Below are 72089 nucleotides of genomic sequence, written 5' to 3'. Positions count from 1 at the left end.
AGGTAGTGGTGGCTATGGACGCCGAGAAGGCCTTTGACCGGGTGGAGTGGGAATATCTATGGGAGGTGCTCGGACGGTTTGGGTTCGGGGAGGGATTGGTGGATTGGATCAAATTATTATATCAGGCCCCGAGGGCCAGCGTCAGGACCAACAGAGAAGTGTCGGAGTACTTTAGGTTGTACCGAGGGACCAGGCAGGGCTGCCCGCTCTCCCCGCTGCTGTTTGCGCTGGCCATAGAGCCGCTGGCGATTGCGCTGAGAGCCGCAGAGGGTTGGAAGGGGATGGTGAGGGGCGGGGTTGAACATAGGGTTTCTCTTTATGCAGACGACCTGCTCCTGTACGTGTCGGACCCAGTGGCCGGGATGGGAACTATACTGGGAATGCTGAGGGAGTTCGGCCAGTTCTCAGGATACAAATTAAATACGGTCAAGAGTGAAATGTTTGTGGTACAGGCAAGGGGCCAGGAGAACAGATTGAGAGGGCTACCGTTTAGGTTAGTGGAGGAAAATTTCCGGTATTTGGGAATCCAGGTGGCACGAGACTGGGGCAGGCTGCATAAGTTAAATTTGGCCAGGGTGGTGGAGCAAATGAAGGGAGAGTTTCGGAGATGGGATGCACTCCCGCTGTCGCTGGCAGGGAGGGTGCAGACTGTAAAGATGACAATCCTCCCTCGATTTTTGTTTATTTTTCAGTGCCTCCCGATCTTTATCCCACAGTCCTTCTTCAAAAGAGTTAACGGGCTGATCATGAGCTTTGTCTGGGCGGGAAAGTCTCCGCGGGTGAAGAAGGCAATGTTGGAGAGGAACCGCAGCGAGGGGGGGCTGGCGTTGCCGAGTCTGGTCAATTATTACTGGGCGGCCAACATCGCTATGATAAGGAAGTGGATGGTGGGTACGGGGTCTATTTGGGAGCGAGTGGAGGCGGCTTCGTGCAGGGGCTCCAGTTTGGAAGCCCAGGTCACGGCTCCTCTACCGCTGCCGCCGGCCAAGTACACCACCAGCCCGGTAGTGGTGGCGACCCTGCGGATATGGGGCCAGTGGAGGAGGCATGTGGGGGAGATGGGGGCGTCTGTCTGGGCGCCAATCTGCGACAACCATCGGTTTGCCCCCGGCAGTATGGATGGGGGGTTCCGAGTATGGCGGCGAGCAGGGGCGGGAAGGGTGGGTGATATGTTCCTGGAAGGGAGCTTCGCGAGTTTGAGGAGCTTGGAGGAGAAATTTGGGTTGGTAGGGGGAAATGATTTTAGATACCTACAGCTGCGGGACTTTGTTCGTAGACAGGTCCCATCTTTCCCGCGCCTCCCGCCAATGGGGATCCTAGACAGAATAGTCTCTGGGAGGGACGAAGGGGAGGGTAGAGTCTTGGGTATTTATAAGGTGCTCATGAGGGAGGAAGGGTCCCAGACAGAGGAACTGAAACTTAAATGGGAGGAGGAGCTAGGCGGGGAAATGGAGGATGGGCTGTGGGCAGAGGCCCTGAGTAGGGTAAACTCGACCGCGACATGTGCAAGGCTCGGGCTGATCCAATTTAAGGTCGTTCACCGGGCCCATATGACGGTGGCTCGGATGAGCAAATTTTTCGGGATAGAGGACAAATGCGCTAGGTGCGCGGGAGGACCAGCAAACCATGTGCACATGTTTTGGGCATGCCCTAAGCTGAGGGGGTACTGGGAGGGATTTGCGGGGGTCATGTCCCAGGTGCTAAAAACAAGGGTGGTGATGAGTCCAGGGGTGGCAATTTTTGGGGTTTCGGAAGACCCGGGCGTCCAGGGGGAGAAAGCGGCCGATGTGCTGGCCTTTGCTTCCCTGATAGCCCGGCGACGAATATTATTGGCGTGGAGGGACTCAAAGCCCCCGAAGACTGAGTGGTGGCTTGCGGACATGTCAAGTTTCCTGGGGATGGAAAAAATTAAGTTCGTCTTGAGGGGATCTGTGCAGGGGTTCACCCGGAGGTGGCAACCATTTATTGACTTCTTTGCGGGAGAGTGAGCGTCAGCAGGGGGGTGGGGGGAGGGGGGGGGGGGGGGTAGAGTAGAGTAGGAGGGAAAATATGGCGGGTAGTACGGGTGGGAGGGGAGCGGGCTTGTGCAATATGTTACGATGGAAGTATTGAAAGTACGTGGATGTTTGCACATTTTTGCCTTTTTTGCTTCCTTTCTGATGATGTCTGTAACTGTTTATAAAGCCAAAAACTACCTCAATAAAATTGTTTATTAAAAAAAAAAAAAAAAGAATTCCCCTATACCAAAAAAGGGTCGATATTCTAAATGGTGAACAGGGATTCTCACTCCCTGACTCCGATGCAGGCTTCGGTGGGTGCTATTCAGGTCAAACTATATTTTCAAGTTATCCCCCGGTATAACCCATACCTTCACCGAAGAATTTTACCTACTTACCCCTTAGTAGCATCGATGTCCATGGTCCTGGTTGTTAAGTAAGTAAAGTAGGCTAATAACCACTGTTTCAGGTTAAAACCTAAAGTTATTTTATTATTATAATTTTTTTTAAAGCTGTAAATACTTTCTTAACAGAAAGGTAAAAAGATCTTGCTTCTGGATCTTTCCTGTTGGTTGAAGGGACCTTCAGGCCCACCTTGACAATCAATCTTCTTTAAAATCATGTCTTCTTGAGATGTATTCGCTGGTGAACTTGGTTGCCGTGTCCTATCCTTCCCATGTACCGAGCTGTGAGAACTGGCTCTGCTGGCTGTCCCCTTTCTTCGGGTTTATATTCTCTTTCGAAGAGTTATTACGTTTTAATGACTTTATTGTAAATGAACTTGTTTCACTTTGATTGTTAAAAAGTATCTTTGATGTAAACATTTTAAGACAACTAATTATTCATTTTAGGCATAACGTCACCTCTCAGGTCTGATTTAAAAATGCTTTGGTTTCAATAGGTGTTACTTTTATTTCTGTGATTTCGAATCGTTTAATTTTCCAATTGTCCCCAGCTCATAACTTTGCCTTTGATTTTGACTTTAAATTATGTTTCTTGTAGACAGGTTGTCTCCAATTTTCTTTTAATTGACTTGATGTTCGTAGAATTTTACACTTAGAATTGACACCAAATTCGACTGAGCATCATCCATCCTTTCCAGCTGTTTACTAAGAGAGTTTATTTCAATTAAGGTGTGAAACTTTGCTTTTAGCTGTATGCTAAAATTTAACTTGGTTACGACTTGAAAGACCTGCCTGTTTTGAACATTCGTCACTTAATTCAATTGAAACTCTCATCCATGCTTTTCCAGATGCTTCCTGAGATAGTTACTTTCAATGAAGGTGTGAGCCATTGTTTTAGCTTACCACAAGGATCCTGAGTGTTTGCTAAGCCTGCTTGTGAGAAAGAATCTGCATTTTAAATCCTGCTCTTTGCAGCTGCTATTAACCTTTTGTGGGATCTTTCCCTGTATCGTCTCAGACCAGATATTGCCAGACTTCCATGTTTCAAATGACACATTTTTCTGTATTTTCAAGAACCGTACCCTTTGGGAGAGGGAAGGCACCTTTTGAAACGGGGATGTATCATTTGGGATTTTTAAACGTTAACATGATTATGCACTCTTTATAGACAAAATCATTGGAATTGTTCAGCTGTCGGAGAATTGGGAAGTAACTATCCAGCTGTCAAAACTGTCAAGGAAATGTCAAACAATACTTGGTGAGTTGGTATGAAAGGGGATAAGGGCAAAAGGTGGGGTGCAATGGTTGGCATCAGATGCCACTAATTTAGTGTATGGTGTACAAGGAACCATGGGGGATGGACATGGGTTGAAATAGATTAACATGGATATGGCATGGGGAATGTGTGAAAGGGTAAGAAGGTGAGGGTGTTCTGAAGGTGCAGCATAGCGAGTGTGTGGGGGGATGGGTTGGCAAGGGTTGATTTTTGCTTTATCCTTTTAAAAACTGTATTTGAACGCAAAGCACAGAGACAAGACTTCAGTCTGACCAGCCACCGCACTGAATCCAGGGTTCATCCACCCCATCTCCTATTCAGGCTGTCTTGCATGACCAAAATCTTCCCTGCAGGCAAACATTTTGAAAGGATGCACCAAGAAGGGAAATCTCTTGACTCTGCGAACCCTGACTCGGGGATGAGAATTTGAGTCTTTGGGTCTCCACTGCCAACGATTCAATCCCAGCAACACTGCCATAGAATTATCAAATCCCTCCAGTGCTGAAGGAAGTCATTTGTCTGCAACGGCCCTCCAAAAGAGCACCCTACCTAGGCCCACGCCCCACCTTATCCCCATAATCCCACCTAACCTTTGGAGGTTAAGGCACAATTTAGGCTGGCCAATCCAAATAACCTGCACATCTTTGGACAGTGGAAGGAAACCCACACAGGCAGGGGGTTAACGTGGAAACACCACACAGACAGTCATCTGAAGTTGGAATCAATCCCGGATCCCTGGTGCAGTGAAGCAGCAGTGCTAACCACTGTGCCACCATGGCACCATCTCTTGTGTTACTCCTGCAGCCAGTGAGGTAGACTAATATCGCTGCAGGTAAAGATCATCCTTCCAACAGCTCAGTAATATCTAACTTAACAAATCTCATAAAATGATCAACACTTCACAGATCCCCAGCAGCTAATAGAAAAAATCCAGAGAATAACCTTAATGGATGTGGGGGATCGCTTTAAATAGCTCTATTTCACTTTGTGAAAGTTCATACACCATGTGTTTTTTTTTCTAGGCACATAAGTCCCATTGCAAGCATAGGGGGGATACTTCAAATCCGCCAGCTGGTGGCCGGTTTCATGATGACCCGTGGAATCGGGTGTTGGACAAAAATAAATGCCACCCCTCTTTCTCCCACCACCAGACCCAGCTGATTGACAGGCCCAGGCAGTTTCAAAGGAAGGTTTCCTGTTGTTTATTTCCATAGCTCTACAGGGGTCTAGAAACTCTGAAGAGCAGCTGCTATTCTCACCACAGCTTTTTCAAAGAGCCTGCCTCTTTGTTCTGAAGAGAGTCCGAGGATGACCAGGACCCCCCTCAGCATGCTGGAGGCAAGTGTAGGGAAGGTACCCACCCCTTTCCCATCCTTTGCAGTGCAAGATTCCAGGTTGGCACTGCTAAGGGGTGGGGCTTTAAGGGGGGGACTGAGGAGGAGGGGCCATTTCAGTGATCGGGGGGAGGAGGGGCTGCTGAAACAGTATTTCGAGATTGAGGCATCCTTTAAAAACGGCGCCCCAATCTCTCAGGGGTGGGACCTGTCAAGAGAGATTAGGAAGAGACCCTTTCAGGTCCAGAAAAAACGCTGGGCTGGATTCTCCCATTCTGGGGCTATGTCCCCATACTAGCATGGGAAAGGTGGTGTTTTATGGTGTTATATGCAGTTTTGCTGTCGTAGAAGTCCACCGATGCAGTCCTGGCATCAACACTTTGTTTGTGAAACGGAGAAATCCGCCCCATATCTGTCAAAGGCATAATCCTTTAATATTGTTGCCAACATAGACCCTTCATAAAATAGCAGTATGTAACTGTCAATGATGTTTATTACCCCGATGAATGTTTCAATATCGAGTGTTACCGTAGTCTTTGCTGAGCTCTTTGGTACTTAAAACTGGCATTTTTATTTCAAATGAGCCTCAGGGCACAGGAGTTATGAAAACTGATAAACCTTAATGCTGTCACTCTAAGTAGTTTTGGAATATAGAAAGTGGTCATTAACTGAACCAGAAAACAGTTTCCAGCAGACTAGTGAATAACTGTTAAAACAGATACTGTCATCACAATTATTATTATATTAATTGTATCATAATTGGGTTTTCAATGAGATTTTGATCCTTAGTGCCAATGTGATGGAGTCAACTTCTGAGCTTCTCTAAATTGAAATCACTATTATATCCATTCTATTTGAAAATTTAAGCCAATCACTATATTGTGAATTTGAATTTAAACTTTTAGCTGTTTTTTGAAAGGATTTCATGCTTATGTGAGGAGTTAAAGCATTACACAAGTTTCTTTTTGTCATGTGTATATTATTGCATAGATTATCTGCCTTGAGGGATATTATTATCCTGTCTGGCTAAAATCAGTGACCAGACAATACATGTCAGGTCTTCGATCAGCAAAGTCATGCTCAATGCTAGAAGTCAGAGAAGTCAGAGGAACATAGGACATTGGTAAAGAGTGGAGTTCAGAGCAACATTGGTTCAATCATGTAATTCACAAGTTCTCACCCCCACAGGGCACCAGATGTCACATCTGTGGAATGGAATTCTGTTCACCTAAATGGATGTGCTAGAGTCCTGGGACAAGGCAGCATGAGGAACAAATCGATCTAATCTTCCAAAGATTCACTGTCCAACATCTCCCATAAGACGCTCATTCACACCTTTCTTTTCAGCACCCTTTATCCAGTCTGAACTTCAATATATCTTTTTAGAGAGAAGGCAAAAGTGATAATACATCCAGTGGTCCGGGGAGTTTTACTCAGAATCCTCATTTGATTCAGGAGGCAAAGGAGAGAAAGTGTAGGAGGCACTGCATGGGGGACATAGCCAAGTGGTGCGTGAGCATCAACAGAAGGCTGAGGAGCCTAGACAGCGGAGATGACTCGCAACACCAAGAGTCTACGATTCTGCTTTCTACATGTAAGTGAGGGCCAGTGCAATTTTCAAATGCAACGCACATTAAATATCACTCGGTTTGTGCTGTAGAGAATGTTATACATCTTAGAGTAATGTGAACAGTTCTGGTTCCTATATTCTAAAAATAGTATAGAGGCACTGGAGGACAATGAAAAAAATCAATCTTTAACATTTAGATATGGCTTTCATTTTATCTTGAACTTAATATGACTTTGCTATCTGGCAAATGTTCATGCAATTATTAGACAGATTCTGAGCTATGGTGTATGTTATTCAGTTGTCTTTATCCATTAAATTATACCCTCTAATGAAGTCTATTTGATGCAACCTCATGATCTGAGGTAAGAATGACAGATATCTCTTAACCAACCATAGCAAGAACTTCGATAACATAAATGATGCAATGAAGTGAGTAATGGGAAATGAAATTAAGATAACTGTTGGGAAGTGAAATTGGGAGGGTTCTGTTGGGAAGTGAAATTGGGATGATTCTGTTCTTCCGATACATGGCCATGGTGATTACAGTGCAAGGTGTGACTTGTTGAAGGACGCAATGTAGGATTGATTAAGTTAACCACTGTCTCTTGTAATTCGGCAAGCTAACCATCAGAGGCAGGGAACAGGGAACATTATTCATCCTGTCAAACATATCATCCAACATGATTAACTATCTAAATATTATTATTCAAATCTTATACAAAGAAAAGGAGGATATACCGACCATATAGGTTTTGAGCTTATTTTAATATGATGTGAAAACCAGTGAACTGTCTATGGCCTTACAATTTGAAAATGGGCTTGTTTCATAGATAAGTAGGGTCTAAGGTCAAAATCTTGTTGGTTCCACTAATCTGCAGGGTTTAGTGATATACTTTGCGCTTCTCCACTTTTCCTGCAAATAAAACATTTTCATGACAGAGAACCAGTATTACTTGAAACAATTGGAATCAGAATGTTTCTAGTTCTGCTCCGTCACCGCAATCTCTTCTTTTTAGGTCGTACTTAATGTCAGTCCGATTTTCAACTTTGGCCCAAAGCATGTGTATGTTTGTTGGTCTATTTACCAGTGTGCTTATGGTGCCGATCTATAGCCACAATCCGAAGACTCAAACCAGTTTCAAGGCCTAATTTCAATTTTACTGGAAAGCTGTCGGAGGTCAGTACATTTCCACAGAGGGTTGGGAAGCAGATAGGTCCTGTTAGCCCCACCCATATTTTCTTCCGAATAAGCTCAATTCCTACGCTGGGTAGTCCCAATGAATGGAGAGCAGAGTGTTATCTCTGAGTTCTGAATTGACATTCAGTTAGATATTGTCTGGGTCAAAGATAGTTATGTTATTGGAAGAGCCTATCAGCAGGCTGCTAAACCATGAACCGGCCTGCCAGTCCTTTTGCTGCTTTATATAATTTTCCAAGCAAAGAGCGTGAAGATTCAAAAACAACAACCAGTGTAAATGGCTACCTGAACAATGAATGAGTTAACAAATGGATGTCGAAGATGTCCAGTAGGTTATCTCAAACAGGCTTCTGGCAATTTTCAATTGTTTAATTGTTTGCTCTTTGATTATGTTTGTCAGTTGACTGTTCACTGTAAATGATTAGTGAAGCCTGGGTGTTGCTACTTAAAGAGGAGGAAGACTGAACCGATGCTAGCTGCTGTCAGCGTGAAAGCGTACATTTTAAAAACATTGTGAATGGAGGTTTTGGAGTATCATCTCCACATATCTCTGGGGCATAAAACACAACACACAGTTGAAACTTCCTTCCCTCCCAACACTCTGATTAAGAAAAGCCTTGACCACAGATGTAGAACACACATATTGTTACAGGACAGTATTATTAACTTGGTAAAAGATCTGTAATACTTGAAATGCATAAATATTTAATACTAATTCATTGACACCGTGACGGTGATTTAGACAGTACACTCTCAAGAGATGTTTGCAAACTAAACAATAACTAAACCCTGGGCGAGTGTGCAGTCAATTCCAGCCCCACAGGCCCTGGAGACCCAACTTAAGTGAATTAACCAATATAGAACATAGAACAGTACAGCACAGAACAGGCCCTTCGGCCCTCGATGTTGTGCCGAGCAATGATCACCCCCTACTCAAGCCTAACGTATCCACCCTATACCAGTAACCCCCCCCCCCCAATTAACCTTACTTTAACACTAAAGGCAATTTAGCATGGCCAATCCACCTAACCCGCACATCTTTGGACTGTGGGAGGAAACCGGAGCACCCGGAGGAAACCCACGCACACACGGGGAGGACGTGCAGACTCCGCACAGACAGTGACCCAGCCGGGAAATGAACCTGGTACCCTGGAGCTGTGAAGCATTTATGCTAACCACCATGCTGACGTGCTGCCCTAAATAGATGTGTACATTTTCCTGAGACCTTTGACTATGGGTGGCACGGTAGCATCGTGGTTAGCACTGTTGCTTCACAGCGCCAGGGTTCCAGGTTCGATTCCCGGCTTGGGTCACTGTCTGTGTGGAGTCTGTGCATTCTCCCCGTGTCTATGTGGGTTTCCTCCGGGTGCTCTGGTTTTCTTCCATGAGTCCCGAAAGACGTGCAGGTTAGGTAATTTGGATATTCTGAATTCTACCTCGGTGTACCCAAATAGGCGCCGGAATGTGGCGAGTAGGAAGTGACTTCATTGAAGTGTTAATGTCAGGCTACTTGTGACAATAAAGATTATCATTATCATTATCTGCTGCTCAAATGACTTACAGGCACAAGATTTGTAAGTAAAACTTGAAACAAAACTTTATTTATATTGAGAGAAGAGATAAACATATAATGCAAATAATAGAACAATTGACTACTAATCTAACAATCCTCAATCCCCGCCCCACCCTCCACCCAGACACACACCAGATACAAGGTGGGCGGGAAAGAAAGATTCAAAACTAACAGGGATTAAAAAGGCTAAAATGTATCTTTGCTGCTGGGATAGTCTTTGTAGTCGTTAATCTTGAAATCATTTGTTAGTTTGGATCTTTTAGATTATGCCACCAATTAGACCTCGCGGGCTCCAGGAATTCCTCCGGAGAGTCACCTTTACTTATACAGGCCTCGAGCAGCTTCCTCTCAGTCGCACTGAGATAGTATTGGAATTCTCCACCTGAGCGTTTGCAGCAGGTTCACCGTCCACTCTGTCTCTGGAACACTTGTCTGCTTTTTCTCCGGGCAGGGTTCTGGCTGTGGTTTGGAGAGAGTAAAAAGGGCCTTGAGTTCAGGACCCTTTTTGGATTCTCAGGAGAAATATCAGCTTGGGATTTTCCAGCCTCTCTCACAGAGGTTAAAATTTGTACAGGCCTGGCTCGATATTAAATGTTTGCAGCATTTAAATCGGGAGTCAAACCTTCACAGGACTGATAGAGTGTCCAGGGGGGTGGGGGGGGGGGAGTTTTCAGTTCAAAACCAAAAGTCTGCAGTTTGAAAGGCGGCCAGCAGGGCAGGCATTATAAGGAAACCAGATTGAGACAAGGATTTACAATTAACAAAGTAAATGATCTATGGAACTTCACAAAGAAACATTGTGATACATAATCTGAGCCTACATAATCTGACCCTAATTAAACTAGAATGATACACACTATATTGAAGAAAATGCATCATTGATTTATCAGTAGAAAAAAATCTATTTTAACTGATTGCAAGAAAATTTAATATTTCTATCTTGCTAAACTGATATTTATCATACAAATATACTACTGCTTCACTGAGGAGTGAAGGTGGATTGAGATAAAATTCGCCACTGGGAATTACCATTTCATTTCACAGTTTCCAGATGGGGTGAGTACAGGTTAATGTGAAGCATGGGGACCTCACAGGTGATGGGCTCAGGCAGGGATTGTGTCAATGTACATGACCACAACAACAGGATCCAGTATTAGTGAAGAGGCTGGAGAATACCAGATGGAACTTTGACCTGCACATTATGAGGCTACAGATAAACCGCAGGCATGTGGACAGTGAGCGAGGGAGAGTTGAACTCTGTCCTGCAATAAAGGTGTAACACCACCATCTTGACACACAGGTAAAATGGCATCTTCTAAAATAGAAAGTAAAATTGGTTCTGTCTGGGAGGGGTATGCTGAAATATGGGAGGACTACTGAGCTGGCCTCTGGAGCTTCTTCTTGGAACACATATCCAATTGTTGGTGCCTCACTGGGTTCAGATCAAGTCCACAGGACTCAGAGTCCATTCCCCAGAAAGCAAGAACAAGCTAGATTTCAAATTTTGTGTTTTGAAAGGGAAAGGCATAACTTAATAATGTCACGTCAAATTTTGAAAAGCTACATAGTGGAAGACAGGGACGCAGCCTTGGAGAATGAAGGCTGTAATGAAGGGGGAACATCAATTCTGCCACCCCAACAGTGAAGGGGAGTCATGGGTTAACAATTAAGGCAATTCATCAAATGGATTCCGTTCATTCATCATAAGCAATTGAAAGCTCATAGGTAGGCCAAGGCAAAGAGTGGAGTTCAGAGCCACATTGGTTCAATTATGTAATTGACAAATTCTCACCCCCCAGGGGGCACCAGATGTCACATCTGTGGAATGGAATTCTGTTCACCTTAATGTATGTGCTGGAGTCCCCAAGACAAGGTAGCATGAGGGACAATGTAATCTGAGCTGCCAAAGCTTCGGGGTCTAATTTCTCCCAAAAGTAGCTCATTCACACCTTTCTTTTCAGCACCCTTTAGCAATCTGATCTCCAATATATCATTTTAGAGAGAAGGCAAAAGTGATAATACATCCAGTGGTCCAGGGAGCTTTTTTCAATGTGAGGTGAAGGAGAAAAAGGCATTAGCATGTGCAGCTCCAGCAGGAGGCACTGCATAGGGGACATGGCCAAGGGGATCATGAGCATCAATAGGGGGCTGAGGAGCAGAGACCCAGACAGCGGAGATGACTCGCAACAGGTCTACGATTCTCCTTTCTACGTATGAGTGAGAGACAGTGCAGAGCAAGGCTACAATAGTCCAGAGATCTGGTCCACCACAGATGCCATATGATCCGAGAAGACCTGATGCCAAGTTAGTTTGGAGGCTTCCCCAGCCATTGGCCTTGATGGCGATGGCAGCACTCAATCTCTTTCCCTCTGGCCTTTCCAGAGAAAAACTGAGGATCTGTGCGGAATTTCTCACTCGGCAACCCATCCGTGCATTCAACAGGTGACCAATGCCCTTAACAGGAGAGCCCAGCATTATCTACTTTGCTCTGAACGAGGATAGCCAGGGTCAGAAGTTCACGGGCTTTGCAGTTATGACAGGGAGTAATAGGCTGCACCCATTTGGTTATAGAGGCTCCCTGGTAGCAGCCCCTGATGTTCAGACTTCCAGGCTTCCATTCTGTCAACGTGCAGTTGGTATATGAACAGCAAAAATAGATTCTGCACGTTTGTGCATGGTTCCCTGAGAATGGCCATGACTCCTACTTCCTCAGCCTCGCCCAGGTGGTTGAGATCTTTGAGGGGCCAGAAGGTCAGCAGGGATGGATGCACGGGAGTAAGGGCTTCCCATTTAAACACTGACTCATGACTCTGGTTTATCACTCTCAGACTCCAGCCGAGAAAAGGTACAACATAGCTCACGTCACCACACGCCCCCTCAAGGAACAAACCATAGGACTGCTGAAGATATGATTTGGATGCCTGGACCACTCAGCTGGCTCTCTGTGATATACATCGCAGAGTGTTTGCCGCATGATCGCAATATACTGTGCCCTTCACAATGTGCCTATGCCGAGGTGAGGGCCTGCCAGACGATGAACTGGAGGAAGAGGATCCCTCTTCGGAAGATGAAGAAGAGGAGGTGCAGGAAGTTGGGGTGGTGAGCATGCTGATGTCATGTAGGAGCAGAAATGTGGGATTGATACCCTAATAGCTGAAAGGTTCCAAGAGGAATAAAATCTTATCCGATCATCAGGACACATCTCCTCTCGCCCTCTGTTGTGTTATGCTGCTTCGGATAACACAAGCTGCTACTTGATGCAGTCTTAACTAAAGGATGCTCCAGACTCTGAAATGAGTTCAACGTGTTTAGTGAACTATTAACACAGTTCGCAAATGAGTTTGACTCTCTGCTAATCTAACTGTAGTAACTCAATCTAACTACCAGCTTGCTCTAAGCCACATGCTGGGGTGTGATGCTGCTGATCAACCCTGTCTAACTCTCGAGATGTCTGTCTGTGGAAAGAGGCAGGGTGTGAGTGCCTCATCCCTTTTATAGTGTTTATGTCATGCCCCCTTGTGGTGATGCCACCTCTGAGTGTCCTGACTGCCCATTGGTTGTGTCCTATTCTGAGTGTTCATTGGTTTCATGTTTGCATATCATGACACCCTCCAGCCATTCTGTGACTTTTGAGGGAATATCCGAACCATCGCTGAGAGAACGGGTCCTGCATTAACACATAGAACATAGAACAATACAGCGCAGTACAGGCCCTTCGGCCCTCGATGTTGCACCGACATGGAAAAAAAAACTAAAGGCCATCTAACCTACACTATGCCCTTATCATCCATATGCTTATCCAATAAACTTTTAAATGCCCTCAATGTTGGCGAGTTCACTACTGTTGCAGGTAGGGCATTCCACGGCCTCACCACTCTTTGCGTAAAAAACCCACTTCTGACCTCTGTCCTATATCTATTACCCCTCAATTTAAGGCTATGTCCCCTCGTGCTAGCCACCCCCATCCGCGGGAGAAGGCTCTCGCTGTCCACCCTATCTAAACCTCTGATCATTTTGTATGCCTCTATTAAGTCACCTCTTAACCTTCTTCTCTCTAACGAAAACAACCTCAAGTCCATCAGCCTTTCCTCATAAGATTTTCCCTCCATACCAGGCAACATCCTGGTAAATCTCCTCTGCACCCGTTCCAAAGCTTCCACGTCCTTCCTATAATGAGGCAACCAGAACTGTACGCAATACTCCAAATGTGGCCGTACGAGAGTTTTGTACAACTGCAACATGACCTCATGGCTCCGGAACTCAATCCCTCTACCAATAAAGGCCAACACACCACAGGCCTTCTTCACAACCCTATCAACCTGGGTGGCAACTTTCAGGGATCTATGTACATGGACACCGAGATCCCTCTGCTCATCCACACTACCAAGAATTTTACCATTAACCAAATATTCCGCATTCCTGTTATTCTTTCCAAAGTGAATCACCTCACACTTCTCCACATTAAACTCCATTTGCCACCTCTCAGCCCAGCTCTGCAGCTTATCTATGTCCCTCTGTAACCTGCAACATCCTTCCGCACTGTCTACAACTCCACTGACTTTAGTGTCGTCTGCAAATTTACTCACCCATCCTTCTGCGCCCTCCTCTAGGTCATTTATAAAAATGACAAACAGCAACGGCCCCAGAACAGATCCTTGTGGTACGCCACTCGTAACTGAACCCCATTCTGAACATTTCCCATCAGCTACCACTCTCTGTCTTCTTTCAACTAGCCAATTTCTGATCCACATCTCTAAATCACCCTCAATCCCCAGCCTCCGTATTTTCTGCAATAGCCGACCGTGGGGAACCTTATCAAACGCTTTACTGAAATCCATATACACCACATCAACTGCTCTACCCTCGTCTACATGTTCAGTCACCTTCTCAAAGAACTCGATAAGGTTTGTGAGGCATGACCTACCCTTCACAAAACCATGCTGACTATCCCTAATCATATTATTCCTATCTAGATGATTATAAATCGTATCTTTTATAATCCTCTCCAAGACCTTACTCACCACAGACGTTAGGCTCACCGGCCTATAGTTACCAGGGTTATCTCTACTCCCCTTCTTGAACAAAGGGACCACATTTGCTATCCTCCAGTCCTCTGGCACTATTCCTGTAGCCAATGATGACCTAAAAATCAAAGCCAAAGGCTCAGCAATCTCTTCCCTGGCTTCCCAGAGAATCCTAGGATAAATCCCATCCGGCCCCGGGGAATTATCTATTTTCACCTTGTCCAGAATTTCCAACACTTCTTCCCTACGCACCTCAGTGCCATCTATTCTAAGCCTGGGTCTCAGCATTCTCCTCCACAATATTATCTTTTTCTTGAGTGAATACTGACGAAAAGTATTCATTTAGTATCTCGCTTATCTCCTCAGCCTCCACACACAACTTCCCACCACTGTCCTTGACTGGCCCTACTCTTACCCTAGTCATTCTTTTATTCCTGACATACCTATAGAAAGCTTTTGGGTTTTCCTTGATCCTACCTGCCAAAGACTTCTCATGTCCCCTCCTTGCTCGTCTCAGCTCTCTCTTTAGATCCTTCCTCGCTTCCTTGTAACTATCAAGTGCCCCAACTGAAACTTCATGCCCCATCTTCACATAGGCCTCCTTCTTCCTCTTAACAAGAGATTCCACTTCTTTGGTAAACCACGGTTCCCTCGCTCGACCCCTTCCTCCCTGCCTGACTGGTACGTACTTATCAAGAACATGCAATAGCTGTTCCTTGAACAAGCTCCACATATCCAGTGTGCCCAACCCTTGCAGCCTACTTCTCCAACCAACACATCCTAAGTCATGTCTAATGGCATCATAATTGCCCTTCCCCCAGCTATAACTCTTGCCCTGCGGGGTATACTTATCCCTTTCCATCACTAACGTAAAGGTCACCGAATTGTGGTCACTGTTTCCAAAGTGCTCACCTACCTCCAGATCTAACACCTGGCCTGGTTCATTACCCAGAGCCAAATCCAATGTGGCCTCGCCTCTTGTTGGCCTGTCAACATATTGTGTCAGGAAACCCTCCTGCACACATTGTACAAAGAACGACCCATCTAATGTACTCGAACTATATCTTTTCCAGTCAATATTTGGAAAGTTAAAGTCTCCCATAACAACTACCCTGTTACTTTCGCTCTTTTCCAGAATCATCTTCGCCATCCTTTCCTCTACATCCCTAGAACTATTAGGTGGCCTATAGAAAACTCCCAACAGGGTGACCTCTCCTTTCCTGTTTCTAACCTCAGCCCATACTACCTCGGAAGAGTCTCCATCTAGCATCCTTTCCGCCACCGTAATACTGTCCTTGACTAGCAGCGCCACACCTCCCCCTCTTTTGCCCCCTTCTCTGAGCTTACTAAAACACCTAAACCCCGGAACCTGCAACAACCATTCCTGTCCCTGCTCTATCCATGTCTCTGAAATGGCCACAACGTCGAAGTCCCAGGTACCCACCCATGCTGCCAGTTCCCCTACCTTATTTCGTATACTCCTGGCATTGAAGTAGACACACTTCAAACCACCTACCTGAACACTGGCACCCTCCTGCGAAGTCAAATCTGTGCTCCTGACCTCTATACTCTCAATCTCCCGTACCCCAAAACTACAATCCAGGTTCCCATGCCCCTGCTGAATTAGTTTAAACCCCCCCAAAGAGCACTAACAAATCTCCCCCCCCAGGATATTGGTGCCCCTCAGGTTCAGATGTAGACCATCCTGTCTATTGAGGTCCCACCTTCCCCAGAAAGAGCCCCAGTTATCCAGAAATCTGAATCCCTCCCGCCTGCACCATCCCTGTAGCCACGTGTTTAATTGCTCTCTCTCCCTATTCCTCATCTCACTATCACGTGGCACGGGCAACAACCCAGAGATAACAACTCTGTTTGTTCTCGCTCTGAGCTTCCATCCTAGCTCCCTAAAGGCCTGCCTGACATCCTTGTCCCCTTTCCTACCTATGTCGTTAGTGCCAATGTGGACTACGACTTGGGGCTGCTCCCCCTCCCCCTTAAGGACCCGGAAAACACGATCCGAGACATCACTTACCCTTGCACCTGGGAGGCAACATACCAAATGTGAGTCTCTCTCGCTCCCACAAAATCGCCTATCTGTGCCCCTGACTATTGAGTCCCCAATTACTAATGTTCTACTCCTTTGCCCCCTTCCCTTCTGAGCAACAGGGACAGACTCCGTGCCAGAGGCCCGTACCCCATGGCTTACCCCTGGTAAGTCGTCCCCCCCACAAGTATCCAAAACAGTATACTTGTTACTCAGGGGAACGACCGCAGGGGGTCCCTGCACTGACTGCTTCTTCCCAGTCCCTCTTACAGTTACCCATCTATCTCCAGTCTTTGGTGTAACTACTTCCCTGAAGCTCCTATCTATGACCCCCTCTGCCTCCCGAATGATCCGAAGTTCATCCAGCTCAAGCTCCAGGTCCCTAACACGGTTTTTGAGGAGCTGGAGTTGGGTGCACTTCCCACAGATGAAATCAGCAGGGACACTGACGGCGTCCCTCACCTCAAACATTCTGCAGGAGGAGCATTGTACTGCCTTCCCTGACATCACCTCTAGATTTTAAAAAAAAACAAGAAAAAGAAAAAGAAAGGAAGAGCTTACCTGATATTACCTCAAACCCTGCTCCCGCTGAAAGTTAAGCAAATTTAAAGGCACTCACTCACCTTCACGACAGGCCCCTGCTCCCGCTTCCCAACCACCGTGGGGTGGGGGGGTTGGTTATAGGAGGAGGTAGGGTGGGAAACACTCACGAAGTGTTTCGGGTTTAACTGTCACTTGCCAACAGCCCTTCCACAAACCACCTTCAACTTAGGCTGACCGCACTGCACGTATGCAAATTCCCCCAGAACAGCTGATCAGTAGCTTTGCTCTGATGCCCTCTGCTGGATGCTTGCTTTCACTCAAACTCCTTGGGTCTCCTTCGCCGGTTCACCTTCAACTTAGGCTGACCACACTGCACGTATGCAAATTCCCCCAGAACAGCTGATCAGTAGCTTTGCTCTGCTGCCCTCTGCTGGATGCTTGCTTTCACTCAAACTCCTTGGGTCTCCTTCGCCGGTTCACCTTCAACTTAGGCTGACCGCACTGCACGTATGCAAATTCCCCCAGAACAGCTGATCAGTAGCTTTGCTCTGCTGCCCTCTGCTGGATGCTTGCTTTCACTCAAACTCCTTGGGTCTCCTTCCCCGGTTCACCTTCAACTTAGGCTGACCGCACTGCACGTATGCAAATTCCCCCAGAACAGCTGATCAGTAGCTTTGCTCTGCTGCCCTCTGCTGGATCTTGGACCTTACACTTGGACCTTAAGAGCTCATGACCTACTCAGGTCAGGTATAAGCTGTGGTCATCTATGTCCTGCTAATGTATGCACTCTGTTAACTCAAAATCCAGAAAGGAGGAACCGTGATGTGAGTTGAGGCCAGACATGGCCTGTACCACGTTATGATGCAAACACTGCCGCAAGGGAAATGCATCCCAATGTAGAGCCCTCATCCTAAAGTGCAGTCAGGAAACCCAGATGTAGAAAGAGTCACATTGCTAATGAATGCTTCCTAGCCATTGCTATCACTTGAGGACTAACGGTTAAGAACTCACTCATCGTACACTCCGAATAAAAAATTACACACATCTCCCTGACAACGCACACATTGCACTGAGATTGACATCACATGAATGTCAATCTTAAAAGGGGACATTCAGTGTGAGGAAGGCTGAATCACAAGATAAGAGGATTGCAAAGATCCAAAATGCTTTAACCTAACTACTGCTTTCGCGTAGACATGGGATGGTTTACAAAAAGGGCAATTTCTTCACAGTGATAGAGCACCCATAACCCTGAGGTGACTGCTCAACCTTTTAACTTTCCTCACGCTACCATTATAATTTGGTGCAGCCCTGATAACCACAGCAGTGATGGAGACAGCATGCTGTCTGCTACGTCTGATGCCTGTGATGACCTTGGCATATGTCCTCTGGTGGCCCGAGCCCAGGAAGTGCCTGAGCTTATAAGAGTGTCCTGCTCAGGCGCAGAAGCAGCTGCGGCAGTATGTGCTTCCGGAGTTGAGGTGGGCACAAGTAGAGGGGACCGTGATGGACTGCATATACTTAGAGTGTCCTGAGTGGAGGCCCCCAGGGTGGCCGGCTAATGGTCAACCTCTTTGTGGGTGTCAGAGAGCCCTTGTACATGGGGCACCTGGAGGGATGTCAAGGTGCCTCATTCCCATGTGACCTACATCCTGATGGTGCCCACCAGAATGTGGGAGCACATAGTTGAGTGCAAATCCTGCAGGACCTGCAGGACCAAGGTCTCCATGGTGATTGCCAAATTGATCATAGTGACCTCAAGGTGCTCGCATGTCAGCGCCACGACATCAAACAAAACGCGGACAGACTCCTCCATCACATGCTCTCGTTTGCGGAGAGACTCGTGAAGCTCTGCCCAATGTTTTGCCCAAGTGATCGGACAGCGGTTTCTAAAGGCCCAACATCTGACTGGGACTGAGCAAGTGACTAGGAGCCCAGGAGCCCTCCGAGTGCCAGGTATTTGGGCTGTCCTTACCTCCAACTGCTGGAGCTACGTGTCAGTGAGGTTTTCCCCAAAAAGTGGCACCGAGTCTTGCCTTGAATTCTGTCCCACTGAAGTGTGTGTGTCTCTGTGCTGATAGAGGGTGTGGATGAGCGCTGTGATGGTTCTTCCTGAGTCCTTTTGTCCTCGAACATGCTCTCAGGCTCGGAGAAGCCCATTAAGAGGGAGCTGAAAAATACGAAAGGACAGCTTTAGTGGATGAGTTGAAGTTGATTTTGAGTACATGGTGCTCAGTGTCAATCGCAGGTCTCAGTGAAGTGAAAGAGCTGAGAACCGCACTCCATTGCTGCGGGAGACTCTGCGTCAGCGTCATTGTAGGAGCGATCCCTGTCATCACCAGCGGAACTCTAAAGCAGCCACCTCATACTCTCTGAGGACACCTATCCCTGCCGCCTCTCCCCCCCCAGTCTAGGCTCACTCTCAATTTCTGTGCACACGTTTGGCCTGTTCAGAGAAAAAAGTAAGACACGTGATTAGAGGGGATGGAGCAGAGCTTGGGTAAAATGCATGTCCCCTGTGTGTAGAGTGGCCTATCCATCAGGGACAGAGAATGGAATGTAATCTACAAGACAAATGGGATAACGGTGCTGCAAAAGTTTTGTTGTGAGAGTAAGTGTTGATATGTGCTCCCTGCACCTGCATGTTTGGGCAGCAGGGTAGCATGGTGGTTAGCATAAATGCTTCACAGCTCCAGGGTCCCAGGTTCGATTCCCGGCTGGGTCACTGTCTGTGTGGAGTCTGCACGTCCTCCCCCTGTGTGCGTGTGTTTCCTCCGGGTCCTCCGGTTTCCTCCCACAGTCCAAAGATGTGCGGGTTAGGTGGATTGGCCATGCTAAATGGAATTCTCCGCCACCCGGGAATTGGTGGGGGCGGGAATCGCGTCTCGCTGATCGGCGTGCCCCCTGCGCCGATTCTTTGGCCCGCGATGGGCCGAAGTCCCGCCGCTGAGAGGCCAATCCCGCTGACGTGGTTTCAAACACCTCTAGTGGCGGCGGGATTGGTGGCGGGAGCGGGCCCCCGGGGTCCTGGGGCGGGCGCGGGGCGACCGGACCCCGGGGGGTGCCCCCACGGTGGCCTGGTCCGCGATCGGGGCCCACTGATCGGCCGGCGGGCCAATGCCGTGTGGGCACTCTTTTGCTTCCACCGCCGCCACGGCCTCCACCATGGTGGAGGCGGAAGAGAACCCCACTACCGCACATGCGCCGGTGGTGACGTCAGCGGCCGCTGACGTACCGGCGCATGCGCGAACCGGCGAAGGCCTTTCGGCCAGCCCCAACGCCAGGCAGCGGGCATCAAAGGCCATTGGCGCCGGTTTTGGCACCAGTCGGCGTGGCGCCAACCACTCCGGCGCGGGCCTAGCCCCTAAAGGTACGGCGAATTCCGCACCTTTGGGGAGGCCCGACGCCGGAGTGGTTGGCGCCACTCCGCTACACCAGGACCCCCCGCCCTGCCGGGTAGGGGAGAATCCCGGCCATTATTCCCTGTGATACCTTATATGCTAATATTTAAGGTGGAAAAGGTGCATGCAAATACTTATAATTGAAAAATTGTATGAGAAGAATTCATTGGCATTCACAAGCCAATCTTCATTATTATTTTCTTCGGCAATTTGAATTTTTTAATGCAATTTTTTACTTCAAGAGCTCAGCTTATCTCAAAATTGGATGTGTTTAAAATGCAAATTCAGATTCCCCACCATACAACCGGCACATAAACAGGAAGCGATGAGTACACAGACACATCCTGTGAGGATTTGACAATTTCACTGTGTGTCTTTTTTTTAAACTCGAACAGACATTGAAAGCTACTAGATATTAGATTCTCAAAGCGTTTTCTCCAGGCAGTGTATATCATGACCTGTTCAGATAGGTAAAACCAATGATTAGCTGCCTCTGTATGTGATTTTGTTTAATTGATAGATGGTAAAAGAGAACAAAACTCTTTGACTTTATTAATTATAGAATGGATTTATCTTTCATTCACCGATTTATGCTCATTATATATTCAGTTTAAAAAATAAAACACAATTCTTGGAATTTAAACATTTTAAATGGCATATGTGAACTTTAAATCGACAAAATAGTGAACTTGAATATTTTCTGAGGTAATTTATTTGCTTCATTTTTTATTGAAGATTTTAGAAATTGTAAATTTGGGCACGGTTTAACCAGAAGGTTTCTAAGTGTGGTAGTGAGCGGAAACTGCCGCAGGCTACCCTCGCTTGAACCGGCGAAGTCGTCACCATTATAAAGCGTTATTGGCCCGCTTAACAAGGCCCCATAGGCTTCACATTGCAAATGATTGTCCCGCCGGCTGATTCGCCGGGACGTCACTAACAAGGGAGAGCAGCACTTAAAGCGCTCCTGCACAGCCAAGCCCAATCAGATCACAGCCCTGTCACTGAGGAGACCAGCCCTACGATTTGGGGGTGCCGACCTAGGCAGATTGTTGGAGGCAGTAGAGCCAGGCAGGATGCCCTGTTCCCTGGAGGGTTTTGGAGGGTTAGCCACAGGGCAGCCAGTGCCGCCTGGAAGGAAGCGGCAGCGGCCATCAGCTCGGGGAACGTCACTAGGAGAGTTGGCACTCAGTAATAAGATCAATGATCTCCACCAGGCCGCACCGGTGGGTTGGGACCGGACCCTCACCGCCCCCCCCCCCCCCCCCCCCTCCCCCCCCCCCCCCCCCCCCCCCCCCCACCCCCCATCCCGAGATTGTTTCTGGCACCACTTCCGCCCAGCACAGTTCTGTGCTCCGGCCCACCCTTGTCCAACAGTGCTGCCCATGCTACCCCACCCTATACCACCCCCCACCCCCCCCCCACCCACACCACCCCATATTTCGCACCCCCATAATGCTCCCCACCCACTTCTCCCACTCTGGCGTGCTCACTTAACTATGATTGCCAATTCCCAATTAGCAATAGCCTTCAGCCATGTGGCTCTGTAGTCAGTGGTAATTCTGAGTGGTTGGTGGGGCAGGCGGGCAGTGGCTGGGGTTGCCCCAGGAATTGGAACGCATGATCCACGGGGTAGCATGGCAGACCTACGGGCACTGAGATGCCCATATCCCCCCCAGCCATGGGTGACCACCTCCCGACGCTTCGCAACCCCCTTCCCCCCTGGAGGCCCACCCTGACCGAGGCTGGCCCCTCGGGTGCTCCCCATCCGAGCACGGTGCAGAAATCCCAGTGCCGCGGTCTCAATGCCCAGGAGCGAAGGTGGCTACTCACCTCCTCTGGTCCCCACAGCAGCCCTTTCGCCAGCTTCCCATTAAAAAAAATAAGCACTAATTGACGCCCGTGTGACCACTTACTGGGGAGGCTGTTAGATCACAAGAGGCTGTCAGAGAGGGGATCTCTCCCGTTAATTGTATAGAGATTGGGCTTAAGTGGTGATTTTTGGTTTCTCGACACGCTATGGCGGGATCCTGATTTTGCCAACGGGAGTGGGCTGGTTAGACCGCAAACAGAGCGCACCCGGTGTGGTACCCGATTTTGGCCTCTCCCACAATCTAATGGTCCCATTGGTCTTGCTTAACATAGCAATGAGGAGCAGAAGTAGACAATTCAACCCCTTCGCGCCTGCTCCACCATTCAATCAGATCATGGCTGATCTCTTCCTGGTCTCAAGTCCACCTCTCTTAAGCTCAACGTGGCCATTAAATCATGGCCTTCGTTTGTAATGCTTCAGTGCTCATGACATAATAGGTTATTGCTCAACCCAGGCATTGACTCCTAGTCATTAATTGATGCAAAAGATTTACCCTTTAAAATACACAAAGACAAAAGTGGTTGGAAGTGTCGGGAGTTAATATCAAGATCCATGAACTGATCAGAGGAGAAACTGTTGGATAGAAAAAGTTGGAAGATTAATTGACTTAATTAATTAATTAACAATTGCTTATTGTGACAAGTAGACTTCAATGAAGTTACTGTGAAAAGCCCCTAGTCACCACATTCTGGCACCTGTTCGGGCAGGCTGGAATGGGAATTGAACCGCGCTGCTGGTCTTGTTCTGCATTACAAGCCAGCTGTCTTAGCCCACTGTGCTAAACCATCCCCAGATGCTGTTGATGCTCTGAAAGCTGGAATGGGCAATTGGTTCTATTCCTGTTCCTTTGCCCCCATAACATGTTTAGCTCTTTAAAACCACAGCTTCTTAAAATATATAACATTGAAGCCAAAAATTTGTATTTGCGGCAGTTTGTTCTAAATAGCCGCACAGCCCTTTTTAGCTTGTTCCAATTTAAGATCAATGCTCAGTATTCTGTAAAATTCAGAAATATCAGTTCCTTCCGTCAGAGCCTTAGCTATGAAAGATGCCAAATCACTGAGCATCTTTTCTTTCTGTCTTAACAATGCCCATTGGTTCAGTTGCCTTAACAGTCGTTCATAATGCAGAATGATGCTAACAGCAAAGGTTCAGTTCCCCTGCCAGCTGAGGTTATCCACAAAGTCAACCTTGCCCTTAGCCTGAGGAATGATGACCTCAGGTTAAATTACCACCAGTCAGCTCTCTCTCTCAAAAAGGGACAGCAGCCTGTGGCTGTCAGGGGCTGTGGCAACTTTCATTAACAATGTGCAGCCAAGCTGAGCTGCAGAATGTCCAGTCATATAATTGATCGGGTTTGGTCAAATCAGACAAACACTCGTGAGTGGGATAGCATAATTCTGCATCTAATGACTGGTTCTTCTACTTGTTCTTCTGGGAAACCTTGTCAACTTCCATTGTCTGGAGCTAATGCTGTACGCAGTCCTTCATAAACTTCAGGTCTGATTCTGAAACACAAAATCCTGCAATTGAGTTCAGTGAACTTAACTCAAAAGAGCTAAATTGAACTTAATGGCTTCATTTTTAATTAAAGTTTTTCCATGAACTCCTAGCTAAACAGCAATTAATGTTGCTGCACAGTTGTTTGATTCACAGGTTACACTGAAATTGCATAATTAAAGTTGGCACACAGGGTAACAGAAGGATTTTCCCAAAATGAACTTTTATTGAGTTCAAAAGTATGGTATCAAACATTTCTTTGTAAATACTTTGGGAATGGAGTATTGCAGCCACATAACACATGTTATGATCCAGTAGATGGTAATTGATGCATAAACCAAATCCCAAAGGAAAACCTAGCCTACGTATCACAATGAATTTAATTTTGTATTTTGATAATGAGAAGATATCTCTGACTGAATTCAGAAACCACAAATTCGAGAAACACTTTTGGGAATTCAAACACAAAAGTAAAATATCTATTTAAACAAAAGAAAAGAAAACTTAAACACACAAAATTACAATTGCATAGTTAAAATTTGTCTCACACAACATTCCACCACAAAGACCTCTTACTTACTTAGACTCACAAATAAATACACTTCAGGCAAAATTCCTTCTGTTTAACTGTAAAAACCCAGGAAAATGACCACAACGCACACACGCTATTGCAGTAGGAAAGGTATATTATAAGGCTTCTAACTCTCCCACCCTGTTCCAGAAATGCAAGTAATTTCGAAACACTAGATACCTTTTTATAGCCTCACGGCTTTTGTGGCGTAAATGAGTGGCTGGTTTCACTTTGTCTGTTCGCAGCTCTTTTCCCGGACAGAGCAGTACATCAGGAGGTCTCACATGGCAACTCTCAAACACAGTTCCCGACCTCTCCTGAAATGTTTTTACTCTTTCATCTTGATTCTATTGCCTCAGGCCTTCTTTGAAACTTCACTTCCCCAGAATATAAAATCTTTAATCTTTTCCCCATTGCCTTCACTTTTGGCTCAAATAAAAGTTAATCACCTTATTTATTTATGATATTTTCCAAGCTGTAAACCTTTATAACTCCCCTTTGAAATGTAACAGCTAAAAGTCACAATCCTCGCTTATCTCCAAATGTAAATTTCTACCCATGGTGATTTACTTCTAGAAAATGCAACTATCTACCTCATGTCCGTACCTTTCACACCTACATTCCATTTGATGTCCTAAACCTGGCAGCCCAATTGTCTTCAGTGCAATTAAATTGACTTTAGACACACGCACACACACACACACAAACACACACACATGAAAGCCTGCTTCACAGAATAACACAACAGCCCCCCCCCCCCCCCCCCGCCCCCCCCCCCCACCCCCACCCCCAGCTATTAAAAATAATAACAACTTTCTTTGCACATATTATGGCCTGGGAAAGTTATGGGAAGGTGAGACAAATCTCAACCCACAGAGTGGATGACCCAGAGGCGGGTGGGGTTGAGGATTACGGTTCTGCTTGGAATTCTCAATGCTCACTTTGCTGTTCTCTTCTTTTTAGTTTATGGAGAATCATGGAGCCAGTTGAGTTGACTTATCTATTCATCACGATCAGGGAGCAGCACAGACATTGATGTGCCACTGCACATGGTCAGGAGCAGTGACCTGGAGAGGCAGGGGGAGGCCTGGCCCAGGGCTGTTCCATGATATGTTGGAGCCTAGTAGGAGACACTACCAGCAAAGTTAGACATCCTACTGCAGATGTTGGAGCCTAGTAGGAGAAGATGGCATCACTTACGGGGGGCACCTTTTCCTTGAGCTGCAAGAGCTGGAACCACATCTATAAGGACAACGCACACTGCCCGTGGCCTTGAAAGTTACCGCTGCTCGAAACTTTTATGCAGGCAGCTTATTTCAGGCAGCATTAGTGATCAGTGCGGCATTTCCCAGTCAGCTGAACACAAATGTATGAGGGACGTAACAGATGTACTTTATGTCAGGGCCCGCATGTATATATACTTGGAACAGGACCAGACAAGCCTGGATTGCAGACCCATGGACTTTACCTGCTTAGCAGGCATTCCCCAGGAGCAGGATATGATTGACCGCACCATTGTTGCCCTGCTGTCTCCATGGCATCATGTGGTGCCAATCATGAACCACAAAGGATTTTTCTCCATCAATTTCTAACTCATTTGTGACCTCATGATGTGCACAATGCAAGTGTCTGCCCATTAACCATGTAGCATCCATGCAGTGGTTAGCACAGTTGCTTCACAGCTCAAGGCCAGGTTCGATTTCTGGCTTGGGTCACTGTCTGTGCTGAGTCTGCACATTCTCCCCATGTGTGCGTGGATTTCCTCCAGGTATTCCGGTTTCCTCCCACAGTCCAAAGATGTGCAGGTTAGGTGGATTGGCCATGATAAATTGCCCTTAGTGTCCAAAAAGGTTCGGTGGGATTACTGGGTACGAGGATAGGGTGGAGGCATGGGCTTAGGTAGGGTGGTCTTCCCAAGGGCCGGTGCAGACTCAATGGGCTGAATGACCTCCTTCTACACTGTAAATTCTACGATTCTATTACAGTTACATCTTGGGTCTCTCGCAGATTACAGAAATCTTTGAGGGATAGCAGTGGCTGGAGTGGTGGCTCCTTAGGGACCGGGGGTATCCACTCAGAAGGTGGCTGATGATGCTAGTGTGGAGGCCACAAATACCCGCTGATCCTCCAACTTCACTGCCGAACCATGCCGCTGTGACGCCTCCAGTCTATGTCGATGCCGACATGCCCGACGTTGTATCTTCAAATTCAGAAATGGAGATGCAGACGTCTGAAGTTTTGGATGCCAATTCAACAGTTCAGTCGCCTCCTGCTGATCATCCACCATGGCTTTCCTGCCACAGACAATGTTCCCCTGTGAGATGCAAGCTGACTGATCCGATGCATCAGGTACAAGATGATTCACTGGAAATGCAAGTAGTGCCCGTGTATTCCTGTGTAAATGGCATAAGAGCTGCATGTTCTGTTAAAGTGCTATTTAATGCGAACTAGTGTGTTAAGGTTAAGAAACTACGTGTAATATGTTATTGTTAGAGTTGAAGTTTAAAGGTTTAAGTATTGTTTTCTTTCCTTTTGGTTCAATCAAGTTTGTTTCAAAATAACCAAACCCTATTTCTCATATTGTCAGTCCTGGAACAAATTGATCTTTCCACACTTAAAAAAGTTATGAAGTCATAGAGGTTTACAGCATGGAAACAGGCTCCTCGGCCCAACATGAAGCTAGTTCCAATTTCTCGCATTTGGCCCATACTCTATACCTATTTTACCCATGTAACTGTCTGAATGTTTACCCGGTTCTGGTCCAGTCTTTTAGCCACTGTTGAGAGCTGTCCAGGCGCCCATAACACCCCATCTCAGAGTTAAGCTTATCTGTGTCCCTCGTATCCTCTCCGCTGCACCCTCTGCAACTGGCACGCTGGGGTTTGATGGCGACATGAGTGCTCTCCTCCGATATCACCTTCAGAGGAGTGGTCGCAACCTCTCATTTTAATACAACTGTTGTAAATTGCGCCGGCAAATGATGAATATTCAATCAGGTGGGGCTATCCCAGAGTGAGGACTCACTAATGATATTATAATATATTTAAATGAGGTTTCTGGCCTCCCATGGTGTGATTCTCATTACACCATCATTGTGGGGCCTGGGAAATCCTTTTAGCCAGTTAGCATTGATTCCAAGAGCCTGTTTTCTGTGAAACAGCAAAACTGGCCTCTTCATGAGTGCTTCTTACCTTCTGAAAAAATTATTTTTATCCCTCCTATTGTCTCTGTCTATGTTCTCTTTGTGTGTGCATCGGGCCTTTACCCTCCAGATCCTCTTGTTGCTTCCCTTTGTGTCTGCAGATCTCCTTCGTGTCTGCAGGCCACATTGCTTCCTTCTTTACTTCTTTTCAGTTGATACTGTTTACAGGCCGGGTTATTTGAAAAGTTCTCTTAAAATAATAAAGATTCCATAGACCTTTTAATGAAGTTATAAATTTTCCTCACTATACTACTTCTTGGCCAAAGATTGTCAGAATATGTGGGTCAGAACTACCCACCCAGGTTTAAAACAGTTACTGGCTTATTTTGTTCCAGTTCTCCAGATATGAACCTCAATGCTTTTTTTTAACGGCCTTATTAACATGCGTTACTTATTTTAGTGATTTATGTACCCAGGTATCCCTTTGCCAGTGTAGCCACCTAGGTTGGCCACTTCCTCACACAAAATGGAAGAACGCAAAGATTACAGGGTAAAATGGACATTGGCAAAGAAACAAGCAGTTTGCAGAATCCCCTGTATTCTAGCTGCTACAGAAACCAGACAGAATTGTAACTAACGAGCTGCGCATATTAAGTGAGCGATTCACGGTGATTCCCAGGCACAATGGACACAACAGTTAACTGCAATTGAAACATTCTATGGAAGGTCAGACATTCCGGCGCCAGTGGAGTCTAAGACAAAGGACACCAATAAGGTGGAAGGAACCGCCCGGTGATCGAGGAACAGCCCCGTTATTGGGGAAATTCAAATCAATCGATTGGGAAGAGACCCAATCAATTTCAGGTTTAGAGAGGGTCCGCCCAGAAGGACGCGAAGCCCCTGGGACCTATAAAAGTGAGGTCCCAGGACTGATTCGTTCTTTTTTGACCAGCCGGCCCTCCCAGCAGAACACCGTTGCAGCAGAAGAACCTTAAGAAGGAGAGGCCTGGTCAGCAGCCGCCATCAAGTAAGTGTCATACAACGCACGCTACGAGAGTAGACACTCCTGACCCCTTTAGTCCACATCAACTGGAAGCCTGCGGATCCAGGACAAAGCAAGAGGCCATTGTTCCCTGATCCGGCAGTTCCCTTATTCCAGATAAGTATTGGCCTGTTAGTGGTAGGAATAGCCTAGTCTTTTAGTTTTATATGCATAATTAGTAGATAACTGTATTATAATAAACGTGTCTTGTTTGAACTTACTAACTGGTGTATTGAGTTATTGGTCTGAACTAGAACTTGAATCTTGTGGCGGTATCTTAACGATACCTGGCGACTCTAGAGCTAAGAAATAAAACAGCCAAATTGAGTGTAAAACACACTCACCCAGAACGAGCAACACCACTTCACCCCAAATAAACTTATTTTTAAGCAGTATTCGGTCTCTTCAATGATTCTACAAAAATATACAGCCATGCATTTATCTAAATTGGAATTCATTTGCTAATTGCATGCAAGTTTATTCATGTATTCTTGTATTTTATTATTGTCCTTTGCCATTTTAACTACATCGCACATTTGAGTATTGCTGAAAAAAGAGACATGCTGTTGAATCTATTCACCTTGCGCTCATGAAGACAGATGCACCAAATCTCAAAGGGAACAACAGCTTATTTTACAGTGGAGGACGGTACTAGTTGGTTGACATACGGGGTGGAATTTTCCCCAAAATGCACAGAGGTGTTAGCTCAGGCAGGAAAACTGGTGTGAAGCTCACAGTCTTCGCAGCGGGGTTTTCACACCATATTGAACAACACTATGTGCACTTTTAAAGGGGAGGCTAGGTTCGAACCGTCAGCTGGAGGCAGGGGCTCCAAGATGCTGGAACAGCCAGGTATCTCGAGATCTCTGACCTAAATAGAAGGTCCCCCCCCCCAATATGAACATCGCTCCCTCCAAAGCATCTCTACACCACAATGTGAACATCGCCCCCCCACACACCCCTCCCTCCCTGCCTCACATTCATCGGAACTCTCTCCTCCCCCCTCATAGACATCAGGGCTCTCCCGTCTTCCCCCCCCCCACCTCAAAAACATTGGGACTCTCCTCTTTCCAGCCCCTCCTCACAGGCTTCAGAGCTCTCCCCTCTTCCTCCACCCACCACACACAAGGGGGAACTAGCCCCGAATGGAGTACGCCAAAGGGCCCACCTATGGCATTGCCAACCTGGCACTGTGTCCCTGGCACTGTCAGATTGGCTTTGCCAGGTTGGCGCTGCCAGTTTGGCACTGCCAGGGTGGTGGGTCACGTCCCTCTCCACACAGTGGTTATACTTACCTCATCGCCCCCGTCATGGTCATCGTGACCAGTTTTCATTTTTGAAAACCGGTGGTTGGGTTGGCAATAACAGCAGGTCTGGCCCATGGGATGGAGGGTGATGAGTCAGCTCTGGTGCTCCGCCTTGTTCAACAACGTCTGAATCCTGCCCATGGTAGCACTTCCATTGTCCACCTGGGTGATCCCTGCATGTGAGCTGACCATTCCATCACAGTCCCATGGAATTCCTGGGGTGGTACAGGTGGGGACCGTGGTGGGGCGGGTGGGGGGCACAATGGAACTGCGAGCGCTGTATCAACTGCAGTCCCTGAGCCAATCCCCCCCACAATGACCTCCCATCCTACCCCAACTCCGCCCCCTCTGCCCCCTCTGCAGCCAGCCCAGACCGACCCATCCCTCACACCTGTCTGACAGAGCACCGAGGCAGATTGTTGTGTGTACAGATGTTTGTTGTGAACGTATATATGAAGGATTGTGCCCTAGCCTCTATCGCTATCCTACATGCTGCACCCGTGCCATAACTCGTGTCAACATTTCTGGCCTTATGGGCCGAACAGCAATGCCTGGGTGGATCCCCAGAAGTGGAGGTGGCCTGATGTGATTCCCCCCTGGGTAATTTCTGGCAGCCATCTTCTGGTGCAAACTTGGCTAGGGTGGGCCCAGCCACTGCTCCGGTGTCCCACGTGACGTGGTGTTTATCCGTTCTGCGCGCTTGGCAATGCCGCTGACACTCTCAGCCATGGCCCACTGTGACTTGGCCACGCTCAGGAGCACAACTGTCATGTCCAGGTGGCTCTGGTACATGGATGTCTGTGAGAGGGCAGCCACCGCCCACACAGTTTATCCCAGGCCTGGGACACTTTGACCCATGGCCGAAACCTTCACTCCCAATGCCTCCATTGTAGATGCCAACCGTGCACTGTTAGCCTGGGTGGGACGCATGGTCATCACCACTTTCAGCTCCTGCACGCGGTTGAACTACTGCAACTACACCTGCAGGTGCTGCATGCTTGCCGACAACCCCTCATGTAGTCCCTGCCTCTGCGACTGCATCTCGACTATGGATAGGAACTTTCTTCCCAGAAGCTGGGCAGCAGGGTAGCATGGTGGTTAGCATAAATGCTTCACAGCTCCAGGGTCCCAGGTTCGATTCCCGGCTGGGTCACTGTCTGTGCGGAGTCTGCACGTCCTCCCCGTGTGTGCGTGGGTTTCCTCCGGGTGCTCCGGTTTCCTCCCACAGTCCAAAGATGTGCGGGTTAGGTGGATTGGCCATGCTAAATTGCCCGTAGTGTCCTAAAAAGTAAGGTTAAGGGGGGGGGGGGGGGTTGTTGAGTTACGGGTATAGGGTGGATACGTGGGTTTGAGTAGGGTGATCATGGCTCGGCACAACATTGAGGGCCGAAGGGCCTGTTCTGTGCTGTACTGTTCTATGTTCTATGTTCTAAGCCCAAAGCCCGGTCTGGATGGCGGCTAGTGGTTAAACCGTCCGCTTCTTGTGGATTGCTACCTCCACCTGCTGTACCAGGTCAGATGTGTGGTGAGCGCCAGATAGTGCCCCAGGAGCCTCTTCACTAAGGTGCCCAACCGAGGTGAGTGTCCCTTAATGGTGGAGGGTGTTGGAGACAGCTGTGATGGCAGTTCAAAATCTTCCCTGGACTCAAGCTCCGTTGTGTCACGGGATGCGTGTTGAGGGCTCCCGGCCATGTGCATCTCCTCACTTCATCATTGCTGCTCGCCACTTGTGATCCTGGTTGTGGTTGGGGGCCGGGGGTGGGGGAACACCAGAAGGGCCCGCGCTATCACCAGCTCCTATAAGACAAAACGTATGATTGCATCGTGGGCGGTGAGGGGCTTGTGGGGAGAGGGAAGGTGTGTGGTGATGGGGAGGGCTGGTGATGGAGAGGGTATACAGAGGTGATGGTGTGGTGGTGGTGGGGGTGGTGGTGGGGTGGGTCACACACGTGCCATGTGCAGAATATTGACCGACTCCGTTGAGAGAGCATTGATCGACTCCACAGAGAGAACACTGCAAGACTCGACACCGAGAGCGATGAAAGACTCCACAGAGAGAGCTACGCAAGCCTCCCTGGAGAGCTCATTGACAGACTCCAGAATGAAAGCAATTAAAGACTCCAGAGCGCTAACCGTGCATGAAGAGGACCATGAAGGTCCATCCATCTTATTTGGCAAACCAGAAGACTATGAAACTCTACCTAACTCATTTCAACAACAAAAAGAAGACTATGAAAGTCGACCCAGCTCCTTTAATCAACAAGAAGACAATAAATGTCTACCCACTGTATGTGAGAACAGTGACAATGTGATCACAATCCGCATGCACAATGTGCAAGATCACAGCCAGACTGACAGATCTCAGCTCATCTGTATAGAAGCACACAACAACCAAAGTAAAACTACTCTTGAGTCCAGTGAGACCACATCAATTAAAACCTCATCAACTCTTGACAACCCACAAGAACCTGAAATCTTGACGACGTTGACTCCAGAAGAGGAGTACCAAGAGATCAACGAGGAAGCAAATCAAGCAGAAATTACTCCAGAAGAGGAGCACCAAGGAATCAAAGAGGAATCACATCAACCACAAATGACTGATGCCACCAGGATCAATGCAACATCAGATCATTCTCACAATCCTCAAGTCGAAACGCTCAATGAAATATCAGATACCACAAAGGCCACTGATACCAATAACTTTGAGAATGACTCAAATTATCCACACAGAACTGAACAACAACAAAAACTACAAGAACAACAAAAACTACAAGAACAACAACAAAAACAACAACAAGAAGCACAGCAAAGACAAAAACAGAAACAACAAGCATGACAATACCAACAAGAATAACAACAAAGACAACAACAGAAACAACAAGCACAACAAAAACAACAAGAACAACAACAAAAGCAACAAAGACAGAAACAATGAAAACATCAATAATGAAACAACGACCTGTACAACATGGTACAACTCTGCACATGAAGGACAATGCCATAGCACAGACCAAAACAATGGCAAGAGTACAAACATAACATGGCATGATGACAATGAATCTCACAAATTCATATCTGTTCCACAACAAACAAGCAAACCAGTTTTCAAGCAGATGACATGCAGAATCAATACCGCAAGTACAGGAAAAAGTTCAGGTTAGCCAACAAAAATGATTCGACCGTTCGAACACCTCATGATGACTTGTTGGTTACTTAAACACAAGAACACTGATGACGTTCACAAAGAAACTACAATATCAACATCACCACATCAACAACAGAAGATGAAAGAAACTCAACCAAATAAATTTATTAAGTTTGGACTCGTAAATTTTTTATTAAGATTGGATTCATAAATATTAATTGGCTTTGTATAATCATTAATATCATCACAGCTTGTACATATCATCATTTATCTACCTGTTTTATACAATTGTCTTCAACAAAGTACAGAAAATATGTAAAAAGAAAAAGGGGAGATGTAGTGATCTGCATCACTGTATATACACAAGGGGTTAATGTAAATACACTACAACTAAGTAACCACTAGAGGGAGCACTAGAGGTGTATATAATAGACAGACATGAAGTCAGGAGGTCACTCTTCATAGGAATGGAAGCTAGTGAGCAGACCACAGACAGACAGCTCTCATGCAACATCTAGTATAAGCTCCGGAGAGAGAACAAACTTACTCAATAAAGCATTTACCTCAACTGGAACATGACAAGCTTTATTAGGACATAAGAAGTAATATAGACGAGGGACAATTCAGCAGTTCAAAGGGCAGTGAGTCTCACTTTCCTGGTTGGATGAGAACGCCAGGCTGTTATCTCAATTTATACAGGACTCCAAAGTTGGTCTGAGTTACACCATTGAGCTAAGGGGTGAATTGTTCTGTGCTAGGGTGGGTGATGTTCATTTAGCCATTTGCTGTTTGGACAGACTGTTTTTACATGCGGTGACTTAAGTGTTAACTATCAGATTGCAGAATGGCATGATGACACTGCTACCTCACAGGGCCGAGGTCCCAGGTTCGATCCTGCCCCTGGATCACTGTCCATGTGGAGTTTGCACATTCTCTCCGTGTCTACACGGGTTTCACCCCCACAACCCAAAAGATGCGCAGGGTAAGTGGATCGACCATGATAAATTGCTCCTTCATTTTTAAAAAAACTATCAGGTTGCAGACTGCAAACAATTCATTGGGAACTCCCTTGATATCCCATCCTTGAATTTGCTGTTGCCTGCGTCATCAAACACCCATTCATTCTTCCGAATGCCCATTTTAATGTACAATTAACTGACTTATTTTAAATTGATTACCACCTTCTCGAGAATAGTGGAAAGTAAATCGTTTTCAATCTCCTGTGTACATTAATCTACTAATAGCGCCAGCGTTAAATTGGGTTCACAGATTCTGTAGATGTAGAAAAACACTAAGTGATGAAGAATATCTTACAACTGACTTGCCAGAGAAAGCACCTGATCCTAAGGTGAACTTGCCATTACTTTGGTTGAAAGGTGAAAGAACATAGAAGATGGCGTGCTGTATCTGAAACTTAGAATAAGAAGTGGATTGAACGATGCAATTTGCAAACAATCTGTAACTGAGGTTGCTTCTTCTTCTGATTCTAACTATAGCACCACAAAATATATTCCAATAATGACTGTAGATTTTAAGCATTGTTTGGCTTAATTTGGCAAGAATAAATAAAAATGCGGCGTCATACTCAATGCTTCATTTATTCATATTTTATTCATTTTTTTTCACTTTCAATCATGCTTAAAGCTGCTTAGGTCATTATAATCACGGTTGACAATCATGCAAGTTACACAAATATAAAGCAAGGGAATCCTTAACAAAGTTAACGCTTTCACACGATAGGTATCATTGCCTTATGAATATAATGTTAAAACATAACTATTAGCTTCTTCAAAACAGGTATGAAGATGTGCATATGCCCTCCTGGTAAATAATGGCTGGGGTTCTCTTTTCACGCTGGCAGCGCACCCTCGCAAGCGGGCTTTGTGGTGGCATAGGATGGTTCCAATGGATAATCCAATCGACAAGCAGCGGGAGGATAGAATCCCGCCGCTGGCGAACAGCACGCAGCTGAGAAATACGAACCTAGGGGACGGGAGAATCCCACACAAAATGTTGGACTAAGGTTTAGGGGCTGCAGTACCCACAATTTGCACCTTGCATATTTACCCCAGACAGCCACCAATCTAGGACAAATAGTGCTTACAATTTATCACTTCATAACACCTGAAATCTATGCAGTTTTCATTTTTAATCCAGTGAAAAACTGTTATAAATGAAACTGGAGATGTGTAGCCACAGAAAGAAATAGATTGGGGATTAAAATATCTGAATCATGAGGGCATTGTATGTTACAAGAGCTGGATCATGCAAGTAGACAGAATCACAGAAACCCTGCAGTGCAGAAGGAGGTCATTCGGCCCATTGAGTCTGCATCGACCTGCTGAAAGAGCACCACCCTACACAGGCCCAATCCTCAGCCCTATCCCCACAATCCCACCTCGGGGCAATTTAGCATAGCCGATCCACCTAACCTACATATCTTTCCAATGTGGGAGGAAACCGGAGCACTCAGAGGAAACCCACATAAACACGGGAAGAATGTGCAAACGTCACATCCAGCAGATGACGCTAAGATTGCAGGAGTTGCGGATAGTGATGAAGCTTGTCAGAGAATGCAACAGAATAGAGATAGGCTGAAAAATTGGGCAGAGAAATGGCAGATGGATTTTAACCCGGACATGGGCGAGGTGATGCATTTTGGTAGATCCGATTCAGGTGGGAGCTGTAAAATAAATGGCAGAACCATCAGGAGCATAGAGACACAGAGAGATCAGGGTGTGCAGGTCCACAGATCCTTAAAAGTGGCAGCACAGGAGGAAATGGTGGTAAAGAAAGCCTCTGGAATGCTTGCCTTTATAGGACAGGGTATCGAGTATAAAAGCTTGAAAATTATGTTACAATTAATCAGAATGTTGGTTCGGCTACATTTGAAACACTGAGTCCAATTCTGGTCACCGCACTACAAGAAAGACGTGGAGGCTTTGGAGAGAGTACAGAAAAGGTTTGCCAGGATGTTGCCTGGTATGGACGGTATTAGCTATTATTTATTGAATAAACTGCAGTCGTTCTCCCTCGAGAGATGGAGGCTGAGAGGCAACCTGATAGACGTTTATAAAATTATTAGGGCTATAGGTAGGGTGAACAGTTGGAGACTTTTTCCCAGGGCAGAAATGACAATTACACGGGGGCACAAGTTCAAGGTGAGGGGGGAAAGGTTCAGTGGAGATGTGCGGGAAAGGTTTTTACACAGAGGGTTGTGGTGGCCTGGAATGCACTGCCAAGTGAGGTGGTTCAGGCAGAAACATTAGCGACCTTTAAGACTTATCTGGATAGGCACATGAACGGACTGGGTAGAGAAGAATACAGGCGGTTGGTCTAGATAGGACACGTAATCGGTGTAGGCTTAGAGGGCCGAAGGGCCTGTTCCTGTGCTGTATTTTCCACTGTTCTTTGTTGTTAGTCACACTGAGATTGGAATCGAACCTGGGTCTCTGTCGTTATGAGACAGCAGTGCGAACCACTGTGCCCCCGTGCAATCCCAGTCATAAATGAAGATGAGACCGAGTCATAAATGGAGATGAATGCAAAGATGCAAGTGTTTTAAGATTCCTTCGCTTATTCCCTGCATATTCTGTTGTTGGGCTCAAACATAGAATCATAGAATCCCGACAGTGCAGGCGGAGGCCATTCGGCCCATCAAGTCTGCGGCAACCCTCTGAAAGAGTACCTTATCTAGGCCCAATCCCCCGATTTATCCCCGTAATCCTATGGACATTTCTGGGCAATTTGGTGTGACCAATCCACCTAACCGGCACATCTTTGGACTGTGAGGGGAAAACCAGAGCACCCAGAGGAAACTCACGCAGACACAAGGAGAACATGCAAACTCCACACAGACAGTCCCCCAAGGCTGGAATTGAACCCGGGTCCCTGGTGCTGTGAGGCAGCGGTGCTAACCACTGTACCATCCTGCAGTACAAGTGATAATATTTTTACATATTTGGCAATCAGAGGTGAAGCAAGGACACTAGTATGGACTACGATGTGAGCATAGCGATGCAATAATGGCATCAGGCAGTCAGAAAATTACACCAAATAAATGAAAGATTGGGACATATACATGGGGTGAAGGAAAAGCTTAAATTGTCTTCAAAATAATTATTTTGAATTAAGCTATTTTAAAATATTAAGTTAAAACTACTAATTAATCAATTAGCAATACTTACTGATGTTAAATTTGTACTTTCAGGGTCAGTCCTGCTGTTCGTCAAATTTAATTAATCACATTGCCATTGTTACACCTGTTTGAGTAACATGCAGTATTTAAGAGGCTTCAAACAAGCACGTGGTTGCAAGGAAGTTTAAATTCTCACAGAATGCAGAAATTGCTCGCTCTGGGGTGTCTGCAGCAAACCTGTTTTCGAACCCTTGCCAGCTCCTGGCTTTCAGAGCTAATCATCGCACTCCCAAAATTCTGAAGTTGCAGTCAGTTCCAGACACCCTCATCCCCACCCCAAACTCACCCCGGCACAATCCAGCCCCATGAGCCAGAGGTTGATTTTTTCATCCAGTATTTAAAGAGGATGAATCACATTGAGACCAACACACCCATTATCAGTGGTCGGTATATAGTTAACTGGATGTATAAACTTCAACAATATTAGGTTTCAATTATTACATGTTGTAGAAGATTAACATACCCTGTCTCCACCTGAACCAAAAGCACCAATTCTCCAATAATGGGGCTATGTTCCCATACGCACGAGAAAACGGGCGCGAATCATTCCAGACTTTTTTCTAGAAAGTCTGGGGTGATTCTCCATTTTTAAGGGGGCTTGCAGGGCCCTGGAGTGCTCCACACAGCTCCGGCTGCCGATACGGGGCCCTGCAATTCCAGCTGTGGATCCGCGCGACATGGCAGACCTACACAGTGGGCCGGCACCGAAGGAGTAGACCTCCCCCAGATCGCACGCGCCTGCCGATTGGTGGCCCCCGATCGCCGACCGGGCCTTTGTGGAGGCCCCCTGGTGACAGATAACCCCCCCCCCAACCAGGACAGCCACCGCAGCCGCGATTCCAAACTCCCGCCGGGTGGACCCATGTTAGAACCACGTCGGCGGGAACTTGGGCAGTCGTTGCCGCAAAATCACCACGGGCGCCTCGTTCAATGGCCCCCGACCGGCACTGCATCGACCGCTCATGTGCGACTGCCGCCAATTCTTCGGTCACCGGAGAATCACAGGAAGGCGTCGCGGGTCCAACACCCCATTCTCTGCCCACACGCCGGGCACGATTGCGGAGCGGAGGCTCGGAGAATCCCGGCCCACATTTCCAAGGTCATTGAATCCGGAATCTGTTGAATCGTTTGAGAGCTCGGTGGTTTCTCGTTTCAAAGAGAAGGAACAGACAGATTTAGTTCTACTGCTGTCAAGATTCGAAGCCCATAGTGTGGTTTCACACTTAGCATGGGCTAAATGGGCATTGTGAAATCCTCTGACTCCTTGATGCCTTACTTGCTTCTTCAATCAAGATAATTTATCCAAATTAGCCAAACAACAAGAGCTAATATGGATGAGAAAAAGAAGCTCATAACGGCATACAAACATGTTTGAGGTGTTCTAAGTAATCCGAAATCAAGAAATAAAATACGCAGGGCAGCACAGTGGGCTAGACCTGCTGCCTCACGGCGCCGAGGTCCTCGGTTTGTTCCCGGCTCTGAGTCACTGTCCGTGTGGAGTTTGCACATTCTCCCCGTGTTTCACCCCCACGACCCAAAGATGTGCAGGCTAGGTGGATTTGCCACACTAAATTGCCCCTTAATTGGAAAAAATGAATTGGGTACTCTAAATTTAATTTTAAAAAGGAAATAAAATGTAGCAAATATTTGCAGCTGAAGGCAATAATTAATCTTATGAGCTAAACAGAAAAACATGTTTTTATACTCTTAGATATAATTAGGGTAATTTTAGATAAGAGCAGTTTTTCACTTGTGTATTTTAGAATACAGTAGATGGTTTATGAGATAATGAAATGTATTGACACACACACACATATCACTGAACACCATTATCTATTGGTAGCTGATTTGGACTCTGTTACCTGATTATGTCTGTAAGTGGGATAGCAGCAGATGGAAAAACGAGGTGAAAACATCATGGTTAGTGGAATATTCAATGTTCTCATTCTGATTTTTAGGCGATTGTTGGTTTATGCATCCAATACTCCCACCAGAAACATATGAGGCCTATTTAAAATATTTAGATGGCGTCAGCTGATGTTGTCAGGCTCTTCAATGCTATTTTTGTATCACTCAATGGTGCCACTTCCTCAACCCAACCAAAAAAAATATGAGTGGAATTGGTTGTGAAGTGATTGTTCGCATCACTTTTTAAACGAGCCCTTTAGGTGCAACAAGAGAAAGCTGGAAATACAGCAAACACCATTTGTGGCTTCAGTCTCCAGGAATGTTTGAGCTTGAAGAGTTTCCACTCGTTTATCTAATGGGTGCTCTCTGACTTAATAACATTCCCCCATTAATGAAATATGATGGTCCATTTAACCCTGGATACCAGTTCTGTTCTTTTTTACAGGTTAATAATGAGCATCTATCTCCTTGGATCTCCTGCTTTTCCAGAGCCACGCTGCCTGTAAGCAGTATGATTAGCGTCAGTGACTCACTTGATGTGCTTAAATGAAGGTCAGCCAGAAAATTCAAATGACCCTTCTGCCCGTGTAATTGGGTGAACAAAATGAATAGCTCGTGCACTGCCCAACCAATCTGTGCTCCACATGAAAACTGATACTATAACCTGCTTGGAGAAGAAGTCTATAACATGGAAAAAGAAAACACGAGTTAAAGTCACTCAATGATGGTAATATCCAACCAATTTCACCCTAATGTGATAACCACTCACTTTAATAACACAATACGGAGAAGGAAATTAGGAACATCTAATATTGTAACATCGGGGGACCTATTCAGGATGTCTGTGAAGGAAAGATGAGCGAAAGAATACTGTAAGGCTTAAAAACAAATGAATTGATTTTCTAACTGCCAGGTACAGCAGTGTGGTAATTATGCTACTGGACTGATATTCCAGACAACAATTCAAAAAATCTATAAATAGAATAAAAAATCTACTGTAAGTATCAATGACCTTGTTACTGTCAGGTTGTCACGAAAAATAAACAATGTGCTTTAGGGAGGAAAATGTGTTCTGATCAGTCTGGTCTCTATGTGACTCCAGTCCAGTGCTAAAGGAGTTAATGTTCAACTCCATCTAAAGTAGCCCGGCAAGCCATTTAGTTGTACAAAATGTCTACAAGGAATAAAACAAAGTAGAAATTCCTATATAACAGAATTATGGAAGCACTTTCCCCACTTGGACTGCAGGATTCAAAACTAAAGCCCATCTACCTCTCAAGGTGTGAAAGAATCCAGCTATAATAAAGGGTTACGAGATTAAAATGACTGTTTTTTCTACGAAGTAGGGACTGAAAATAAATAAAATCAGAGTTCATCAGCTCGACAATGTTAGAAGTTCATAAACATGCCTGGGCGTACCTGCATGCTGAAATACAACAACATTCAATGCCATAGGATAGTGTATATCCTCAGGTAGTCCCTGAAAAAAAAATATGAACTGACTGCTGAAAATCGTGGTAATATCATCTCAATGAAGCATTGAGAAATTGTAAATAACCATAATCTAACAATGGGTAATCTTAATTTCTAAGGATATCCTTAAATCACTTGCCAACTGAATCCAGGAAACTGAGAGATTAATGTTGTGTCGAGGAAGCTCCAACGTTTGCAGCTCTCGCCATGCTGTTTGCACTGAGGATGTTGTCCAGCAAGTGTGCTCATAGTACTGGATCAGCCTTTTCCTATAAATCAAATAATTTGAAATGCAACCTGAAATTGATGTTTCTACGTGTTTCATTTGGGAAATAAAAGTGGGTGAACTCCCTCTCCTTGTCAAGAAGTAACACCCGGGTTTGTGAAACCAAATAATTAGCTATGCCGTTTAGAAGAGTATCAATATTGGAACCATACTGTGGAATTTTAGATTTGTGAAATGAAATGAAAAATGCTTATTGTGACAAGTAGGCTTCAAATGAAGTTACTGTGAAAAGCCCCCAGTCGCCACATTCCGGCACCTGGTACGGGAACTGAACCGTGCTGCTGGCCTGCCTTGGTCTGCTTTCAAAACCAGCGATTTAGCCCTGTGCTAAACTCATTCCAGAATCTCGCATGGCAAATGTACAACTATTGTAGTTCAGTGGCAATTCTCTCTTTAATTGGAATAGAGGTGTTTCACTAAACTCTAGCTTTCTACCTGAGGGTTTAAGATGTTGAATGTTACTTTAAATGTTGATGGATATCGTAAATGTCTTTCTGTAACATTATTAAGACATAAAACCTGAATTATCTATTAGAAACAAAATAATGCATTTTTTCCCTAGACCTATTAATGTTACGATTGACTTTCCATCAAATGTGAATTGCATATTTGGTTCTGTAATCATTTTTCATATCAATTAGAAAATATATTATTTCAGATAGTTTATCATATCCAAATCTGAAAACGCATCTTTGCACACACTTCAGGGGAGTGGTACATTATTGAGGAGAGATACCTGGATCCTCATAAAATCTGGGATGTTATAATCCAGCTAAAACTTGTTAAAAAGACTAATTGGTGGGGCAGCACGGTGGCACAGTGGTTATCATTGCTGCCTATGGCGCTGAGGACCCGGGTTCGAATCCCGGCCCTGGGTCACTGTCTGTGTGGAGTTTGCACGTTCTCCCCATGTTTGCGTGGGTTTCACCCCCACAACCCAAAGATGTGCAGGGTAGGTGGATTGGCCACACTAAATTGCCCCTTAATTGGAAAAAATAATTGGGCACTCTAGATTTATATTAAAAAAAAGACTAATTGGTGAACAGTAATATTTTCTTCTGATCCCTTTCCTGCAACGTAGAGTAAGGTCAGTTTTTCAAACCCATTCAAGTGTCTGTCAGGTCTGTCTTTCTCAACCTTAAGTGAAAGTGAGCATTTGAGCAGTAGGTCAGGTCTGGATGGTCCCAAAAAGCGTCCTGGATTATAATCCACTTCAAGGGCAACAAGGCTTGCCCAATAAATGCCAGCCTTGCCAGCATCTCAAGAATGCATGAAATGAAATGCACCCACAGTGATTTAAAACACTAACATAATTTCTCACTACTGCAGAATTTATAATCTAACAGCACTAGATTTTAGATATCGTTGATTAGATTTTTAACCGATATTTTATTTCCAAATTGAAATATACTCCAAGGAACTACAATTCAGAAACTGTTACTTGCTGACCTAGATGATCAAAACATAAGATCTAATTGACTGAAGTATGTTTCTAAGAAGCGAAACAAGGTTACAATTTACCAGTAGCACAATAATAATTACCTCAACAGCTGTAGCAACATCCCGGAACATATATTGGGGCCTTATCCTGGATAAAATAAGGTATAGTCACTGGATGAGCCACATACAAATTGCAATGTTATTTTCCAGTTATTATAGAACCATTTTTCATGTACAAAAGCTAACTCATGAGAAACAAAAGCAAATTGGCATAGATATATTCAGAAATGGTGACTGACTGTCTGGAAATACTTGATGTAGATTAAATATTCTTGGCATGACTGCATTAGATGCAATTCTTCAAATTGCTTCAGAGCAAAGTGAGTCATTTTGCAATAAAGTACCACACCAGACCAATAATATCTGGAGGGGATCATCAGGAGAAAGTTAAAAACAAGGATGCATTCCAATAGAAGCAACTATGTAGAGTACTTAAATATTTTTTTTCAAAAGCAGTTCAGACCAAGGGAAGGTGTATTATGTTTCTTAGTGTCCTCTGAAAAAGTTTATACAAAAATATGTGTTAATAGAGTTCAGGGCATGATTCTGTCAAACTGATATCTAACTGTCTTTAATTTGTCTAATCAAATCTCTCATTGTTTTAATTGTGTTCGGCAGTTCCTTTATGCTAATTTTGAACTGTAAAACAAAAGTACTTTATCTCTAAAAAATTGGAACAAATAAGGTTAAAAGTTCTGAAAAATAATCTACTCAAAGAGCGTGATTGATAACAAGCACCATTCAACTGATGCAAATACAGCTACAGACTTGGTGAATAAAAAATAACTTGGTATTGGGTGAAGCAGTGTGTTCACACACTGTCCTTTCAACTTAATGACCTGGGTTCAAATAATGGGCAGGAGGTCTGCCATATCCTATACGAATTGAAGGTATGTTGTTCCAACTGGTTTCTAGTCAGCATTTTCAGAGCACAGAAGTGGCCGTTAGGCAGTAAATGGTGATCTTCTGAATTGTTGGAGTAGAGCAAAATGAGTTATATTCTGTAACTGGCTATGCTAGTACTGCTGAAACCTAGTTGAAATAAGGAATGTGCCATTCCAACTGACTGACCCTCTGAACACAAAAACTCACAAATACACCATCAAAAGCGTAATGCCCGCAATTTAAAGAAACATGTTGCTTTCAAATGTCAATATTAGTATTTCTATCTCTTCTATAATGTCTAGCTTTTGAAGGGCAATGCTTTCTTTTCATTGAGAAATGGTGTGCCTCTGAAATGTTGCCAAGTTATTGAATAATTTCTTGTAAAGTGTGCCCACAGCAATTGAAAACAATGTGAAATCTACAAGAGCTGTGAGAATCTTGGCTGAATGAATGAAGCATCACTGATTGCATTGCTCTCTGGACACCATTTAAATGTAGATCTCTATTATATGAGTGTGGACTGAGAGGTGAGCAAGGTCCTGATGCTACTAGGCTGCAGCCACTCAACTGTACTCGCAGAACAATAAGCAGTAAAATTGTAAGAAATAATCATGCTATGTTATTTGGAAGATTGTGAAAATACTCTTCAGTGTTTAATAATGAAAACATTCTGTTCTGTCACGATCATTGTACCAAAAGAACCTTTATTTTAACAGCATGATTTTACAAGACCTGCAACCTAATGGTAAATTCCGTATTAAGTTTAACACATTCAGAGAATGCATTTGCCCAAAAAAAATGTCAAAGCATTGCATTGGTATATACTATTAATATAAAGAAATTCTCATAAGTGTTGATTGTGATTTAGTCTGTGGGTTCTCCCTGACATTGTGTGTGGTATTTCTTAACAAATCCTATGTACATATTTGAATACATATGAATTCACAAACACAGAGTCCACAGGGAATTGTTATGCACGAGGTGATATAATAATAATCTTATTGTCACAAGTAGGATTACATTAACACTGCAATGAAGTTACTGTGAAAAGCCCCCAGTCGCCATACTCCAGCGCCTGTTCAGGTACAAGGAGAATTTAGATTCACCTAACAGCACGTCTTTCAGAACTTGTGGGAGGAAACCCGGAGGAAACCCACGCAGGCACAGGGAGAACATGCAGACTTCTCACAGACAGTGACCCAAGTGGGAATCAAACCTGGGGCCTTGGCGCTGTGAAGCAACGGTGCTAACCACTGTGCTACCGTGCCTCCCAGGATGTCATACATTGCAAACCAAATTAAAGGTCAAGAATTGTGTCCCTATTTCAGAGTGAGATATATTAAAATGGGTAACATTGTAAAGCTAAATAAGTTAGTCTCATCCTGAATACAAGAACCTTACTTGGTGCAGTGTACATTTGTTCACAGCAGACTACACATCTAACAACTATCTTGATTGGGAGAAGGAGGATCCATGAGTAAATATAGAATCAGTATGTTCCTCAATCTGCCAGAATAAATAAACAAACCAATACATATTTCAAAAATATATTTTGAGTTGCTTTAAAATAGTTATCAGTAACCATAATATGTAATACTATCCTAGCTGGATGATGGAGATGGCTCTGCAAATTATTTAATCACAAAGCTGTTTTGTATTTGATGTAGAATCCATTTCTTAAATTACTTTGCGGCCAAATGCTAGGAAAACAGGAGAGACAGAGACAGGAAATAGTGAAATAATATTGAGGGCATAGGGAAGTCTGAGAGATCAGACTTCAGAATTGATTAAAATCAGCAACAAAGATTAACCCTATACTCCATCACTTTTTGAAATCCTATTTCTGGAGGCAGTCTTGCTCTCTTCAAAGGTACCATTTCCTTACATTAAGGTCCTTAATGTGGCCAAATTTTAAAAGGACTAAGTTCATTGTCATGCTGTTAACTAGTTTGGAGATTAATTAGCCAATTCCCCATGAACTTACACATCAACCCCCCCCCCCCCCCCTAAAAAAGGATGTCAAGTGAATTTGTCACTTTAATTTACTGCACATTAAATGTGTGCTGCAGCAAGTTGGCACGTTTCTACAAGGCCCCCTGCATGTAAATGCTTATAAGTTAACAATATGGTGCGAGTTTAATCCACATTCTGTATTCTTGTGTCCATCTCCATGTGCCATTTTTTGTGTCCACGTAATGTCTCGTTTTACGAACTCCTTACCTGAAACCTCACCAGAGATGCTTGATCACATGTTTCTGAGCAAAAGTGATCGGAGATATATATCCACAACCAATTTAGCCAGGAAATAAGTTAAGCTACTCTGTGTAGTATTACAGAGTTATTACATAACTCTGCCACAATGCCACATTTATGCAGCAATGATCCATCCCCGTTTTCTGAGCTGTGAAGCAAGCCAATTCTCTAATCACTGCACAGTGATCTTGATCCCAAGAAGTTGTATTTGCTGTTCGTAAAACACAAGTGAGCCAACAATTGCTACCTGATTTTCTGCCGTTGTCTAATGTCTGGGAATGTATCGAATCCACCGATATAGTGGCCGTGGAGTTGAAAATCATGGAACCGTGCTTTGATAGCAGAACCCTTTCAGATGCAGAGCTTCAGACAGAACTGAGGATCTCAGCATGGAAATTGCCTGGGATATTATATCACTATTATTTTCGACCACAGGCGGAGATCATAGGCAAAATAGCTGCTTTTCATACACACGCTCGTCTTCACCCTTCATCCCCGAAAATGAATATTTAATGGCTTGACGGTGTGCCGACCATAGTCAGACTTTGAGCTCTGTGAACGGTAAATAGATTTCAGTGCGGAGACTGAGGGGGCTTATTTACAATATCAAGAATCTCGGTAGGAAATGGGCAGGGGAGGATTCTGTTAGTTACATGCTTCAGCCCAGTGGCTATCTCCTGCGCAGATATGTAGCTACTTAAGGACTTTCAGCACACATCACACAACCCTTGCTGGAACAGACCAAGGGCTGCATTTTTGTGACACCCCTTAGAGTTACGGAGACTACAAAGTTCTGGTGAATTCGGTCACGTAAAAAGGTCGACATTAACCTTCTTAAAACCTGGATGAAAATATAAGAGAGAACCGACTTTAACATTCTGTTTGGTTTACACCTCAACATCACTTGGGTTTAACCCACTGGATAACGCCTTTGGGTACGTTACAGCTGCCATTCGGCCAGGAGGCATTTGGAAATGTTTAAAATGAGGTCCATAATTTACCTCGCCATGAGATGAGCAAATAATGTAAACACGTTTTTCTTTTAAATGAGAGATGTGCAAGTCCCTGTGCGCGCGTCCAGAGGATCAATTGACAAATCCAAACAAAAGAGCACTCAATACATAATTGGGTCCATTTATTACAATCATTCGCGGTATGCCTCGAGATATTAATCTATAGGTTACTCTCCCTGCACCCAAAGAAGTTCAAAGAACACCGACCACAACACAAAGAAGGAACAAGAACTGCGTCCAATTCGTGCAAAGAAACCTTTTGTGATAAAGCACTTCTTCAAAACCAGCTCACCCACAGAAACGATACATAAATGTCCCCAAATTAAAGAGAAAAAAAAAACACACCACTGAATTTGGACTTCTCCTTTGCTTCAGGCTATATACGAACACCAAAAAAAGCATTGCGAGAACATTTAAATCAAAACCCTAATTTGTTTCTCTTTTTTGTTGTTGCTGCTGTTTCAATTACGCCACTTGCGAGTTTACGGTCTTGTCCACCAGCGTTCGGTTCGTTCAATCAAAAATCCGCCCGTAAGAAAATCCAGCTTCTATTTGTCACGCCAGAAATTGTCCTTGTCAACAAACTCAACTTGATATCCTAAAGAGCACTGTCACCAGAACTACTTAGAACCGCATTGGCCAAGGCAATTGACAAGTACTCGAAGGAAATTATTCTAATCGGTAGGTAATGGGTAGGGAGTCTGCCCCTACTCGGCAGTTAGGTGGTTTTGGTATATAATAATCTTGTTCCGTTGCAATATCGATAATGTACATGGCGACTTGATCTCCTGGTCCAGGGGTTTGGACCAACACGGGCGTGTCTCTTTTATAGAGGGAATACTAAAAAGCCAGAAAAAGTCGAATATTTCCATCCTCCCATGAGATTCCCTCTTTCCAGTTTCAAATAGACTTTGTCCTCTCTCTCCATGTTCAGCAGCACCCCGTTGCTGGCAGCCTCCCGGGTCACATCCTGATCCCCGGCAAAAGCAGAAATCACAGCCCAGCCATTTTGCATGAGACTGACCTGAAGGCAGAACAAAGCGAAAGAAAAAGCCTTTACAAACGTTGACCTTTGCACTAAGGGTTTAAGGGCTCCAAGTTGTCCGGCTGGCTAACAGTTGCTTTATTGTCAGCGAACCCCCCCCCCCCACCCGCTGTTATAATACAACCTGTGCTTTGCTACCCGGGCAATGTACATGCACTGCCTGCAATTGTACCTGGACAATTTCCCTTCCCTTCCCCAATCAATACAAGCGAAATACTGCTGGGGATGTTGCACAGCTGAAATCAAATCAGAAAATGCTGGACCAACTCGGCAGGGTTGGCAGCATCTGTGATGAGAGAGAATTGCGGATCCAAATGGTCCTTCTCCAGGTCTGTGTGCTGAAGCCTGCTGAATGTACCCCAACATTTTCTGTTTTTGCCCCCTCCCATTCTCTCATTCCGACCTATCCACCGGACCCCTACATCCACCCCCCCCCCCTCCCTGCAATAGTCCTCTGACCATCTTGAAAGTATATATATATTTGTATTTCTTTTCAAAAATCAATCATTCCAGTTCAATTGAATCAATGAGAGACTGTCAGGGCCAGTCAGAGCAGTGGTTGTGAAATGGTCCACCCAGCATCGCCCCCACCCCCTCGCTGTTTGCCTCTACCTGGATCGTCTGCCGGTTGTACACCTTGACCACGTGGAAGCTGAAACTGTAAATGCCTTTCCTGGGGGCCACGAATGTGCTGGCCCTCATATCGAAATGGCTCCCAATATTAACTAACACCTGGAAGAAGAAAGCACACAGCGCCGAGATTCCTGTTACCGCATTTTCTTTGCGTTAACTCGCGCACGGAAACTTGCTCTGGGGCTCTGGGGGGGGGGGGGGGGGGGTGAGGTTTTAGCTGCGGCGGCTGCAGTTTCAGATTGGACCTGTTCCTCGGGTTCAGTTGAAGGATGCGGCCAGGAGCTAAGGGGGAGTGAAGGACACACTGAACGGTGAGCTGTGTTTGTAACCAGGGGGAAAGGGACTTGCAAAGATTAAATAATAATAATTTTGAATTGCAATACGCAGGGGGCAATGAACTGGAAACAAAACTGCTAAAAGTTCACATTTAAAAAAAACAGGCAGGCAGGTTTCAACAGATTTAAAACAAGGGTGCTCTGCAAATGTGTCTGAAAGTGTGTCGAAGGCGGTCAAAGTTAAGAGGACTGCATAATCCGCGCTCATATTTGCAACAACAAGAAATGCACCGTTACCAATTGAGGCTGACAAATTGATACGGTCAGCAGCAGTGTGTTTAGGGAGTGGATGGAGAGAGGTCCATCCATGGTAGCATAGTGGTTAGCACAATTGCTTCACAGCTCCAGGATCCCAGGTTCGATTCCCAGCTGGGGTCATTGTGCAAAGTCTGCACCTTCTCCCCATGTCTGCGTGGGTTTCCTCCCACAGTCCAAAGATCAGCAGGTTGGGTGGATTGGCCATGCCAAATTGCTCCCTAGTGTCCAAAATTGCCCTTAGTGTTGGGTGAGGTTACTGGGTTATGGGGATAGGGTGGAGGTGTGGGCTTAAGTGGGGTGCTCTTTCCAAGGGCCAGTGCAGAGGAGGTCATTCAGCCCATCGAGTCTACATTCTACAGTTCTATGAGGTCAGTTTGCTCTGTCCGCAGCCACAAGGGTTTCCAGCTTATCCATCCCTCCTTCACATCAAAGACAGACTGTGAGGGGTAGGGGAGGTGTTGTCAAAGGGGGAGAGGGGGTAAACGAAAGGGGAGCTGGGGCAGAGAGAGAGGGGGACCTGGGGGAGGAAGGGGTGAGATGATTGTGTGTCTGGTGAGGTGTGGGATATGGAGGTGGGGGGTGGGGGGGTCGCCGCTACTCACATGGTCGAAGTAGATGGTCATGGTCCTGTTGCTCATCTCGGACGGTTCGTGGTTGGTGCTGCGCACAGCGGAGAACGCCACCTTGGCACTGCCACTCCTCACCGAGATCCCCAGCGAAGAGGTGACGGCCCCGTCCGAGGACGGGTTCGAGTCACACACCACCAGACATTTCCCCTCCAGCACGATGGGTTCCGTCTCGTTCTGTCCCGACGCGAGCCCCGTGCAAGCCAGGCAGAGGCTGAGAGCCAGCAGGCGGACAGATCCCGGGCGCATTAGCGGCAGATCCATGCGATTCTCAGTAATCCGATACAGATCTTATTGTGTGTGTGTGTGTGTTCCTCTTGTCTCTTCCACACACACCTCTCCACACACAAAAATTACCCCCTCCCTCCCCCCTTCTCTTTCTCTCTTGACCACCGCTTCCAGATACAGCTTCTTAGAAAATCAAACAATGTTCCTCAGTCTGTTTGGATGTCATTGCCTGCAACACAAAATCAATGCAGAAAACAAAAGATCCAGCGCAGATTGAATGCATTTTATTGATAACTGACATCCTGACAGCATAACACTGCTACCCTGTCACTCTCCAAATTTATTCTCCCTCCCCTCCTCTGTTTTAGTCTCCATCCTCCAGTCCCCTCTCTCTCCTTTCTTCCACTCTCTCTCTCCCTCTCCCTTCTCCCGCCCCTCTCTCACTCTCCCTTTCTCTCCCCTCCCTCTCTCCCTCCTCTCTCTCCTCCCTTTCTCTCCCTCCCCCTCTCCTGTCTCCCTCTCTCCCTCCCCTCACCCTCTCTCCTCTTCTCTCTCCTCCCTTTCTCTCTTTCCCCTCACTCTCCCTCTCTCTCTCTCTCCTTCCCTCTCTCTCCGCTCTCTCTCCCTTCCTCCCTTCCCCCTTCTCTCCCCCTCTCTGCCTCTCTCTCTCTCCCCTCTTTCCCACTCTCCCTCTCTCTCTGCCTCTTCCCTCTCTCCCTCTCTCTCTGCCTCTTCCCTCTCTCCCTGCTCCCCACTCCTCACTGACGAAGGAATTCCACAATTGAACTTGTCTTTGCGCTCTCCTTCTCCCGGCGGTGTGCTGAAGTGCCCGCTCCTCAGACACATCCATCCCTTAAAGCCCCCCACCCGCTTTCACAGACCAGCAGCTCAGCCCCATTGCCCGCTGCCCTCAGCCGCCCATTTCGCCGAACCCACTCGCCGAAAAAGAGAATCAAAGTTGCCCATTTCTCTTCTCCCGCAAAATAAAAACACCCTCCAAAAATAAAACATCCCCGAGAGCAAAGGGAGAAGCTGGAGGCATGTTTAAAAAAATCCGAGCTGGTGGTGGCCAAGGCACCTCTTACCGTTTACGCGAAGAGATGTCTCTCCAAGTTAGATAAAATATTTACCGCTGTTTCCAGCTCACCGTCCCCCCTTCCACTAAAGCCCGCCTGCCAGTTTGATAACGCTTCAATATTACGTTTGCAATGTGATGCCCACGTTGGAGATGGTGTTACCTGGCAGATCCATGGTGGCACGACAGTGTGATCACACTATCCCCTCTCCCAAGCTGTGGTGTTAGGGTAATGAGCTGGAGATATGTTGGCAGAAAGGAAGCAATGGATCTCCTCTCCCTCCCTCGCCAGGAGTTCATTCTCTCTCTCTCTCCCTCCCTCTCACTGACACACAGCACAGCACATTGACCAGGGCTCAGGTATCAGGCACCGAATCAAAGCCAGCGGGGTCAGCCTTTTAAACACCCCCCTCTCTCATTCCCTGCCCCGATTCACGGCTCATTGTCGAATTGTGCTGTCTGCTTGTCCCACGGCTCTCACAGATCTATCGCCATGCCCCCGCCACTTTTCCTTGACTTCCTATTCTGTGATTTTCAGATAATCATTCAAGATTTCCGATGGCTCATGCCAAATCAACAGGGATTTGCAAGCAAACGGAGTCCTTTAATCCGACCTCAGCATCTATGCACGTTATGTGTGTGCAATCTGTATCCCTATACATCTAATGTATATAGATGCACACACAAAACATATTCATATATACTCTCATAGAGAGCTATGTGAATCCTTACCTATGCATGTATTTATGTATAAATATAAACACAAATTCAGTCACACACGTATCATGCATGGACTCAAACATCGAAATACAATAGGTGCAAATATAAACGTGGATTAAAAACGAAAAACGGTGTCATGGTTCCAGTTTAAAATTAAATCTAATTGCAAACAAACGACTGATTTTTTTGTGTGGAGATGTGACTGACAATTGTAAGCACAAGTTGCATTTTAAAATAAAGGGAGGGGGGGTCACTTGATTAGAAACATCAAAGGTTTTTCAAAGTGCAATAAACTCCTGTCTACGAGGTTGCAATTGCTTGGGTTCATTTTATTTCTCAGCTCAGCCGTGGCAGCATACAGCACCGCCATCATGTGGCCGCGGTGCCTCACTTGTCAATTGCAACTTGGTGCATCCCTGGCTGGTGCATCCCTCCAATATCCAAAGATGTGCAGGTTAGGTGGATTGGCCATGATAAATTGCCCTTCGTGTCCAAAATTGCCCTTAGTGCTGGGTGGGGTTACTGGGTTATGGGGATAGGGTCGGGTGCTCTTTCCAAGAGCTGGTGCAGACTCGATGGGCCGAATGGCCTCCTTCTGCACTGTAAATCCTATGATAATCCTGGCCCAGATTCTGACGCTGTCGCGACAGCAGCTTTCTGTTGTCCACACATGTGCAGTGAAATGCAGACATTCCGAAGTTGCTGTCGATGATTCCCTGCTCCCCGACAGGCTGCAGTGAGGTTCAAAGCAAATTACTGCGGATGTTGGTATCTGAAAGGAAAGGGACAATGCTGGAAAATCTCAGCAAGTCTGGCAGCATCTGTAGGGAGAGAAAAGAGCTAACGTTCCGAGTCCGATGACTCTTTGTCAAAGCTGTGTGTGCAGTGAGGTTCATTCTGGCCATTATTCTTGCTGTTGAAACCATGAGGAAAAAAGTATTGTTCATAGAATCATAGAATTTACAGTGCAGAAGGAGGCTATTCGGCCCATCGAGTCTGCACCAGCCCTTGGAAAGAGCCCATACCTTCACCCCATCCCTGTAATCCCACCTAACCTTTTTTTTTGGACACTAAGGGCAATTTAGCATGGCCAATCCACCTAACCTGCACATCTTTGGACTGTGAGACAAAACTGGAGCACCTGGAGGAAACCCATGCAGACACGAGGAGAACATGCAGACTCCGCATTGACAGTGTCCCAAGCCGGGAATCGAACCTGGAGCTGTGAAGCAACAGTGCAGGGAGGGTAATGGGAATGGCGTGGAAATCACTGTCTATGGGGATGTTTGAAGTGGAATTCAACAATTATTTCAAAAGGAGATTAGATGGACACTGGAAAGGAATACATTTGGATTGGATTGGATTTTGTTTATTGTCACGTGTACCAAGGTACAGTGAAAAGTATTTTTCTGCGAGCAGCTCAACAGATCATTAAGTACTTGAAAAGAAAAGGAAATAAAAGAAAATACACAATAGGGCAACACAAGGTACACAATGTAACTACTCAACACCTGCATTGGGCAAAGCATACAGGGGTGTAGTGTTAATGTGGTCAGTCCATAAGAGGTCCATTTAAAGGGCTGTGTAGATAGAGTGGGAGTATGTGACTGGCTGGACTGCTGTACAGGGAACAGGTGTAAACGCCATGTGCCATCTTTCTGTGCCTTTATGACTGAATGTTAATGTTACTGCTGACCAAGCTCTCTGGACTTGAATACCTAATTTTATGTTTGGGCAATGATGAATTTCTCCATGCCATGTTAACAGTTTCATTAATTTTTAAAATAAAACTAAAATTTGTTTTTGACATTTCATCTTCGACATTAGTCCCAAGTCCCATCGATATTTCGCCCCCTGTAAGATGACATTAAAAAGAGAAGGATAATCAGAGCTTTGAATTTCTGGTTTGCTGTCTGTGAAAATCGTTCAAAGTGATTGGCTACGTCGATTGCATGATGACATCACTATCACTGGACACCAGAGACCTCCTGCACCAAAATGAGATTAACATTAGGAAAGGTGCAATTCATCCCAGACAGCTCACTGGATCTTCCAACCAGGTCTACCCGTAATTGCAAAATGTTGCGTGTGTGTACATTTTACAGGGAAACTTGATGTAAATAAAATTCTTCTCTCAAAGAGTGGTAGAAGTTTGGAACTCTCTCCCACAGACATCAGGTGAACATAGAACAGTTGCTAATTTTAAATCTGAGATAAATAGATTTTTGTTAAAGAAAGATATTAAGACATATGGGTCAAAGGCAGGTGAATGGAGTTAGGTCACTGATCAGCCAGGATCTTATTAAATGGGGGACAGGTTCAATGGGCTGAATGGCCTACTCCTGTTCCTATTTATGTTCCTATGTATGTTCCAAAATAGTGCACCAGATTAAATATATTTTTTACATTCTGTTGCAATGTTATTAAGCTTGAGGATTTACTTGTTAAAAACAAACTCATCTTTACCAAATGGTGACATCTTAGACTCTATTTGTGCTGTTCCAAGGTGTGGACAAAAGATGACTTTACTACATAACTTGTGTTGGTGTCAAGTTTGTTGCTTACAAAAGCAACAATGACTAGTTCTCCAGAAGCAGTTCATTGGCTTATGAAGTATTTTGCACCTTAAGGAGATGCTTGTGTTACTGGGCCAGATGTCACAAGGAATCTGAGTTCAAATCTAGCCACAGCAGTCTGAGAATTTGCATTCAGTTTAAAACTTCTGGAAATGAAACAAAGTCATATCAATAAAAGTAACCACAAAGTTTTCTGGATTGTCATTAAAAGTAAAACCCAGTTGATTCACAAATGTCCTTTTGGGAATGAAATCCGCCATCCTTTCCTGATCTGGCCTTAACGTGAATCCAATCGCTCATCAGTGTGGTTGGTTGACTCTTAGTCGCCCAAGAGATGTCTTAGCAAACAACCCTGGAGAGATTGAAGAAAGCCCATCCCCACCTTTTTCAGGATTACTAGGGATCAGCAACAAATACCAGCGTCTGGGCTGCGAAACCCACCCCACATAGCTATTTTTCATTTTCACATCGACATGGGCTAAAGTTGCTGTTACATTTATCTATACCATTCAAAGGTTTTGAATGCTCATCAATGCATAACTCATGGACCATATTCTGAGCTGATCCAAAATGTATTGAAGCCTAGGAACACTTTTGTCTAGGTTTGAGTATAAACTCATCCGTGTGTAAAGTTAGAAGTGCACAGACGGCCCACTGAATCAACTAGATACTTGGAAATCTTTGTATTGAACATTTTAAAATATTTCATGAGAATAGATGCAGCCACAAACACATTCCGAACATTGGAAATTAGTAACCCAGGGACCCAAGATCTCTGTAAATCTCCAGACAGACATGTATTGCATGTATATTCCTATAACAACTGATCTGGAGTATTACAGACTGAAGGAAAATACAACTTGCTGCATCATTTCACTGTCAGCTGCGCATTGCATGGCAGATGAACATTGAAAGTTGGTGGGCAAGGAGACCAACAGGTCCATCAAGCCCTGGTGGCTGGGTCATCATGGCTAAACACTCCTTCCCTCCACATACTCTCAAAGCCATGTACTCTCCCAGGAGAGGCAAAGAAACTCAAGGTCAATAATGGAAAAATACGCTGTAAAATCTCTCTCCCACCCCATCACAAGGGCCAAGTAGTACCTCTAAGGACAATTACCTTCTGTACAATGCAATCCATAACCAAGTCAGGAACTTTGATGGAGCTATACACAGATTGAGCCAGCATCAACTACATGGGCTGACAATGCATTCCAGAAGCTCAGTTCCCTCTTGGTAACATCATAGACGATAACCTTAGGCAGATAGCTTGAATGTCTATCTTCCAAAATGTCAAAAGAAGATTAATGCAAGCATAATTTGACTTATTGATTTTCCTATTGCGCTCACCAATATAACCCCATTTAATGAAACCATCAACAGCAAGATTACTCTTGAGGATCATTAAAATTTACAAAAATATTTGATTAATTTTCCAAAGGCGAGGAGCATGTGGAACTTTGATATTCAGTCCACAGGACAATCATTCCGAACCTTACACAACAAAAATGCCAATTGAAGTTACAGTGAGTTAGAACGGTGAACAGCGAGGACCGTCTTAAGAAGTTTAAATTGGTAGGGCAGGACGTTTAAAATTTGATATTAATTATGTTTAATGCTAGCAAAGAATTGACTGTCCATCAGCTCTTTGTTAAGATTTAATTGAACAAGCGTTTCAATGTAAGTGAATAGAACTTTGTCCGATCATGGATGACTTAGAATTATCTCTGGAAGGCTTCAAGAAGGTACTGGTCTCAGACTGGGAATATGCAGAGTCTTAATAAAGGCACTGTCACTTGAGAGGCACAAGGTTAATACATTATTTTAATTAGAATCACATGCCACCTAAGTGATTTGGGAAAATCCCTACAATTAAATGATTTATAATTATGCCATTTGTGTTATTGTATGATAGCAATTAATATACACATATCACATTAGGATCATAATAGATTACAAATCTGAAATCTACACATGCTCCTTGTCAACCATTTCCATTATGAATTCCTATGTACACATTTGGATTGGATTGAATTTGTTGTCACATGTACTGAGGTGCAGTGAAAAGTATTGTTTTCCTACGGTCCAGACAGATCATTCCAGACATGGAAAAAAAACATAGGGCATACATAAATACACAATGTAAATACATAGCCACAGGCATCGGGTGAAGCATACAGGAGTGCAGTACTACTCAGTAGAGAAGATGTATGAAGAGATGAGGTCAGTCCATAAGAGGGTCATTGAGGGGTCTGGTAACAGCGGAGAAGAAGCTGTTTTTGAATCTGTTAGTGCATGTTCCCAGACTTCCGTATCTCCTGCCTGATGGAAGAAGTTAGAAGATGAATAAGCTGGGTGGGTGGGGTTTTTGATTAAGCTGCCCGCTTTCCCAAAGCCCTGGGACGTGTCGACAGAGTCAATGGATGGGTAGCGGGTTTGTGTGATGGACTGGGCTGTGTTCACGACTCTGTAGTTTCTTACAGTCTTGGGCTGAGCAGTTGTCATACCAGGCTGTGATGGATGCTTTCTATGGTGCATCTGTAAAAGTTAGTAAGAGCCAATGTGGACATGCTGAATTTCCTTAGTTTCCTGAGAAAATATAGGTGTTGTTGTGCTTTCTTAGTTGTAGCGACATGGGTGCACGAGGACAGATTGTTAGTGATGTGCACACCTATGAATTTGAAGCTGTTAACCATCTCCGCCTTGACACCATTGATGCAGACATAGGTGTGTGCGATACTTTGCTTCACGAAGTTAATGATCAACTCTTTAGTTTTGCTGACATTGAGGGAGAGAATGTTGTCATTACACCACTCCATTAGGCTCCCTGTCTCCCTCCTGTACTCTGACACATCGTTGTTCAAGATCCGACCCACCATGGCCGTGTCATCAGCAAACGTGTAGATGGACTTGGAGCCAAATTTTGCCATACAGTCCATTTATAATGGAAACTTGCCACACTGTAGTTACAACGTCCCACCACTTGTGGTGTGATAGAAGGCTGATTTAGTATCTCCCGCCTGTACCCTTGCTCCCATGAAGTCTGCTTCTCTGCTTCTCAAGTTGCCATAACCTTCATCACTCAACATTAGATAATAAAAAATGAAAACTCTCAAAACAAAATATTCTGCAAAAGTAAGGAGAGATGCACAACTTTAAAATAGATTCCAGCCCTGCTCACCTGAAGAACACACTTGGCTAACGCCCCCATCTGTGAAAGTCACAGGAGATTAACCAGTGTTGAAAGAAAATATACTATAAAGATAAAGGCAGATGATAAAAATGATAACGCAAATGAAAATACAGACAAGGAAGGAACATTTAACAATTCGATACTGGAGGGAATCATAACTAAGCAAAAATGTCCACTCTGTAATGGAATATTAGTTTACAGTTGAGTTATTTTGTTTGGCTTTCTAAGCTATTTGGTCAGCTGCCATTTGTCGTTGCTGAGTTAGAATTTTTATCTTCACCAGCATGGTTAGCACTGCTGCTTCACAGCGCCATGGTCCCAGGTTCGATTCCAACCCTTGGGTGACTGTCTGTGCGGAGTCTGCACGTTCTCCCCGTGTCTGCGTGGGTTCCCTTCGAGTGCTCCGGTTTCCTCCCACAGTCCAATGATGTGTAGGTTAGGTGGATTGGCCATGTTTAAATTGCCCTTAGTGTCCAACGATGTGCAGGTTAGATGGGATTATGGGGCTGGGTGACGGAGTGGGCCTGGGTAGGGTGGTCTTTCAGAGGATGGGTGCAGACTCGATGGGCCAAATGGCCTCCTTCAGGGATTCTAAGACTCTATGACTTTGTCTTATTGCAGTGTAACATGGGTGGGACCGCTCACTGTATAAGGTTATGAATGAGAATGTTGTGGAATGGATCTCAAAACTCCATATTCTCCTCTGAATTGGAAATAATAACATTTTTGTAGCTTTTCACAAGCCTCAAGTGTGAACCTTTCTGTTGATGATTTCATTAAATGAGATTTTATTGGTGAGAATGACAAGAAAATCAACAATTCACAATATAACAGCATTAATCCTCTTACGATACTTTAGAAGCAATTAAGTTGCTACTTGACTGGCATGAATCATGAATAGTTCAGTAATTCAGTTGTGTCATGTATAATACTCATAATTTTATCAAAATGTCCCGAATGTGGTAAGAATTACTGTTGAAGCATTCAATGACCAAGTTCAAGGTAGATCAGAAAGCAACGACATTAATTGGAATCAGAATATGCACCATATATATTGGCGTCAATTATATGATTTATGTTCCTCACAAGAGGCTTCATGAATGCACATATCAAATGTTAGAGAAAGTGATTTCTGCAGTCAAATTCATTAAGTTCACCCAATTTCTTTAAAAGAAAGACAGTGATGCATTGATAGTTCAAAGATTGTGCTAACAATTATATTAGCTCCACGTATTCTAATATGTCCATACAAGTTAAATTAACAAGATTTCCAGTGGAACTGTTGGAAATAGATAAAGGGCGACTTGATAATACAGGACTTGAACATTGATGAAAAGAGAGACAAGTTGCTGAATTTTTTCATCTTGTACTCATCAGAACAAATGTAAGAATACCAAATTTCAAACTACACAACAATTTATGTCACAGGCGAAGTGGAACTGATTTTGGCTAAGACATTGCCATGAAGAAAGCAACAGGAAATTATAGGATCCCAACTCCCAGATAATTAAAAAAGGATCAATGTTTCAAGTCTGAATGACTCTTTGTCAGTGCTATACGGACTCGAAACATGAACGTTGGGCAGAATTTTCCCATATTTTTTCAAAATGTATGTCCAGGCGAGAAAACATGGGAGAATCCTGTTGTCGACAGCGAGAAAGCTCACCGTATGTTCAGACACTTCAACAATTTATTTTCCATGTTTTTCACACGGCGTTTGTAGTGGCTTGCCTTTGATTCGCTCACCCTGGGTAAAGTTAATCTCTATATTCAGTGACATGCTCCTTTTAAAGTCTCCCCAGCACTTCACAGTACTCATTCCGAGTCTAGCTGGGGGGGATGACTGCCAGGAAGTTTGACAGAGGTTGCCCTCACCAAACTCTTGAATGGTGTCGAGAAGAGGCATGACATCCTCTACCTGTGATCGGTTAGATGTCCAGCAAGCAATGTCACCAACCACGCCTGAGAGGCTGTGACCACGATGGTGAGTGCTAACTCACTCCATAAGAGGACGGGGCTACAGTGCCGAAAGAAGATGGATGACCTTCTTTCTGCAGCCAGACTAAGTTTGACTCCTCGTGCCTCCCCCTGCACCCTTAACACACCCATCACACCTCCACGGTAAGCTCTCTCCCAGTCACCTCACAGGGTCCCAACACTTGTTGTGACACAACCCCCCTCTTGCCCCTGACTTCCTATGGTTCCCCCAGTAGACAATCTGTTCTTGACATCCCTGCTCCCACTCACCTCCCATGCATGCCAAACTTCATCACCCTGGCAGTACTCCCATCTACACTCTCTCCATCTGTCACATTGCAGGACAAACTCAACCACAGCCAGCATGCGTAGGCACAGCCTGCTGGAGTCATGCCAGAGCTGAGATGCCTAACACAGAGAGACCTTGAGCTGGCCTGTGAGGAATAGGGCCACACCTGTGCGGTGGGCGAAGTGGGGAGTCAAAAATCAGAAATCTCAATACATGCAGCCATGGTTCAAGCCTCACGTGAATTAAATTTCTCTAATCACTCTTACGCTGTGATACACAAAAACCATCTTGCTTCCCTTGCTGGTCAATTAGTCAACCAACCTGGACCATGTACATGTGCTCTGCAGACCACAGAACCGAGCAGCTCTGAGGGAGACCTCTCGGAGACAAGAATTGAGGAGCCGTCACAGCAGTAACCCCTATCCTCCACCAGCGCAGATACTCACACTTCAGTGGGAATAACTAGTAGGCAGGCTTCTGGGTCACTCACTGGTAAGAACCCCACAGCTGAAGATCCACAGCTGGTGGAGGAGTCAATGTCCTAGGGATCTGGCATTCAGAGATATGCCAGAACTCAGGACTCTGTTGAGCCCTGTCCCTAGGTCCAGTCATCTCAGAGCTGCTGAAGCTCCAGGGTCATGAGCATCAAGAAGGGATAATGACATCCCTGCTCAGACTGCCAGACCAACTGGAGGAATACCTTCACCTTTTGCCCAAGGAGATGGTGCCATCACTCCGACTCAATGAGACCAACATGAGGGTGGCCTCGATAGTAGATCATCCACTTTGTGGCGTGGAATGTCGCTCAATGGTTCAACTCGTGACCTCAATGGCTGAGGGCACAAGCTCCATGGGCTTCATCAATCTCCTGCAGCGTCCAGCTAATTGCTTTAGCATCCTGCCCATTAATGTAGCCACCATTATGATGACCACCCACAGGCACCACAGCAGTGAGAGGATGTCAGACTCCATAGTGGGTAAGGTCTTCACATCCTATTCCTCGCCGTCCCCAAAACGAGAGGTTATGAGGGCGTCCCTAGTCCTGCGCCTCATGGGGCCATTGTCTGATTTCCGTCCTCCACCTCCTCCATGGGTTGCCAATCTCTGCCTTCCTCGACATCCTACTCATCCGAGGAGTGGTGGCACTCCTCCATCTCCAACTGGTCCACTGCTCTCCCTGTTGCAATGCCAGGTTGTACAGAGCGCAGCAGACCATTATGATGTAGACACCTCCTGGAGGGCTCCCCTGACCGGTCCAAGCACCGGAATCACATCTTGAGCAGGCAAATCGCTTACTTGAATAGCACACCCGTTGATGAATGAACTTCATTGTTACAAATCTCAGTGGGGGTTTGGGGCCTCCGCACCTGCACCATCAGCCAGACCCGGTGTGGGTACCTTTTGTCTCCAAAGAGCCATCCCTCCAGCCGCCGCTCACCCTCAAGAACGACTGGGATCTGCGAGCATCCCAAAACGCAACTGTCTTGAATGGTCCCCAGGAAACGGGCACACACCTGCATAATGCATATCAGATGATCTCAGATGATCTGGACATTGAGGGAGTGGTATCCCTTGCAGTTCACAAATGGTGGTCCATGTTGCCATGGGAAGCGCAGAGCCGTGAGTGCAGCCAATGACACCCTGCACCTGGGGTATGCCTGCTATGTGGGCAAAATCCATGGCCCTGGCGTCCTGATGGCCCCAGTACAAATTAATCTACATGTGGGCCCTCACAAATAGGGCATCTGTGACCTCCCTTATGTACTTGGTCGCAGCAAGCTGGGAGATGCCGCACATGAAGACTTCTCTGCAATTCAAAAACTTTAATTTGATCTTCTACTTTGTTTGTACATTCCGAAAACTATACCCCATCCATCAACATCATTGGTCAAGTCTATACGTTGTCTGAACATTATTGCTATGTCAAATATTAAATATCAAGTAAAAAGTAAAACAGTAAATGGAAAATGAATACTTTACTTTTACAGCAACATAGCAAATTAACACTGCTTTGAAAAGCAAATTGAGTCCAGAGGTTAGCAGAACTGTTTTTATGTTCTGCCATCTGTATAAGGTACCATACAAGGCTGGAAGCTAGTCTGCTTGTCCGGACAGGAAACCAAAATGCAAACTACCCTGTGGAATACGCTCCACTTGCCTGGAAATGTGCAGCCCCAACAACACTTAAGAAGCTTTACACCATCCAGGACAAAGCAGCTCACTTGATTCACACCACATCCACAAACATTCACTCTCTCTACCACCGATGTACAGTGGTAGCAGTGTGTGCCATGTACAAGATGTACTGCAGGCTCACCAAGGCTCCTCAGACAGTACGTCCCAAACCCAATACCACTGTGGCGACTTGGGGCTTTTCACAGTAACTTCATTGCAGTGTTAATGTAAGCCTACTTGTGACAATAAAGATTATTATTATTAAAGAGTGCAAGGTTTCAAGCTTCCATCTGGAGAGAATCAAGTATGACAGTGATTTTTTTTTTACTTTTAGCACTTAAGTGCATGCCACCTCTTTTGAAATCAGCTTTTCTTGTGTGTTCATGTGCATGTGTTTTCATGTGTGTTAATGTGCAAGTTTGAATGGGTGCTGTTGTGCATGTATTCAGGTGTTGTGAAATAAACAATTCTTATGGATTTTTTAAAAACACGAGAATTTGTCTATTCTTGAGAATCACAGCATTTAAAGAGTAAAATAAATCCTTCAAAGCACATCTATGTCCAGTCAGTCAAGATATGGAAAAAGTGATAACCATCTTTCCCCTGTTTGTAGCAATCTACTCACTATTGCACTGCAAGATGCAAGAGGACACTCAAACATATTTTTTTGTCTTATATTGCATAAGCCATATGATCCATTTAAAGTCAGAAATTGTTTTGTTTGAATAGCTAAAGCAATTCAGAAGGCAATACAGTGCCAGAAAATTTATTATTCTTTATACTGCAGCTTCAAGGGTTTTCTTAAGAAGCTATTGACTGCACAATTTAAAGTTTCCGTTATAAAAAAAACACTGCTTAATTGAGAAATGTGGTTGCTTTCTCAGACATAAAAAGATGTGTTCATCTATTGACTGATAGAATAGCTTTGACATTGCCACTGCAATAGTCCATAGTGCAGCACCGAGACATCCTTGGTAACAACTCCATCAGGTCTTTTACTTTGTTATGCCAAATGTTTGCAGGTTACAAATCATCGATGGAGAGTTATTTCTACAGGCTTGCGAACATTTAAATTGAGTCCATTTTAGTCACCCACGTAAGCAACATACTGTTGGACCCCACCTTGTATTAATGAAGCAGAAATACCAATGGGTGACGTCGCTGCAAGTCCTCCTCAGGCGATTAAGTCTACAGCTGTCAATTTTACATGCATCCTTCATCATAATGGATTTGGAACCTAACAAACTGATTAAATCCAACTGCCATTTGGACCCAGTAAAATACTGGGAATTAAGCCCATAACCAGCAAGCACTGTTAGAAAAATAATCTTATTCTGTCATAATTGTTATGGACGATCGTGAAGTGGAAGAGAAAACTGTTTACCTCAATACATTGGTAGTGTGCATGTAGAAATAACACCCACTAAGTAACCTGTTCAGGAGGTTCAATTTTTCAGGAGGGTTTGCACTGGAGTGCTGAACTTGTTGCATTTGAGTGCTACAGTGAGAGTTTGGTGACTGAGGGAGTATAAGGGTTCATTTTTATTTAAAGTCTAGTATTTCTTTTATTTAGTTAATTAACTTAAAAGCTGCTGTTTGGTCTATAAGAAGGTGAATTTTGAATCAGCTTTAAACAAGGTTCTACTTGTAGGTACTTGCAGCTGGAGCTTGTTAATTAGTTAATTGGATTAGGCCAATTTTCAAAGGCTAGAGTCACAGTATAATTCTGAGCGAGTTACAGTGCAGACTTTGTTTGCACTGGAGTGCTGAACTTGTTGCATTTGAGTGCTACAGTGAGAGTTTGGTGACTGAGGGAGTGCTGAACTTGTGGCATTTGAGTGCTACAGTGAGAGTTTGGTGACTGAGGGAGTTAGGTGAAGAGGGAGTAAGGTACTCCTTACATTTCATTTCCTTCATTAATCAAAGAGCGTGAAGGGAGCCAGGAGTTTAGAGTACAGCTGACTGGAAGCAGAGTCGGAGGGCGGAGGTCCAGTTGGTCTATGAGGCAGCTAATTCTGTAAAGTAAGAGGGAATGGAGGCTAGGGCAGTTGCATGCTCCTCCTGTAGGATGTGGGTGGTGAGGGATACCACTGGTGCCCCTGATGACTGTACCTGTGGGAAGTGCACACAACTCCAGCTCCTCAGAGACCGTGTTAGGGAACTGGAGCTGGAGCTGGATGAACTTCGGATCATCCGGGAGGCAGAGGGGGTTATCGAGAAGAGTTACAGGGAGGTAGCCACACCCAAGGTACTGGACATGTGTAGCTGGGTTACAGTCAGGAAAAAGAAGACTAACAGGCAGACAGTGCAGGGATCCCTCATGGCCGTTCCCCTTCAAAACAAGTATGCCGTTTTGGATGCTGTTGGGGGATGACCTACCGGTGGAAGGCCCTAGCGGCCAGGTCTCTGGCACTGAGTCTGGCTCTGGGGCTCAGAAGGGAAGGGGGGAGCATAGAAAAGCAATAGTAATAGGAGACTCAATGGTTATGGGATTAGATAGGAGAGTGTGGTCGCGAGCGAGACTCTCGGAAGGTATGTTGCCTCCCGGGTGCCAGGGCCAGGGATGTCTCAGATCGTGTCGTCAGGATCCTGAAGGAGGAGGGTGAGCAGCCAGAAGTCATGGTGCACATTTGTACCAACGACGTAGGGAGGAAAAGGGGTGTCGAGGTAATAAACAAGTTTAGGGAGTTAGGCTGGAAGTTAAGGGCCAGGGCAGACAGAGTTGTCATCTCTGGTTTGTTGCCGGTGCCACGTGATAGCGAGGCTAGGAATAGGGAGAGAGTGCAGTTGAACACGTGGCTGCAGGAATGGTGTAGGAGGGAGGGCTTCAGGTATTTGGGTAATTGGAGCGCATTCCGGGGAAGGTGGGACCTGTACAAGCAGGACGGGTTGAATCTGAACCAGAGGGGCACCAATATCCAGGGGGGGGAGGTTTTCTAGTACTCTTCGGGAGGGTTTAAACTAATTTGGCAGGGGAATGGGAACCGGATTTGTAGTCCAGCAACTAAGGAAGCCGATATTCAGGACGCCAAAGCACGTAGTGATGCAGTGGGGAAGGTAACACTGACAAAGGAGAGTACTTGCAGGCAAGGAGATGGGTTGAAGTGTGTATACTTCAATGCAAGAAGCATCAGGAATAAGGTGGATGAACTTAAGGCATGGATCGGTACTTGGGACTACGATATGGTTGCCATCACGGAAACTTGGATAGAAGAGGGGCAGAAATGGTTGTTGGAGGTCCCTGGCTATAGATGTTTCAACAAGATTAGGGAGGATGATAAAATAGGTGGGGGTGGGGGGGGGGGGGGGTGGCATTGTTAATTAAAGATAGTATAACAGCTGCAGAAAGGCAGTTCGAGGGGGATCTGCCTACTGAGGTAATATGGGTTGAAGTCAGAAATAGGAAAGGAGCAGTCACCTTGTTGGGAGTTTTCTACAGGCCCCCAATAGCAGCAGAGATGTGGAGGAACAGATTGGGAAACAGATTTTGAAAAGGTGCAGAAGTCACAGGGTAGTAGTCATGGGTGACTTCAACTTCCCAAACATTGAGTGGAAACTCTTTAGATCAAATAGTTTGATGGGGTGGTGTTTGTGCAGTGTGTCCAGGAAGCTTTTCTGACGCAGTATGTAGATTGTCTGACCAGAGGGGAGGCCATATTGGATTTGGTACTTGGTAATGAACCAGGGCAGGTGATAGATTTGTTAGCGGGGGAGCATTTTGGAGGTAGTGACCACAATTCTGTGACTTTCACTTTAGTAATGGAGAGGGAAAGGCCCATGCAACAGGGCAAGGTTTACAATTGGGGGAAGGGTAAATACAATGCTGTCAGACAAGAATTGAAGTGCATAAGTTGGGAACATAGGCTGTCAGGGAAGGACACAAGTGAAATGTGGAACTTGTTCAAGAAACAGGTACTGCGTGTTTTTTATATGTATGTCCCTGTCAGGCAGGGAAGAGATGGTCGAGTGAGGGAACCATGGTTGACAAGAGAGATTGAATGTCTTGTTAAGAGGAAGAAGGAGACTCATGTAAGGCTGAGGAAACAAGGTTCAGACAGGGTGCTGGAGGGATACAAGATAGCCAGGAGGGAACTGAAGAAAGGGATTAGGAGAGCTAAGAGAGGGCATGAAAAATCTTTGGCGGGTAGGATCAAGGAAAACCCCAAGGCTTTTTACACATATGTGAGAAATATGAGAATGACTAGAGCGAGGGTGGGTCCGATCAAGGACAGTAGCGGGAGATTGTGTATTGAGTCTGAAGAGATAGGAGAGGTCTTGAACAAGTATTTTTCTTCAGTAGTTACTTACGAGAGGGGCCATATTGTTGGAGAGGACAGTGTGAAACAGACTAGTAAGCTCGAGGAGATATTTGTTAGGAAGGAAGATGTGTTCGGCGTTTTGAAAAACTTGAGGATAGACAAGTCCCCCGGGCCTAATGGGATATATTAAAGAATTCTATGGGAAGCAAGAAATGAAATTGCAGAGCCGTTGGCAATGATCTTTTTGTCCTTGCTGTCAACAGGGGTGGTACCAGAGGATTGGAGGGTGGCAAATGTCGTGCCCCTGTTCAAAAAAGGGAATAGGGATAACCCTGGGAATTACAGGCCAGTTAGTCTTACTTCGGTGTTTGGCAAAGTAATGGAAAGGTTACTGAGGGATAGGATTTCTGAGCATCTGGAAAGACACTGCTTGATTAGGGATAGTCATCACGGATTTGTGAGGGGTAGGTCTTGCCTTACAAGTCTTATTGACTTCTTTGAGGAGGTGACCAAGCATGTGGATGAAGGTAAAACAGTGGATGTAGTATACATGGATTTTAGTAAGGCATTTGATAAGGTTCCCCATGGTAGGCTTATGCAGAAAGTAAGGAGGCATGGGATAGTGGGAAATTTGGGCAGTTGGATAACGAACTGGCTAACCGATAGAAGACAGAGAGTGGTGGTGGATGGCAAATATTCAGCCTGGAGCCCAGTTACCAGTGATGTACCGCAGGGATCAGTTCTGGGTCCTCTGCTGTTTGTGATTTTCATTACTGACTTGGATGAGGGAGTTGAAGGGTGGGTCAGTAAATTTGCAGATGATACGAAGATTGGTGGAGTTGTGGATAGTGAGGAGGGCTGTTGTCGGCTTCAAAGAGACATAGATAGGATGCAGAGCTGGGCTGAGAAGTGGCAGATGGAGTTTAGCCCTGACAAGTGTGAGGTTGTCCATTTTGGAAGGACAAATATGAATGTGGAATACAGGGTTAACGGTAGGGTCTTGGCAATGTAGAGGAGCAGAGAGATCTTGGGGCCTATGTTCATAGATCTTTGAAAGTTGCCACTCAAGTGGATAGAGCTGTGAAGAAGGCCTATGGTGTGCTGGCGTTCATTAGCAGAGGGATTGAATTTAAGAGCCGTGAGGTGATGATGCAGCTGTACAAAACCTTGGTCAGACCACATTTGGAGTACTGTGTGCAGTTCTGGTCACCTCATTTTAGGAAGGATGTGGAAGCTTTGGAAAAGGTGCAAAGGAGATTTACCAGGATGTTGCCTGGAAAAGGAGAGGAGGTCTTAGGAGGAAAGGTTGAGGGTGCTAGGCCTTTTCTCATTAGAACGGAGAAGGATGAGAGGCGACTTGATAGAGGTTTATGAGATGATCAGGGGAATAGATAGAGAAGACAGTCAGAGACTTTCTCCCCGGGTGGAACAAACCATGACAAGGGGACATAAATTTAAGGTAAATGGTGGAAGATATAGGGGGATGTCAGAGGTAGGTTCTTTACCCAGAGAATAGTGGGGGCATGGAATGCACTGCCTGTGGAAGTAGTTGAGTCGGAAACGTTAGGGACGTTCAAGCGGCTATTGGATAGGTACATGGATTAGTGTAGAATAATGGAGTGTAGATTAATTTCTTCTTAAGGGCAGCACGGTAGCATTGTGGATAGCACAATTGCTTCACAGCTCCAGGGTCCCAGGTTCGATTTCGACTTGGGTCGCTGTCTGTGTGGAGTCTGCACGTCCTCCCCGTGTGTGCGTGGGTTTCCTTCGGGAACTCCGGTTTCCTCCCACAGTCCAAAGATGTGCAGGTTGGGTGAATTGGCCATGATAAATTGCCCTTAGTGTCCAAAATTCTATGATTAACCTCGGACAAAAGTTTGGCACATCATCGTGGGCCGAAGGGCCTGTTCTGTGCTGTATTTCTCTATCTATCTAAGACGGAACCTTGGAAAGGAGATTTTTTTTTTGTGTGTGTGTGTGTGACCAGTGTAGCAAATTTGTGAATGCATTTATAAAAAAATATGCTCATCCTGTTGTTGAACACAGGAACTGTGTCCCCTTAGTGGTCTACCAGAATCCTGTTCACGTCCTGTCTTAAATAATTAGTCAATGCCAATGTGCATTACAGAATGCAGTTGCAACGTAGCAAGTAACAAAATGACTTACCATGAAAAGCAAGCAGCGTCGATTCACATGATATTAAATCAGAATTACTTTTCATTTCAGATGTACCCAGCTCATAGTTTATAAGGGCATCTGACAGGATAAATCATTCCTGTTTTGCACTGGGAGCCTCTTTAGGTTAACATATAACTTCACCTTTACTTTCATCCATCTGTATGCTTGCATGATGACATCCTTTCTATTTTGAAAATTTATAATCAGAATTATTAAAAATACAAGATATCTGGCAATGTGGCTTAAATAGAGGTTCTGAAATTACGTTATTTGACCGAGGATGACTTTGAGGCTTACATTCCCATCCATTCTGATGAAACAGTAGATAATGGCTTAATTTATTTATTTACAAGGAATCAGCTCTGCAACAGGTTTTCAAAGGTGCCCTACATTTTGATGGTGCATTTCCAAACAAAAATAACGTCTTGCAACGCAAAAGAACTACCATAAATTACAAAAATGGCAGGACATAATGCAAGTATTCATGAAACAAAACAAGAGAATAAATTATTTGCAAAGAATTTTTATCTTCTCTTAATTACAATTTTTTTTTAAAAAGCCTCTACTCTGAAGACACACTTTAATTCCCTCTGCCTGCTGGAAATACTGGTGTGGGAGCAGTAGGAGTTAAAGGGCTGAATTTTGTGAGGGGCTTCGGGACCCGAAAATTGGAGGAAACGTTGTATCTCAACCCCACTCTTGCCAGCGACGGGAACGGTGTGGCAATTTTAATCACAGGTGACTTCCTAATTGGCCGCCTCTGGGCTCGTCGTCAAATGAAGGATGACTGGACGGACTCCTGATATTAGTGACTGATGAGACCATCAATTCACGCGACACGTGGTTAGAAGTGAACAGTGGTTTTAATCGTCTTACAACAGACCCTGCCTGTGACAAGATGAACTCCAGATGAACTGGCAGGCAGGCTCTCAGCATCAACCTTTATACTTCCGGTTAGGGGGAGGAGCCGTGGGTGGAGCCAAGGGTGGAGCCCAGTACAAACTCCCGTACACTCCCAGTGCATCTCCCCCTAGTGGCAGAGCAGCGCAACTGCTCGTGTGCCGAGCTTACAGAGACATCGTACAACATGTGTAATACAGTGTGAATTACACTACTGTGATTCAGCACAGTGACCCAACCAGATGGCTGACAGCTCTGAAGCCTCAGCAGCGCCACCAGGACAGATGGTCACTGCTGAGGAATCAGGAGAGCCGGAGAGTCCAAGAGGGAAGTAAAAAAAAACACAGGGCTGAGGATGGGAGTGCACACCGCTCTGGGGAGGTCGATGGGGCCACAGGTGATGCTTTTCCTATTCAGGGCCCTTTGGCCCATGGAGCCTTCCTCATGGACTATAGCAGGGCAGCTCCCTCCATTTAGCTGGCAGTCACCCCATGAGGCGGCTGGGGTGGCCTTGCCATTGGCATAATGCTATCCAGTAAAAAGACCCCTTTTTTCTCCTTTAATTATGGAAAAAGGCTGCCTACCGCCTTGACGTTGGTGGCCTCTCTGCATAAGGTCTGCTGTTGATGAAATGCCCTGCCCATGCTGCCCTGCAATTTTACCAACTCTGGCGCCTCCCACCTATGTTGCCGGGGGATGTAAAATCCGAGCCAAAATGGCGGACTCTTTGCTTCATATCCACTCGCCTGGCCTTTTACCCGTGGCCTTGTATTTGCTGGGTGGCCCTGCTTGAGTCTGGTTGAAGCCTCATTAATAATACAAAACGGGATCTGTTGTGTTGGCTTGTGTAGGATTGAGAGATGGACAGACATTTCCAACACAGATGAAGGTTCAACTCAATTTTATTAACTCCTTCTAACTAACTAACACACGATGACTGTGGGTCTAAATAATGCTAACTTGAACTAGAGACCTAAGCCTTGTCCGAACCAGTTGATTCTCTCAGCACGTGTTGTGAGTCTGTGCTGGGCTGAATAAGTTCCTGTTACACTCAGAAGCAGCACCCAGAATGAGCGGGAACCGTGCTGCCGTCTGCCTTCTTAGTGTGTGTATTCTAACTGGTGATTGGCTGCGGTGTTTGTTTACATGTTGATTGGTCCCTGTGTGTGTCCATCAGTGTGTGTCTGCACCATGATATACTGGTGTATATTATGACAGGATCCTTAATGTCTGCCTTGGAAGCGGAGCCCAGTAAAATCTGACAGTACACCAGAAGAGGCTGATAAAGCGGTAGGAATTTAAACAATTTTCTTGTGATCAGAAGAAGCTGGAGTTCCCTACCTGCCTCAGATTTCTAGGCCTTGATTTGTAACTTGACAATTAAAAAAATAGATTGCAACACAGACAGTACAAAGGCCACAATTTAAGACTTCCTTTCTCATGGCTGTTAAAATCTTTCAGGTCTGACGACTTTATTTAGCTGAAGTTTTTTAAATACACTTGCATTCCTCAATGAAAAATCAATGCAGACCAATTTTAATTGTACCTCCACTCTGGCTTGTCAAGTGAATATGATGAAACAAATTGAGACACAGAACAGCCTGTCTGGGATTTTCTGCTTCTGTTCTCACTAGCTTGCAATTTTCCATCCAATATCACAGCTGGCGAGCACTGAAGTGAAATATTCCAGCCACAGTGTTCCATCTAGATAATTTATCAAGCCCAGGAGTTGACATTCTCCAATTTTCTTTTCGCTGTGACACTATGGGGTAGATTCCGTGACTTGCTGCTTTCCATATACAGCTGCACACAACGGGCACAAGTATCAGAAATAGCGCCATCAATGGCAGTGTGGCCAAGTTGCAGACGACAAACATTTCTGTCTGTTAATTGTTATAATGTGCTCGCACTCCTGCTTTCGAGTCAGAGAAGTACAGGCACAAGATTTGGTTGCAAAGTGAGCGTGTTTTTGGTGTTACAGGAATAATGTTTGATTCAAAATGGCCTTACATACACCTGGTTGGTGCACCTAGAGGAACAGTGCACTAAAAGTACACAAGCTGGGCAGACCACGACATACATGCTGATTGGACTTCATTTTGGAGCACTCATGCTACACCTCTTATATTTACTCAGGTGAGCACACCTGTGCCAATGCTTTTTAAAGGGATCTTCAACCACTTTCAAGTTGACTGATGATTGACTTAAAAAAAAAATATAAAGTACCCAATTCATTTTTAGTCATTTTTAGCCTGTCCAATCCACCTAACCTGCACACCTTTGCGTTGTGGGGGCAAAACCCAAGCAAACACGGGGAGAATGTGCAAACTCCACATGTACAGTGACTCAGAGCCGGGCTTGAACCTGGGACCTCGGTGCCGTGAGGCACCAATGCTAACCACTGCGCCACCGTGCTACCCTCTGATGATTGACTTTTACTGGCCTTTGCTGAGTTTGTAGATGTGATTCATAATTTGTACTGCTATTTGAATTTATTGAGGTTATAGGGATGTGTTTTGGCAAATGCTGAAGGACTGGGCCCTGACTTCAGGAATTCTGCTCAGGCATGGGTGCAGTTGTTGCCGGCAGGATGATTTTGAGAGTGAGCAAATGTAACACAGAGGAGGGCAAGCTGCTTCAAGAGGATGGATGAGGAATGAGAGAGGTGCTCCAGGAGAGGCCGTATCTATGCAGGGTCATCAAAGAGCAACTCTCATAACCCATCTGTGGTGATCACAAGTTAACTAGATGCAATACAACTGAGCAAACACTAGAGGGAGCACGGGAGAGCCATACAAGTACACCGGGACAGGAAGTGAGGACACACTTCACAGAAGGCAGAACTTGTAGCAGGACACACACACACAAGCAGGCAGGCAGGCAAGCAGCACTTGAGGTAGCCGTAGGTTAAGCTCTGAAGAGAGAACGAATTCACAATAAAGCATCTTCTCCACATTTGAGACTACGAGCTTTATTAAGACTCGAGGAACAACACACCATCCTTTAGGCAAGGTTGTTTTAGTATCACTGAGGAAATGCTCACCACAGCCCGGATGACAGCGTGGAGGAGGCGGCATTAGTGCCTGCGACGACGGCAACTGTTGTCATGAACATTTGCGTGTCTGGCACGTTCCAGGTTGGAGCAGGTGCCCTTTGAAACAACTC

General features: G+C 45.3%; 1 protein-coding gene across 2 annotated transcripts; it reads right to left on the bottom strand.

The window, feature by feature from the left end:
- Nucleotides 1-46557: 46557 nt before the first annotated feature.
- On the bottom strand, nucleotides 46558-51154 carry cbln2b (cerebellin 2b precursor). 2 transcript variants are annotated; one of them, XM_038810068.1, is made up of 4 exons: nucleotides 50821-51154; nucleotides 49331-49811; nucleotides 48115-48234; nucleotides 46558-47481 (listed from the first exon to the last, which is right to left on the bottom strand). In XM_038810068.1, exons 2-4 carry the CDS (start codon nucleotides 49616-49618, stop codon nucleotides 47284-47286), a joined length of 606 nt encoding a protein of 201 aa, XP_038665996.1. In that variant the 5' UTR covers nucleotides 49619-49811; nucleotides 50821-51154; the 3' UTR covers nucleotides 46558-47283. The 2 variants fall into 2 exon arrangements, with proteins under 2 accessions (XP_038665996.1, XP_038665997.1); XM_038810069.1 differs by lacking the exon at nucleotides 50821-51154 and adding an exon at nucleotides 50668-50812.
- Nucleotides 51155-72089: the final 20935 nt, after the last annotated feature.

This window comes from Scyliorhinus canicula, chromosome 10 (genome assembly GCF_902713615.1).
Source record: "Scyliorhinus canicula chromosome 10, sScyCan1.1, whole genome shotgun sequence".
Lineage (NCBI taxonomy): Eukaryota > Metazoa > Chordata > Chondrichthyes > Carcharhiniformes > Scyliorhinidae > Scyliorhinus > Scyliorhinus canicula.
Note: the sequence above shows the minus strand (reverse complement) of the source record. Positions and strands in the feature narration are given on the sequence as shown.

Bases quoted from the DNA above. Each gene is read 5' to 3' on its own strand.
- cbln2b (XM_038810068.1), bottom strand. From the start codon at position 49,618: ATGGATCTGCCGCTAATGCGCCCGGGATCTGTCCGCCTGCTGGCTCTC. The intron at 48,235-49,330 runs GTGAGTAGCGGC...TTCTTCTTCCAG, and splicing joins TGACCATCTACTTCGACCAT to GTGTTAGTTAATATTGGGAG. The intron at 47,482-48,114 runs GTAGAGGCAAAC...TTCTGCCTTCAG, and splicing joins ACAACCGGCAGACGATCCAG to GTCAGTCTCATGCAAAATGG.